The sequence below is a fragment of the Myotis myotis genome, unplaced genomic scaffold (assembly GCF_014108235.1).
Source record: "Myotis myotis isolate mMyoMyo1 unplaced genomic scaffold, mMyoMyo1.p scaffold_m19_p_5, whole genome shotgun sequence".
NCBI classification, from domain to species: Eukaryota; Metazoa; Chordata; class Mammalia; order Chiroptera; family Vespertilionidae; genus Myotis; species Myotis myotis.
The window spans coordinates 108,684,972-108,751,809 of record NW_023416357.1 but is presented as its reverse complement, the minus strand read 5'-3'; the positions used below and the strand labels follow the sequence as shown (position 1 = coordinate 108,751,809).

The 66,838-nt window shown below is 49.9% G+C and overlaps 1 protein-coding gene and 2 non-coding genes across 8 annotated transcripts; 2 read left to right on the top strand and 1 right to left on the bottom strand.

Annotated features, from left to right (window-relative positions):
- The first annotated feature begins 19,804 nt into the window (after positions 1-19,804).
- Positions 19,805-19,886, top strand: TRNAL-AAG. The gene has a single exon. It is a non-coding gene; the product is annotated as a tRNA-Leu (tRNA).
- Positions 19,887-20,042: 156 nt separating this feature from the next.
- On the top strand, positions 20,043-58,222 carry POLR3E (RNA polymerase III subunit E). 6 transcript variants are annotated; one of them, XM_036308546.1, is made up of 21 exons: positions 20,043-20,184; positions 34,036-34,109; positions 35,378-35,428; positions 37,889-37,966; positions 38,550-38,665; positions 39,054-39,136; positions 40,608-40,715; positions 41,006-41,055; positions 42,565-42,684; positions 43,619-43,704; positions 43,829-43,873; positions 43,958-44,049; positions 44,924-45,044; positions 47,817-47,898; positions 49,145-49,204; positions 49,281-49,438; positions 49,778-49,839; positions 50,306-50,829; positions 52,594-52,671; positions 54,367-54,492; positions 57,425-58,222. In XM_036308546.1, the coding sequence occupies exons 2-21, from the start codon at positions 34,074-34,076 to the stop codon at positions 57,479-57,481; spliced, it is 2,133 nt and encodes a 710-aa protein (XP_036164439.1). In that variant the 5' UTR covers positions 20,043-20,184; positions 34,036-34,073; the 3' UTR covers positions 57,482-58,222. The 6 variants fall into 6 exon arrangements, with proteins under 6 accessions (XP_036164439.1, XP_036164444.1, XP_036164440.1 ...); XM_036308547.1 differs by having other exon boundaries at positions 20,055-20,184; positions 33,953-34,109; XM_036308549.1 differs by having other exon boundaries at positions 20,066-20,184; positions 33,958-34,109.
- On the bottom strand, positions 31,939-32,071 carry LOC118657243. The gene has a single exon (XR_004967955.1). It is a non-coding gene; the product is annotated as a small nucleolar RNA U109 (small nucleolar RNA).
- Positions 58,223-66,838: the final 8,616 nt, after the last annotated feature.

The window sequence follows — 66,838 nt, the reverse complement described above, 5'->3', positions numbered from 1 at the left end:
CCGTTGTCTCTGCTGGGCGGTGCTGTGCTCAAGGTGTGTGGATCCGTCTGTTCTCTGTGGGCCGGTGCTCAGGTGTGTGGATCAGTCTGTTCTCTGTGGGCCGGTGCTCAGTGTGTTGTTCTGTCTGTTCTCTGTGGGCCGTTGCTCAGGTGTGTTGTTCTGTCTGTTCTCTGTTGGCCGGTGCTCAGGTTGTGGATCTGTCTTGTTCTCTGTGGGGCCGGTCTCAGGTGTGTTGTTCTGGTCTGTTCTCTGATGGGCCGGATGCTCAGGTGTGTGGATCTGTCTGTCTCTTGTGGGCCGGTGATCAGTGTGTTGTTCTGTCTGTTCTCTGTGGGCCGGTGCCTCAGGTTTGTGGATCTGTCTGTTCTCTGTGGGCCGGTGCTCAGGTGTGTGGATCCGTCTGTTCTCTGTGGGCTGGTGCTCAGGTGTGTTGTTCTGTCTGCTCTCTGTGGGCCGGTGCTCAGGTGTGTGGATCCGTCTGTTCTCTGTGGGCCGGTGCTCAGGTGTGTTGTTCTGTCTGTTCTCTGTGGTCCGGTGCTCAGGTGTGTGGATCCGTCTGTTCTCTGTGGGCCGGTGCTCAGGTGTATTGTTCTGTCTGCTCTCTGTGGGCCGGTGCTCAGGTGTGTGGATCCGTCTGTTCTCTGTGGGCCGGTGCTCAGGTGTGTTGTTCTGTCTGTTCTCTGTGGTCCGGTGCTCAGGTGTGTGGATCTGTCTGTTCTCTGTGGGCCGGTGCTCAGGTGTGTTGATCTGTCTGTTCTCTGTGGGCCGGTGCTCAGGTGTGTTGTTCTGTCTGCTCTCTGTGGGCCGGTGCTCAGGTGTGTTGTTCTGTCTGCTCTCTGTGGGCCGGTGCTCAGGTGTGTTGATCTGTCTGTTCTCTGTGGGCCGGTCCTCAGGTGTGTTGATCTGTCTGTCTCTGTGGGCCGGTGCTCAGGTGTGGATCTGTCTGTGGCCGGTGCTCGGTGTGGATCTGTCTGTTCTCTGTGGGCCGGTGCTCAGGTGTGTGGATCTGTCTGTTCTCTGTGGGCCGTGGCTCAGGTGTGTTGTTCTGTCTGTTCTCTGTGGGCCGTGCTCAGGTGTGTGGATCTGTCTGTTCTCTGTGGGCCGGTGCTCAGGTGTGTGGATCTGTCTGTTCTCTGTGGGCCGGTGCTCAGGTGTGTGATCTGTCTGTTCTCTGTGGGCCGGTGCTCAGGTGTGTGGATCTGTCTGTTCTCTGTGGGCCGGTGCTCAGGTGTGTGGATCTGACTGTTCTCTGTGGGCCGGTGCTCAGGTGTGTGTTCTGTCTGTTCTCTGTGGGCCGGTGCTCAGGTGTGTTGTTCTGTCTGTTCTCTGTGGGCCGGTGCTCAGGTGTGTGGATCTGTCTGTTCTCTGTGGGCCGGTGCTCAGGTGTGTGGATCTGTCTGTTCTCTGTGGGCCGGTGCTCAGGTGTGTGGATCTGTCTGTTCTCTGTGGGCCGGTGGCTCAGGTGTGTGTGATCTGTCTGTTCTCTGTGGGCCGGTGCTCAGGTGTGTTGATCTGTCTGTTCTCTGTGGGCCGGTGCTCAGGTGTGGTTGATCTGTCTGTTCTCTGTGGGCCGGTGCTCAGTGTGTGGATCTGTCTGTTCTCTGTGGGCCGGTGCTCAGGGTGTGTGGATCTGTCTGTTCTCTGTGGGCCGGTGCTCAGGTGTGTGGATCTGTCTGTTCTCTGTGGGCCGGTGCCTCAGGTGTGTGGATCTGTCTGTTCTCTGTGGGCTGGTGCTCAGGTGTGTTGATCTGTCTGTTCTCTGTGGGCCGGTGCTCAGGTGTGTTGATCTGTCTGTTCTCTGTGGGCCGGTGCTCAGGTGTGTGGATCTGTCTGTTCTCTGTGGGCCGGTGCTCAGGTGTGTGGATCTGGTCTGTTCTCTGTGGGCCGGTGCTCAGGTGTGTTGATCTGTCTGTTCTCTGTGGGCCGGTGCTCAGGTGTGTTGATCTGTCTGTTCTCTGTGGGCCGTGCTCAGGTGTGTTGTTCTGTCTGTTCTCTGTGGGCCGTGGCTCAGGTGTGTTGATCTGTCTGTTCTCTGTGGGCCGGTGCTCAGGTGTGTTGATCTGTCTGTTCTCTGTGGGCCGGTGCTCAGGTGTGTTGATCTGTCTGTTCTCTGTGGGCCGGGGCTCAGGTGTGTGGATCTGTCTGTTCTCTGTGGGCCGGTGCTCAGGTGTGTGGATCTGTCTGTTCTCTGTGGGCCGGTGCTCAGGTGTGTTGATCTGTCTGTTCTCTGTGGGCCGGTGCTCAGGTGTGTGGATCTGTCTGTTCTCTGTGGGCCGGTGCTCAGGTGTGTTGATCTGTCTGTTCTCTGTGGGCCGGTGCTCAGGTGTGTGGATCTGTCTGTTCTCTGTGGGCCGGTGCTCAGGTGTGTGGCTCTGTCTGTTCTCTGTGGGCCGGTGCTCAGGTGTGTTGATCTGTCTGTTCTCTGTGGGCCGGTGCTCAGGTGTGTGGATCTGTCTGTTCTCTGGGCCGGTGCTCAGGTGTGTTGATCTGTCTGTTCTCTGTGGGCCGGTGCTCAGGTGTGTTGTTCTGTCTGTTCTCTGTGGGCCGGTGCTCAGGTGTGTGGATCTGTCTGTTCTCTGTGGGCCGTGGCTCAGGTGTGTTGATCTGTCTGTTCTCTGTGGGCCGGTGCTCAGGTGTGTGGATCTGTCTGTTCTCTGTGGGCCGGTGCTCAGGTGTGTTGATCTGTCTGTTCTCTGTGGGCCGGTGCTCAGGAGTGTTGATCTGTCTGTTCTCTGTGGGCCGGTGCTCAGGTGTGTTGATCTGTCTGTTCTCTGTGGGCCGGTGCTCAGGTGTGTGGATCTGTCTGTTCTCTGTGGGCCGGTGCTCAGGTGTGTTGATCTGTCTGTTCTCTGTGGGCCGGTGCTCAGGTGTGTTGATCTGTCTGTTCTCTGTGGGCCGGTGCTCAGGTGTGTGGATCTGTCTGTTCTCTGTGGGCCGGTGCTCAGGTGTGTGGATCTGTCTGTTCTCTGTGGGCCGGTGCTCAGGTGTGTTGTTCTGTCTGTTCTCTGTGGGCCGGTGCTCAGGTGTGTGGATCTGTCTGTTCTCTGTGGGCCGGTGCTCAGGTGTGTGGATCTGTCTGTTCTCTGTGGGCCGGTGCTCAGGTGTGTTGATCTGTCTGCTCTCTGTGGGCCGGTGCTCAGGTGTGTGGATCTGTCTGTTCTCTGTGGGCCGGTGCTCAGGTGAGTGGATCTGTCTGTTCTCTGTGGGCCGGTGCTCAGGTGTGTGGATCTGTCTGTTCTCTGTGGGCCGGTGCTCAGGTGTGTGGATCTGTCTGTTCTCTGTGGGCCGGTGCTCAGGTGTGTTGTTCTGTCTGTTCTCTGTGGGCCGGTGCTCAGGTGTGTGGATCTGTCTGTTCTCTGTGGGCCGGTGCTCAGGTGTGTGGATCTGTCTGTTCTCTGTGGGCCGGTGCTCAGGTGTGTTGATCTGTCTGTTCTCTGTGGGCCGGTGCTCAGGTGTGTGGATCTGTCTGTTCTCTGTGGGCCGGTGCTCAGGTGTGTGGATCTGTCTGTTCTCTGTGGGCCGGTGCTCAGGTGTGTTGTTCTGTATGTTCTCTGTGGGCCGGTGCTCAGGTGTGTGGATCTGTCTGTTCTCTGTGGGCCGGTGCTCAGGTGTGTTGATCTGTCTGTTCTCTGTGGGCCGGTGCTCAGGTGTGTGGATCTGTCTGTTCTCTGTGGGCCGTGGCTCAGGTGTGTGGATCTGTCTGTTCTCTGTGGGCCGTGGCTCAGGTGTGTTGATCTGTCTGTTCTCTGTGGGCCGTGGCTCAGGTGTGTGGATCTGTCTGTTCTCTGTGGGCCGGTGCTCAGGTGTGTGGATCTGTCTGTTCTCTGTGGGCCGGTGCTCAGGTGTGTGGATCTGTCTGTTCTCTGTGGGCCGGTGCTCAGGTGTGTGGATCTGTCTGTTCTCTGTGGGCCGGTGCTCAGGTGTGTGGATCTGTCTGTTCTCTGTGGGCCGTGGCTCAGGTGTGTGGATCTGTCTGTTCTCTGTGGGCCGTGGCTCAGGTGTGTTGATCTGTCTGTTCTCTGTGGGCCGGTGCTCAGGTGTGTGGATCTGTCTGTTCTCTGTGGGCCGGTGCTCAGGTGTGTTGATCTGTCTGCTCTCTGTGGGCCGGTGCTCAGGTGTGTGGATCTGTCTTTTCTCTGTGGGCCGGTGCTCAGGTGTGTTGATCTGTCTGTTCTCTGTGGGCCGGTGCTCAGGTGTGTGGATCTGTCTGTTCTCTGTGGGCCGGTGCTCAGGTGTGTGGATCTGTCTGTTCTCTGTGGGCTGGTGCTCAGGTGTGTTGTTCTGTCTGTTCTCTGTGGGCCAGTGCTCAGGTGTGTGGATCTGTCTGTTCTCTGTGGGCCGGTGATCAGGTGTGTTGTTCTGTCTGTTCTCTGTGGGCCGGTGCTCAGGTGTGTTGTTCTGTCTGTTCTCTGTGGGCCGTGGCTCAGGTGTGTTGATCTGTCTGTTCTCTGTGGGCCGGTGCTCAGGTGTGTTGATCTGTCTGTTCTCTGTGGGCCGGTGCTCAGGTGTGTGGATCTGTCTGTTCTCTGTGGGCCGGTGCTCAGGTGTGTGGATCTGTCTGTTCTCTGTGGGCCGGTGCTCAGGTGTGTTGTTCTGTCTGTTCTCTGTGGGCCGGTGCTCAGGTGTGTTGATCTGTCTGTTCTCTGTGGGCCGGTGCTCAGGTGTGTGGATCTGTCTGTTCTCTGTGGGCCGGTGCTCAGGTGTGTTGTTCTGTCTGTTCTCTGTGGGCCGTGGCTCAGGTGTGTTGATCTGTCTGTTCTCTGTGGGCCGTGGCTCAGGTGTGTTGATCTGTCTGTTCTCTGTGGGCCGGTGCTCAGGTGTGTTGATCTGTCTGCTCTCTGTGGGCCGGTGCTCAGGTGTGTGGATCTGTCTGTTCTCTGGGCCGGTGCTCAGGTGTGTTGATCTGTCTGTTCTCTGTGGGCCGGTGCTCAGGTGTGTTGTTCTGTCTGTTCTCTGTGGGCCGGTGCTCAGGTGTGTTGTTCTGTCTGTTCTCTGTGGGCCGTGGCTCAGGTGTGTTGATCTGTCTGTTCTCTGTGGGCCGGTGCTCAGGTGTGTGGATCTGTCTGTTCTCTGTGGGCCGTTGCTCAGGTGTGTTGATCTGTCTGTTCTCTGTGGGCCGGTGCTCAGGTGTGTTGATCTGTCTGTTCTCTGTGGGCCGGTGCTCAGGTGTGTTGATCTGTCTGTTCTCTGTGGGCCGGTGCTCAGGTGTGTTGTTCTGTCTGTTCTCTGTGGGCCGGTGTTCAGGTGTGTGGATCTGTCTGTTCTCTGTGGGCCGGTGCTCAGGTGTGTGGATCTGTCTGTTCTCTGGGCCGGTGCTCAGGTGTGTTGATCTGTCTGTTCTCTGTGGGCCGGTGCTCAGGTGTGTTGTTCTGTCTGTTCTCTGTGGGCCGGTGCTCAGGTGTGTTGTTCTGTCTGTTCTCTGGGCCGGTGCTCAGGTGTGTGGATCTGTCTGTTCTCTGTGGGCCGTGGCTCAGGTGTGTTGATCTGTCTGTTCTCTGTGGGCCGGTGCTCAGGTGTGTGGATCTGTCTGTTCTCTGTGGGCCGGTGCTCAGGTGTGTTGATCTGTCTGTTCTCTGTGGGCCGGTGCTCAGGTGTGTGGATCTGTCTGTTCTCTGTGGGCCGGTGCTCAGGTGTGTTGATCTGTCTGTTCTCTGTGGGCCGGTGCTCAGGTGTGTTGTTCTGTCTGTTCTCTGTGGGCCGGTGTTCAGGTGTGTGGATCTGTCTGTTCTCTGTGGGCCGGTGTTCAGGTGTGTGGATCTGTCTGTTCTCTGTGGGCCGGTGCTCAGGTGTGTGGATCTGTCTGTTCTCTGTGGGCCGGTGTTCAGGTGTGTGGATCTGTCTGTTCTCTGTGGGCCGGTGCTCAGGTGTGTGGATCTGTCTGTTCTCTGTGGGCCGGTGCTCAGGTGTGTTGATCTGTCTGTTCTCTGTGGGCCGGTGTTCAGGTGTGTTGATCTGTCTGTTCTCTGTGGGCCGGTGCTCAGGTGTGTTGATCTGTCTGTTCTCTGTGGGCCGTGGCTCAGGTGTGTTGTTCTGTCTGTTCTCTGTGGGCCGTGGCTCAGGTGTGTGGATCTGTCTGTTCTCTGTGGGCCGTGGCTCAGGTGTGTTGTTCTGTCTGTTCTCTGTGGGCCGGTGCTCAGGTGTGTGGATCTGTCTGTTCTCTGTGGGCCGGTGCTCAGGTGTGTTGATCTGTCTGTTCTCTGTGGGCCGGTGCTCAGGTGTGTTGTTCTGTCTGTTCTCTGTGGGCCGTGGCTCAGGTGTGTTGATCTGTCTGTTCTCTGTGGGCCGGTGCTCAGGTGTGTTGATCTGTCTGTTCTCTGTGGGCCGGTGCTCAGGTGTGTTGATCTGTCTGTTCTCTGTGGGCCGGTGCTCAGGTGTGTGGATCTGTCTGTTCTCTGTGGGCCGGTGCTCAGGTGTGTGGATCTGTCTGTTCTCTGTGGGCCGGTGCTCAGGTGTGTTGATCTGTCTGTTCTCTGTGGGCCGGTGCTCAGGTGTGTGGATCTGTCTGTTCTCTGTGGGCCGGTGCTCAGGTGTGTTGATCTGTCTGTTCTCTGTGGGCCGGTGCTCAGGTGTGTGGATCTGTCTGTTCTCTGTGGGCCGGTGCTCAGGTGTGTGGATCTGTCTGTTCTCTGTGGGCCGGTGCTCAGGTGTGTTGATCTGTCTGTTCTCTGTGGGCCGGTGCTCAGGTGTGTGGATCTGTCTGTTCTCTGGGCCGGTGCTCAGGTGTGTTGATCTGTCTGTTCTCTGTGGGCCGGTGCTCAGGTGTGTTGTTCTGTCTGTTCTCTGTGGGCCGGTGCTCAGGTGTGTGGATCTGTCTGTTCTCTGTGGGCCGTGGCTCAGGTGTGTTGATCTGTCTGTTCTCTGTGGGCCGGTGCTCAGGTGTGTGGATCTGTCTGTTCTCTGTGGGCCGGTGCTCAGGTGTGTTGATCTGTCTGTTCTCTGTGGGCCGGTGCTCAGGTGTGTTGATCTGTCTGTTCTCTGTGGGCCGGTGCTCAGGTGTGTTGATCTGTCTGTTCTCTGTGGGCCGGTGCTCAGGTGTGTGGATCTGTCTGTTCTCTGTGGGCCTGTGGACTGAGGGGTCCCAGGTTCGATTCTGGCCAAGGGCATGTACCTGGGTTGCGGGCACATCCCCAGTAGGAGGTGTGCAAGAGGCAGCTGATCGATGTTTCTCTCTCATCGATGTTTCTAACTCTCTTTCCCTCTCTCTTCCTCTCTGTGAAAAATCAATAAAATATATTTTAAAAAATAAAAAAATTAAAAATTTTAAAAAAAAGACTGAGAATAACAATTAGCCTCCAGGCAGAAGCAATTGCCCCACCCTATTGAAAAAAACTCTCACCACACCTGTGGATGATTGCCTGATGGAAATTCAAGATGGAATCCTATCAGTCTGTAGGCAGAATTGGTCTTTGGAGGCTTTATGTCTTTGCCTGATCTAATTAGTCAGAAACAGCATGTGACACTGTCCTGCCCTAAAGATTGAGAGGCATAGCAGATCTACCTAATACACAGTCACAAACCTAAAGAGGCAGCCAAAATGAGGAGGAAAAAAAATGCCAAATGAAAGAACAAAAGAATTCTCCAGAAAAAGAGATAAATGAAATGGAGATAAGAAACTTATCTGATATAAAGTTCAGAATAATGATGGTAAAAACACTCAACAGCATGAGAAAAGATATAGTAACTGTGAAAACAGAAATAAAGAATGACATAGCACAAATAAAGAACAGCACATTAGGGGAAGCTGAGGACCGAATCAGTCAATTAAAAGACAGGGTTGAAAAAAAAAATCACTCAATCAGAGAACCAAAAAGAAAAAACAATTTAAAAACAGGAGAACTGCTTAAGGGAGCTGTGGGGAAACATGAAAGGTAACAATATTCGAATAGCAGGTGTGCCAGAAGAGGCAGAAAGGGAGAAAGGGATAGAGAACATGTTTGAAGAAATAATGACAGAAAACTTCCCTAACCTGGTAAAGGAAAAAGCCACACAAGTTCAGGAGGCACAGAGAACCCTCAAGCAAGAAGAACCCAAACCAGCCCATGCCCAGACACATCATAATTAAAATGCCAAAAATTAAATACAAAGAGAGAGCTTAAAGGCAGCAAGAGAAAAGCAAACTGTTACCTACAAACTAGCTCCCATAAGGCTGACACCTGATTTCTCATCATAAATTCTACAGGCCAGAAGGGAATGGCATTAAGTACTCAAGGTAATGGAAAGCAAGGATCTGAAACCAAGGTTACTATATCCAGAAAGGCTATCATTCAAAATAGATGGTCAAACAAAGAGCTTCCCAGATTTAAAAAAAAAAAAAAAAAAAAAAAAAAGGCCAAAGGAACACATCACCACCAATCCAGCATTACAAGAAATACTAAAGGGATTGCTGTAATGAGAAGAAGAAACAGAGAGAGAAACCTAAACATACATAATTAAAATGGCAATAAATAAGTACCTCTCAATAATAACCTTAAATGTAAATGGATTAAATGCTTCAAACAAAAGACACAGGGTAGCTGAATTGACACAAAAACATGACCCAACTATATGTTGCCTACAAGAGACCCATCTCAAACCAAAAGACTCACTAAGGATGAGTGTGAAGGGATGGAAAAAATTTTTCTATGCCAATGGAAAAGAAAAAAAAGTTAGAGTAGCAATACTTATATGTGACAAAATAGACTTCAAAATGAAGGCCATCACAAGAGACAACAAAGGTCACTACATAATACTAAATGGATCAATCCAACAAAAGGATATAACCCTGGTAAACATATATGCACCCAATATAGGAGCAACTAAATATATATATATATATTAAAAAAAAAAACTTATAGAGGACTTTAAGGAAGAGATCGACAACAATACAGTCGTAGTATGGGACTTTAATACTCCACTGACATCACTGGATAGATCTTCCAGACAAAAAATTAACAATGAAACAGTGACTCTAACGGACACACTGGATCAGATGGATTTAATTGACATAGAACATTTCACCCCAAAGCTGCAGAATACGCATTCTTCTCAAGTGCACATGGATCATTCACAAAAATAGACCACATGTTAGGACACAAAACAAGTCTCTAAAAGTTCAAGAAGATTGAAATTATATCAAGCATATTCTCAGATCACAGTGAAATGAAATTATAAATCAATTACAGTAAAAACACCCAAAAACATTCAAACACATGGAGGTTAAATAGCATGCTATTAAACAATGAATGGGTTACCAATGAGATCAAGAAAGAAATCAAAAACTTCCTGGAACCAAATGAATATGAACACACAACAACACAAACTCTCTGAGACACAGCAAAAGCAGTCCTGAGAGGGAAGTTCATAGCACTACAGGCCTACCTCAAAGAACAAGACAAAAAATTAGTAATAAACTATTTAACCCTACAACTTAAAGAGCTAGAAAGAGAACAACAAGAAAAGCCCAAAGTAAGAGGAAGGAAGGAAGTAATAAAAATTAGAGCAGAAATAAATAACATAGAGACTAAAAAAAACAAACAAAAAACAACAACAACAACAAAAAAATCAATGAAACCAAGAGCTGGTTCTTTGAAAGGATAAACAAAATTGATGAACCATTAGCCAGATTCATCAAGAAACAAAGAGGACCCAAATAAATAAAATCAGAAACGAAAGTGGAGAATAACCACTGACACCACAGAAACACAAAGGATTGTAAGAAAATGCCAGCAAGCTGGACAATGTAAATGAAATGGAAAAATTGATAGAGAAATACAATATCCCAAAACTGAATCAGGAAGAATCAGAAAACCTGAATAGGCCAACAACTGATGAAATAGAAGCAGTAATAAAAAAAAAAACAACTCCCAGCAAAGGCCTGGGTGCAAATGGCTTCACAGGAGAGTTTTATCAAACATTCAAAGAAGAACTAACACCTATACCCCTCAAACTATTCCAAAAAATCCAAGTGGAAGGAACACTTCCAAGCTCTCTTTATGAGGCCAGCATTATCCTAATTCCAAAACCAAATAAAGCCACTACTAAGAAAGAGAACTACAAGCCAATACCCCTGATGAACATAGATGCTAAAATCTTCAACAAAATATTAGCAAATCAGATCTAGAAACATATTAAAAAAATTATACACCATGCCAAGTGGGATTTATTCCAGGGATACAAGGCTGGTACAATACAGTGGGGCCTTGACTTACGAGTTTAATTCATTCCATGACAGAGCTCGTAACTCAAATTACTCATATGTCAAATCATTAAAGTGAACGAGTGAGACACGTGATGCAGGGCTGATGTTGTGGCGTTCACTGTGACGTTCCCTGCGCCAACTAGCGGTGGGGTATCTGAAGCTGGCTCATGATCCAAATTTTAGCTCGCAACTCAAAGCAAAAAATCGGCTGAGAGACGGCTCATATCTCGAAAAACTCATTAGTCGGGCCACTCGTAAGTCAAGGCCCCACTGTATTCATAAATCAATAAACATGATACATCACATAAACAAATTGAAAGACAAAAATCATATGATCATATAAATAGATGCAGAAAAAGTATTCGACAAAATCAAACACCCATTTCTGATAAAAACTCTCGACAAAGTGGGAATAGAGGAGCTTATCTCAACATGATAAAGGGCATATATGACAAACCTATAGCCAACATCATCCTCAATGGGCAAAAACTAAAACCATTTCCCCTAAGGACAGGAACAAGACAGGGATGTCTGCTTTCACCACTTTTATTCAACACTAGAGGCCTGGTGCATGAAATTCATGCACTGGGGGGGGGGGGGTGGTCCCCTCTGCCTGGCCTGGGCCCACTAGCAGTCCTGGAGCCCTCAGCAAGAACCCAGCAGCAAGCTAGTCTACTGGTCAGAGTCTGCCCCCTGGTGGTCAGTGCACATCATAACAACTGGTTGACCATTAGACTCTCTGCCCCCTGGTGGTCAGTGCACGTCATAGCAAGCGGTTTAGTGGCCTTAGCATATCATTAGCATATTATGTTTTGATTGGTTGAACAGATGACTGGACACTTAGCATATTAGGCTGTTATTATATAGAACTAGAGGCCCAGTGCACAAAAATTTGTGCACTCGGGGGTGAGGGGGGTGTCCCTCAGCCCTGCCTGTACCCTCTCGCAGTCTGGGACCCCTCAGGAGACAACGACCTGCTGGCTTGGGCCTGCTCCCGGTGGCAGAGGGCAGGCCTAATCCCTAGGTGCAGCCCCTGGTCGGGCTCAGAGCAGGGCTGATTGGGGAATTGGGGCGCCGCCCCCTGTCATGCACAGAGCAGGGCAGATTGGGAGGTTGCGATGCCACCCTCAGTCACGCTCAGGGTAGGGCCAATTGGGGGGTTGGGGCACCGCCCCCTGTCACACTCAAGGCAGGGTTGATGGGGAGGTTGCGGCGACACCCCCTGTCACGCACAGAGCAGGGCGGATCAGGGGGTTGGGGCGTCGCCCTCTATCACCCACAGAGCAGGGCCAATCAGGGGGTTGGGGCACCGCCACTGTCACACTCAGGGCAGGGCCGATGGGGAGGTTATGGCTCTACCCCATCACACACAGAGCAGGGCCCGTGGGGGGGGGGGGTTGGGGCGCCGCACCCTGTCACACACAGAGCCGCAGGGCGATCAGGAGGTTGGGGAGCTCCCCCCATCAGGCACAGAGCAGGGCCGATCAGGGGGTTGGGGCGCCTTCCCCTGTCAGGAACAGAGCAGGGCCGATAGGGAGGTTGTGGCCCCGCCCCCTGTCACACACAGAGCCACAGGGCGATCAGGGGGTTTGGGCGCTGCCCCCTGTCATGCTGACCCCAGTGCCGGGAGACCTCGCGGCTCCACTGATCCTGGTGCTGGGAGGCATATTACCCTTTTACTATATAGAATAGAGGCCTGGTGCATGGGTGGGGGCTGGCTGGTTTGCCCTGAAGGGTGTCCCAGATCAGGGTGGGGGTCCCCACTGGGGTGCCTGGCCAGCCTGGATGAGGGGATGATGGCTGTTTGCAGCTGGTCACACACCCTACAGGGTGGGGGTCCCCACTTGGGTGCCTGGCCAGTCTGGGTGAGGGGCTGAGGGCTGTTTTCAGGCTGGGACTGAAGCTCCCAACTGCTCCTTTTTTTCTTTTTTTTTTCTTTTCATTTTGAGCCAGCTTTAGCTCTGAGGCTCCAGCTCTTAGGCCTCCGCTCCTGAAAGCAGGTATCTGGTTTGTTTAGGTTCTACAATCGAAACTCTGTATCAACTCCAGGTCTGAGATCCCGGCTAGCTGAAAGCTGGTTTCTGGGGTTTTGTTTAGCTTCTATTTTTGTAACTATGTTTCAAACTGCCAGCTCAGAGGCCGGCAAGGCAGGCAGGGAACGTTGCAGTCCTCCGTCACTGAAGCAAGCAAGTCTCATGTTAGTTTCAAGCTGCCTGGATGCCGGCTGCCATCTTGGCTGGCAGTTAATTTGCATATCTCCCTGATTAGCCAATGGGAAGGGTAGCGGTCATATGCCAATTACCATGTTTCTCTTTTATTAGATAGGATAGTACAGGAAGTCCTGGCCACAGTAATCAGACAAGAAGAAGAAATAAAAGGCATCCAAATTGGAAAGGAGAAAGTAAAACCCTCATTATTTGCAGATGACATGATATTGTACATAGAAAATACTAAAGAATCCACCAAAAAACTACCAGATTTAATAAATGAATTTGACAATGGAGCAGGATACAAAATAAACACCCAAAAATCAATGGGTTTTTATACACCAATAATGAGTTCTCAGAAAGAGAAACTAAACAAATAATTTCATTTACCATTGCAAAAAAAATTAAGATATTTAGGAATAAACTTAACCAAAGAGGTAAATGACTTGTACTCAGAAAACTATAGGACGTTGAAAAAGAGATAGAAGAAGATATAAACAAGTGCAAGAATATTCCATGTTCATGGATTGGTAGAATCAACATACTACCCAAGGGAATCTATAGATTCAATGCAATCCCTATTAAAATACCAATGGCATATTTCACAGATCTAGAACGAACACTACAAAAATTTATATGGAAAAAAAAATGACCCTGAATAACTGCAGAAATCTTGAGAAAGAAGAATAAAGTTGCAGGGATCACAATACTAGATATCAGGTTATACTACAAAGTCATTGTAATCAAAACAGCCTGGTACTGGCACAAGAACAGGCATATAGATCAATGGAACAGATCAGAGACTCAGAAATCGACCAAGGCCATTATGCTCAATTAATATTTGACAAAGGAGACAAGGATATACAAAGGAGTCAAGACAGTCTCTTTAATAAAAGTTGGTTTGTTTAGATCAGCAATGTCATGTAGACTGGGATTTCTGGATCCTGTGGTATGAGGAGCTGGAAACTGAACCAGCTAGTGGGCAATGAGCCATGCCTGAGTAATGGAGCCCCAACAAAAATAAAAAAAATAAAAATAAAAAAAATAAAAATAAAAAAAAGTTGGTTTGGCTCAGTGGGTAGAGCATCAGCCTGTGAACTGAAGGGTCCTGGGTTTGATTCCAGTCAAGGGCACATGCCTGGGTTGTGGGCTCGATCCCCAGTGAGGGGTGTGCAGGATGATTCTCTCTCATCATTGATGTTTCTATCTCTTCCTCTCCCTTCCTCTCTGGAATCAATAAAAGATATTTTTACAAAATAGTGTTGGATAAGTTGGATAGATACATGCAAAAAAAAAAAAAATGAAACTAGACACCCAACTTATACCATACACAAGAATAAACTCAAAATGGATAAAAGACCTAAATGTAAGTCAGGAAACCATAAAAGTCCTAGAAGAAATCATAGGCAACAAAATCTCAGACATCTCTCATAGCAGTATGTTTACAGATACATCTCCCAGGGCAAAGGAAGTTAAGGAGAAAATAAATGGGACTATATCAAAATAAAAAGCTTCTGCACAGCAAAAGAAACCATCAACAACACAAAAAGGGAACCCACTGTATGGGAGAACATATTTGGCAATGATACATAGGATAAAGGGTTAATATCCAAAATATCTAGGGAAATCGTGCAACTTAATAAAAGTTTTTAATTGGAAGACCGTCAATCCAATTAAAAAATGAGCAAAGGACCTAAATTTTCTCCAAAGTGGACATACAGATGGCCAAAAGACATATGAAAAAATGCTCAAAGTCGCCCTAGCAGGTTTGGCTTTGTAGATAGAGTGCTGGCCTGCAGACAGAAGGGTCCCGGGTTTGATTCTGGTCAGGGGCACCAGCCTGGGTTGCAGGCTCAATCCCCAGTAGGGGGCATGCAGGAGGCAGCCAATCAGTGATTCTCATCATTGATGTTTCTATGTCTCCCTCTCCTTTCCTCTCTAAAATTAATAGGAAAAAAAATGCTCAAAGTCACTGATCATCAGAGAGATGAAAACTAAAATGACAATGAGGTATCACCCCACACTTGTCAGAATGGCTACCATCAACAGATCAACAAATGACAAGTGCTGGAGAGGATGTGGAGAAAAGGGAACCCTAGTACACTGCTGGTGGGAATGCAGACTGGTGCAACCATTATGGAAAACAGTATGAAGTTTCCTCAGAAAATTAAATATGGAACTGCCATTTGACCCAGTGATCCCACTTCTAGGAATATATCCTAAGAAACCTGAAACACCAATCAGAAAGAATTTATGCACCCCTGTGTTCATAGCAGCACAATTTACAATAGCTAAGATCTGGAAACAGTCCAAGTGCCCATCAGTAGATGAGTGGATAAAAAAGCTGTGGTACATTTATACCATGGACTACTCTGCAGAAATAAAAAAGAAGAATCTCTTACCCTTTGAAACAGCATGGAGGGACCTGGTGAGCATCAGTGAGCATCATGCTAAGTGACATAAGCCAGTCCAAGAAAGACAAGTATTGCATGATCTCACTCATATATGGAATCTAAGTAACAAAATAAACTAATGAACAGAGTGGATGCAGAAACATGGAAGCATGGAACAGTGTGCAGAATCTCGGAGTGAAGGCGGGGGATGGTGGGTGATTGCGAGGTAATCAAGTAAGACCATGTATGCAAATATGCATAACCCATGGGTGCAGACAGTGGTGATGGTGAGGGCCTGGGGTAGGGGGTGGGGATGGGCAAGAGGGGGCGATGGGGGAAAAAGGGGGACATATGTAATGCTTTCAACAATACAGATTTTTAAAAAAGAATGTGAAATATATAAGTAAAAATATTAAATTAAATTTGATAAATTAAAACTTCATTATAATAATTAATGTATTGAGTATTCTATTCTATTGAACTTAAAACACAGTTGATGCCCTAGCCAGTTTGGCTCAGTGGATAGAGTGTGAGCCTGTGGGCTAAAGGGTCCTGGGTTTGATTCTGATCAAGGGCACATGTCTGGGTTGTGGACTCCATCCCCAGTGGGGGATGTGTAGGAGGCAGCTTATCAATGATCCTCTCTCATCATTATTGTTTCTATCTCTCTCCCTCTCCCTCCCTCTCTGAAATCAATAAAAATATATTTAAAATAAATAAAATAAAACACAATTGTTCTAAAAACACAGATAAATAAAACAATTAGTTTATGTATTAATAAAAATGACAACAAATTATATGCCATTAATTATAAGATGCAAATCAATTTTAGAGATATGGAAACGTGAAAAATGTGTCTTAGAAACCATGATATATTGTATGTCAGACATTGTGCTGGACATACATAGTTATCTCTAACTCTCCAACAAATCTCATTATGGTCGTGACTATTTTACAAATGAGGCTTAAAGGGGTCTCATAGGGAAAGCATTTGCCAAGAACGTTTTCATTCATCAAAGAGGAAAGTTGGAGGTTCAAAGGTCACATATCATCAGAGTTCCAGCATAATGCTAACTGATGTGCTATTCCCATGACCTACTAGCACCTCAGGGGACACCAGTGTGTTTGCAAAGCTAAAACTTAAAGGAATTGTTGGACGTGTGCTACCAGTCATGGAGCTGTGCCTTGATTTGACTCAACACAGCAAACCTCATTCAGGTCTGGCAACTTAGATGGAACTTTGAATGGACAAGTTGTTAGATGCCCCTGATTACAAGGGAGAGTCCTAATTTATGCCCCTGAGCTAAGCAGTTGCTACAGGCAAAAGGTGCGCTGGTCACCCCGCTCAGGGTGTGTGCTCTGCATGCAACTACAGCGTCTCTCTCCTCTGTAAGAACAACGTTCCTTTGGGGGAGGCCTGGGTGATGGAGTGGGTTTCTGGGTTGTGGGTAACAGAAATCAAGGCTGGCTAACTTTAGCAAAGAAGCAACTTGGGGGGAAGGAAGAAGTTTACAGAATGGAAGGTAAAATGGAAAGAATCAGGCCTCAGAAATGTGTGGAGCGCTAGGAAGCAGAAGGTACACCAGCTGGAAGTTTCTTCATGACCCTGCCGTTGAGCTAAGTCACCTGGTGTTCAGATTCAGACGACCAGGACAGAGCCCTGATCGGCCCTGTTTGGATTTTGTGCCCTCCCTCTTGGTGCTGTAATCGACAGTTTCCCTAGGACTGCAGAGAGGAATGTTCCCTCCAAGTAAAAATCAGAACGGGAAACAGCACACTGGGGAAAGGCTTCTGGAAAGACAATAACAGACCCCCACACAGAGAGAGACTCCCTTTGGGGAGGAAGAGGAAAGGGCCCTGAAGAAACCTTTTCAGCACTAACCTGGAGGCTAATTCGAAGATTCATACTTGATAGGGAAATGGTTTTCAAGAATCATTTTTAATGAGTCTCACAGCAAGTAAATTGCAGTCTTAAGTGCTTGATGAGTTTTGGAACATTTGCAGCACCCAGAGCTCCCTCAGGGCCCCTCCCCGCACAAGGTGGCCACTCTTTTGGTCTTTATCTTGGTAAAGACATTATATAGGATAAAGAATGGTTAAGTAAAAAGGAAAAGAAAAGAATGTCCAGTTTAAGTTCATTATGCTCTTACCTGACAAACAACAGTCGTCTGGGTGGCTAGAGAACTAGTTTCCCAGTACAAATCTCAATGCTATTAAATTTCATAAGAAAAATGCTTAAGCATTTTGTCAGGAATGTTAATTTCTTTCCAGAAGGAGATTCCTGTAGTAAGATTTGGCCTCAGACCAGGTCTAGGGTGGTTTTCCCTTTACAGGGACAAGAGAGTGAAGCACGGAGGGGATCCGGAACTGAGCCCCATGCCCACCCTCGCTGCCCACAGCCGACGGCTTATGATAGGGAGACACTCCTCACTTGGCACTCCTAGATTGGGGTCCGGGGACCAGTGGTCAGTGTTTGATCTGTGGTGTTTGCTGTCCCCCTCCTCCACCTGTCCCAGGGGCAGAGAGGTGGACACACCAAGGGCTGGCAGGGTTTCAGCCCTTCCCCCCGCCCCCCCCCTCCCCGCCGCGCCCCTAAAGCTGTGGGGAGCCTGTGGGTCCAGGAGTTCTGACGCAACTTTCTGCTTCTCCTGCTCATTCGCTTCTCATCTGAGTGTCACCAGACAGCTGTGTGAAAGAACAAAGTTCAGTGACTTTGAGCATTTTTTCATATGTCTCTCAGCTATCTGTATGTCCACTTTGGAGAAGTGTCTATTTAGGTCCTTTGCTCATTTTTTAATTGGGATTGTTTGACGTTCAATTAAAGTTGAGCCCTATTACACAGCTGCCAGGTAATTATGGAGCTTGTAAGACTGTAAGAAACTCCTTGTTAAGTATCCCATTCAGTATGTATTAGTAGGGACAGACCTGAATTGCTCTAATGTTCTGGCAGAAATAGCTCTAGTGTCAAGGGGTCATTGGTTACAATTGACAGCTACCAGGTAGCACTAGCTTTAGCATCAAAGAGGAATTTATTACAATGATAAAGGGATGTCTGCAAGAATGTGAATCCCACTGAGCCCTGGGAAGGGTCTTGAGCTGGGAGCCAGAAAACCATTTGATTTCTCTGATTCTGATCTTTTCATTTTATATCACCTTCTTTTTCCAGTGGGCTTTCTCTCCTTCTGCAATCCCTCTCACAGACTGTGGCCACCCCAAGTTCTTTCTCCCTTGTTCCAGTCAGTCTCAGAGACTAATTCCAACAAAACAGTCAAATTAACAAATCAGGAATTTATGATGTCTCAGTTCAGATTCTCAAAAGAGCATCTGATTGGTCAAACCTGAGTTATCCGTCTTCCTCGGGCCCTGGTGTGGAGGCAGGAATGCACCCACTCCCAGCTGGTCAGGAATTCTTAGAAAATGGGATTAGGCAGAGACTCCAGCAACTGTTTTTCACTATGGGGGTATTTCCTTTTAGAAAACCCAGCATACAACTCACAAACAAACACAGTCCTTCGAGTCCTGAAACACCAGGACTGGATCAATGCCTCTGTTGACCTCAAGGACCAGTCCTCATTTAGCTTTAACCACCCCCGCCGCCCGCTCCCCCCATGCCTGGCAGGTATCCCCAATACATGGCTATTTCCGTACTTAAAAAATTCCTTTAAAAGCAACAAACTCTCCTAATACAGTGAAATCTTTGCATATCAACACTTATGTAAAGGTTAATGGAGAAATAAAATAGCTCAAAGAGGAACTGAAGAGGAGAAATATGGAATGCCCAAATGTTAGGGTGTGTGCCAACTGGTTATTAACCAGAAACTTGAATATAACACCTTCTCCTTCTTTTTTTATTATTTTATTTTTCTTGCATATAACAGCTGACTATAAACAACTTAAATGTCCATTTTCATGGCATGGAATAAATTGGATCTGTATGTGTCATAACAGACCTCAGAAACGTAATGTCGGAGTAGAAAAACAAGATGCAGGATGACATTGGTGCAATACAGTGATATTAAGGAAAACATATAAAAGACCATACTGTACATTGTTCATGGGTATATATACAAATATATATATATATGGAAGTATAGGACATGGATTGGAAGGACATACATCAAATTCATGATAATAGTTATAACCAGGGGAGGATGCTGGGGAAGGGATCTTTTTATTTGTAATGGTCTAATATTTTTAATGGAGTTTTAAAAGGACAACATAGTCATACCATTTCCTGTGTCACTTTTAATAAAGAGTACAGTATAGGAAAATAATGGGTGGTGAGACTACGGATGATTATTTTTTCTTTGTATTTTTTCTGTATTTTAAATAACTATATACATCAACATGGATAGGTATATTAAAATAATAGGAGGGTGAAAAACTAGTTAATTGCAGATAATGGTATGAAAATATTTATGTAAAAATCCATACTCAATAAAAACAAAACATCTATTTTCTACAGATACATCCGTATACCCATATGAATATACCCATGTGAATATACCCATGTGAATTCACAGCAAAAGACACAAAAGGACATATAAGCTGATAATAATGGTTACCTCTTCGGAGGGGCATAAAGTTTTAATATTTTGCAATAATTCACGCATTAATTGTGCCAGACCTTTGCGCCCCTGGGAGTGTGAGGGGGAGGAGGCCGGTTACTGCCGAATCCATCATTCCTCCTGAGATTCTTACCCGAACCTGGGTTAACCGAAGGTCGTCTGGTTAAACGCCCACTCAGAACAGATTCTTAACCTGCTTTACGCTCTAAAACCCGTTTGGAACAAGTCTGGGGTTAAATATCTGAGCAGATATTTTAACTACATGGCATATTCCCAGAACTGGAATTTCTGGATCCTATGGTAATTACGTTTTTAATAGTTGAGGAATGCCATGTTGTTCCCCACAGTTTTTCGAAATGTTTCTTTTACGCTCAGATAAAATACACATTATAGTAAAATTGCATCGCATTTTCTTATAAATGTATTTAGTAGCCCTCGGGGAGAGACCTGGCACATCTGGGTAGCGTGGCCGAGCGGTCTAAGGCGCTGGATTAAGGCTCCAGTCTCTTCGGGGGCGTGGGTTCGAATCCCACCGCTGCCAGGAGCTAGTCTTTTGCCGCTTCTCACGGGGCTGTTTTGCGCAGTTTGGCGGGAGCTAAAGCGCCCCCTGCCGCCAGGCGTGGCGGGGCGGGGAATGCGGCGGCGGCGCGGGGCGGGCCGAGCGCGCGGGGCGGGGCATTGTGGGTAAGAGGAAGTGGAAGCCCGGCCCGCTCCCCCCACGTGTCCGCCGGAGTTTCTCCAGCAACAACATGGCCGCTGCCTGAGCGGAGAGCCGGGCGCCGCCACCCTCAGACCTCGGGACCCTGGGCCGCCGCCGCCGCCTGCGCGGCCGCGTCGAGGTGAGTGAGGAGGGCCCGCGCCCGCGCGTGAGCTGCCCTCGCGGCGGGGCCCGGCCTGGGCTGCTGGGGAGCCGGGAGGCCGCGCTGCGCCCACGGGCCGGGGCCGCCGGGGGGACGCAGCCTGCTTCGGGGGACCCCGCCGGCCGCGCTCTCCGGCCTCCGCCCGAGAGTCGGAGGCCGCGGCCGCCGGTGACTCAGGGCCCAGCCGCCTGGCGCGCCCTCCCGAGCCTCCTGCCGGAGCGCCTGTCCGGAGGCGGCCGGAGTCCCGCCGGCGTGGCGTGGCTGCGTGGGGGCCTGGCCGCCGCGAGGGGGGCGAAACCCATTGGGCCGAGCGGCCCGGAGGGCAGCGGGAGGGCACCGGTCTGCCGGCGGCAGCCGACCCGCCCTGCGCGCTCGGCCCGGCCTCCGCGCTCTCTCGGGCCGTGGCCGGCGTTCACGGGGCCCGCGGTGACCGGTCGGCGAGGCCGCGTCGGTGAGCGTCGCCCAGCCCGTCAGGGTAGCCGGCCGCCTGCCCTGTGCTCCCGTCGGCGCCGGGCAGGAAGCGAGGCGTCAGCAGCGGCCCCGCTCTCACCTGTGAAATGGGCTCACGGACCTCTCTGCCCCGGGGTGGGAGGCCGACCCCCCGGCGAGGGGAGAAAAGATGGCCGAGCGGAGATAGGCGCCCAGGGCACGCTCATCCCGGTGTTCAGCCCGCGGCGCGTCCTCGGAGGCCTGTGCTTTCCTCCCCGTTTCGGGGGTGAAAAGGGTGGCGGGCGCCGGCACCTCGCGGGTCCCGCGGCCGCGGCGCTGAGCGGGAGACGCGGGGCTTGAACCTGCGCGGCGCGGCGCCGGAGTCCGGGCCCTTGCCCGCTGCGCCGTCCTGCCGGCTCCTCGGCGGGCGCGGGGCCGGAGCTAAGGATGCGAAGGCGCTGTGACATCGGCCGGAACGGCTTCGGTACGGCTGCCGTCCCCCGGCGCCCTGACCTTGCAAGTTATTCCCTCTCTGAGCCCCGGTCTCCTCGTCTCCTGTTTGGAGACGAGGAATCTTGACTTCGGAGATGAAATGAGAAAAGATGTGAAGTCCTCAGAGAAGGGGCTGATGCTCACTTAGGGCTAATTCTTCAAAAGAATTTTTTTGATTGATTGGTATTAGAAAAGGGGGCAGGAGGGAGGGAGGGAGGGAGGGAAAAAAGCGTGGATTTGTTGTTCCACTTAGGCGTGCGTTCATTGGTTGACTCTTGTACGTGACCTGGAGTGACCTGGCGCCTGGGGACCAGGCTCTCACCCGCCGAGACCAGCTCCCTGGCCAGGGCCCTGCTGCTTGTCCCCCCGGCCAACGCTGCCTTCAACGGTGGAAACCAGTGACTCGGAAAAGGGAGCCGCCTGGCTTAGGGGCATAGAGCCAGCTAGAAGCCAGGCCTTGGGACTTGCCTGGGGCTCTTTCCCCTGCACTCCATTCATTGTCTTCTGTCCCCTGAGACCTCTCTCCTCCCTCCAGCAGCTGGAGAGCGCTTGAGATGGCTTCTGCTTTTCTGATCGGCTGGCAGGTTGGATTCAGGTGCAGCATAGGTACACCCAACCCGCCTTCTGGGGCTCCTCTGCTCTGTCCCTCTCCTCCACCTGTGTCCCTGTCCCTTTCACTGCGGGGACGCTTCCTGCACCCAGGGCCATGGAGCCACTGCCACAGCACCCTTCCCTGCGAGGCCCGGGTGGCCACTGCTGATGTGGCACAGCTTGGCTTTCCTGGTGGCCGGAAGGAAGCGTGCTCCCGCCTGGGCCACAGCCTGTCTGTTCTCATGCGCACAGGAGTCCCGCCCTCTGGCTGGGGCTGAGTTAGGCTCACTGGGTTGAGGTTCTATGACCACCTGACTCCATGTGCTCATTCACTCACTCATTCTTTGTACTATATTGTGTATACTTCATGCCAGGCACTGTCCTAGGTGTTGAGAGGTCAGTGTAAATTGAGAGAGAGAAAGAATAATCCCGTTCACAACTTGATTAAATAAATGTGATTATCTTCACTTGCTGGTTGAAGCACTGAGTGGCCCTGATGGAGCTTAGACTCTAGTGCAGCGGTTCTCAACGATCTTTTCACAGGGGTCGCCTAAGACCATCCCGCATATCAGATATTTACATTACAATTCATAACAGTAGTAATATTACAGTTGTGAAATAACAATGAAAATAATTTTATGGTTGGGTCACAACATGAGGAACTGTATTTAAAGGGCCAGAAGGTTGAGATCCGCTGCAGTGCAAATGTAGACAACACATAAGCAAATAGGCGAAGTAGTTCCAGGTTGTCGGAAGAACCACAAAGGAAATAGAACAGGGAGAGGTGGTAGTGACCTGTAAGGGATTTGGGATGGGGTGGTCAGAGAACCAAGCTTCTCCTGGAAGGGGTGGTGGTGATATCTAATGAAAAGGCGCCAGGCCTGAGAAGACCCGGGAACACATGATGTGCAAAGGTCCTGAGGCAGGCTGGGCTGGCAGGTCCAGTGAGTGGATGATGAAAGGCAGGGGCCGTGGAAGGAAGTTTGGATTTTGTTCTGTGTGACAGTTAAGGGTTGTCAGCAGGAAGAGGATGTGATTTACAAGGACAGCTCTGGCTGTTTCTAGGAGAATTGGAGGCAGGAAGGAGGGGCTACAGGAAAATTTGCTGAAGCAGTACTCTTCAAATTGCAGTTCAAGACCAGATAATAGAGGGATGTAACATCAACTTGGGATATTAACCAGCATTTTTTTAAATTTTGCTTTTTTGTTTGTTTGTTCATCCTCACCAGAGGATTTTTCTTCATTGATTTTTAGAAATAAGGAGGAAGGGAAAAAGAAACATCAATGTGAGAGAGACACATTGATTGGTTGCCTCCACACTTGTCCTGACCAGGCCGGTGATCCAACCTGCCATTGACAGAGAATCTAACAGAGACGCCTGGGTACTGGGGCCAATACTCTGACCGCTGAGCCACACCGGCCAGCATTTTTCATTTTAATGAGCGAGGGTAGAGAGTATCTCTGCCTCACATAGAGTAGACAGTTATGGTTGTGAAACCTTGTTTTTATGTGATTGTATCTTCTGGGTCGTTTATATGAAATGGATTTTTTAAAAATTCTTGTTGAAAGTTTTACATATGTCTCCTTTTTCCCCCATTGACCTCTCCCCACCAGTCCCCCCCTCCCCCTCCGCCAGCACATGGCCCTACCCCCTTATTGTCTGTGTCCATTGGTCATGCTCGTATGCATGGATATAAGTCCTTTGGTCGATCTCTTACCCCCACCCCCACCACCCCAATGGATTTCTTACTGTGGGTCTTAGGCTGAAAACTGAAAGCCACTGAGTTGGATGGGATGGTGGGTAACAGGAGGTGAACATCCCTGTTTTTTTTTTTTTTAATCTTCACCTGAGGATATGTTTCCATTGATTTTTAGAGAGAGTGGAAGAGAGAGGGAACGACAGAGAAATATCACTGTGAGAGAAACGCATTTATTGATTGCCTCCTGCATGAGTCCTGACCAGGGCCCGGGCCGGGGAGGAGCCTGCAACCAAGGTATGTGCCCTTGACCAAATTCTAACCCGGAACCCTTAGGTCCGCAGGCCAACACTGTCCACTGAGCCAAACCGCCTAGGGCGAAAACCCCTGTTCTGATCCAGTCAGATGTCCTGTCTGAAGGGAGGAGCTCCTCTGACTAGGGAGAGGCCTGCAGAGCCCAACAATGGCAGAGAAATTGGGAAGGATTGCATCTTGAGAGCTGCCCAGGCCACACCTAGGAGTCCCAGTTTCTCGGGTGTCCACAGAGCCAGCTGGAGAGGAAGGAGATGCTTGCCATCTGTGGCCCTTGGCAGCCGGTGCAGATTAGTGGGGTCTTTGGTTCTCCCATCCAGACCCTCTGTCTGGTCTTAGAAGGCACCTAAAGCTGTGCGTTTGGGCTACTGGTTCTCACTCCGTCTTCCTTCTCCAGCTTGTCACAGTGGCCTGTTTCCCGCTCGTCTGGCTTTTTACTCCACCAAGATCGACTTCTACTCAGAAGCTCTTGGGAGCTCCTTATTGAATAACATCCCTGTGATTCGTTTATTTAGACAACAAATATGTGTGGAGTGCCCTTGCCTGGCATCTAACCCAAGACCTTTCCGTCTGTGGAGCTGACGCTGTATCCACTGAGCCAAACCAGCTAGGGCTGTATCTTTTAAAATATATATATGTGTATATATATATGTATATATATATATGTTTTAATTTTTTTATTGATTTCAGAGAGGAGGGGAGAGAGAGAGAGAGAAACATCAATGATGCCAGAGAATTATTGATTGGCTACCTCCTGCATGCCCCCCCACTGGGGATCGAGCCCGCAACCCGGGCATATGCCCTTGACTGGAATCGAACCTGGGACCCTTCAGTTCGCAGGTTCCACCGAGACAAACTGGTTAGCGCCTGGCCGGGCTTTAATATATTTTTTATTGAATTCAGAAAGGAAGGGACATGGAGAGAGAGAAATATCAATGGTGAAAGGGAATCATTGATTGGCTGCCTCCGGCACACCCCCTAGTGGGGGTTGAGGCTACCGCCTGAGCATGTGCCCTGACCAGGAATCAAACTGAACTCCTGATTCATAGGTTGACACTCAACCACTGAACCACACTGGCCAGGTGTATATATCTTTTTGAATTAGTGTTTCGAATTTCTTTGGATAAATACACAGAAGGTGGGATTGCTGAGTCATATGGTAATTCTATTTTCAATTTTTTTAGGGTAAAGGGCCTCCAAACTGGTCTCCATAGTGGCTGTGCCAATTTGCAGTGCCTTCGACAGTGCATGAGGGTTCCCTTTTCTCCACATCCTGGCCAACACTTAATTGTTGATTTATTGATGACAGCCATTCTCATTGGTCTGAAGTGCATTCTCATTGTGGTTTTAATTTGCATTTCTCTGATAATCAGTCACATTGAGTATCCTTTCATAAGTCTATTGGCTATTTGTATGTCCTCTTTGGAAAAATGTCTATTCAGGTACTCTGCCCATATTTATTTTTAATTCGGTTTGTTTGAAGTCTAGATGTTTGTTTTTTTTATTTTTTTAAATCTTTATTATTGAAAGTATCCCATATGTCCCTCTTTCTCTCCCCACCCCACCCCCATTGACCTCTTCTAGCCTTCCCCTGTCCCTCACCCTGTTTGTTTTTTGGTATTAAGTTTGTATGAGTTCTTTTTTTATTTTTTATTTTTTACACCAACTGTTTTTATTACTGAGTTTCGAAACCTTTCACAAGATGATAAACAAGAAAAAAAGGGGAGAAAAAAACCAACAACGTGAAAACCACAGCTGATGTAATTCCCCATTGTTCCCAGTCAGCTCCAAACCCACTGTGTGCAAAACCCACTCCCGTGCACCTAAACCAGGCTCGGACATTCCTATTTTTTTACTACATGAATTTTATCCATGGCTTTAGTCTTTTCTTCTTTTTTAAAAAATATATTTTTATTGATATCTGAGAGGAAGGGAGAGGGATAGAGAGATAGAAACATCAATAATGAGAGATAATCATTGATTGGCTGCCTCCTGCACGCCCCCTACTGGGGGGGGGATTGAGCTCACAACCGGGCATGTGCCTTTGGTCCTAATGGAACCTTTATCTATAGGCTGATGCTCTATTCACTGAGCCAAACCAGCTAGGGCAGGCTTGGAAATTCTTTATTCTAGTTGTAGTAGCTTATGATTCAGGTGCAGCCAAACAAGCTCCAGGACAGACTACACAGACTTTACCGTGTGGGCTTGGAGTTGCAAATATGGAACTAAAATCTATACCAAACTGATAGAGAGCACAGACCCAGGGCGGAGCCTGGGAACTCGCCTGTCAGTCTTGCCTCCTAAAGTGCCCTCTTATGTACCGACCAGTCAGACGAAGATGCAGAGCTCTGTGATTAGTTTAAATTATACACCCTGTAGGTTGTATGAGTTCGTTTTGGATATTAACCTCTTATTGGATATATCATTAGCAAATGTCTTTTTCCATTGGGTAGGCTGTTTTTTTGTTTTATTGATGGTTTCATTTACTGTGCAAAAGTTTTTTAATTCAATGTAATCTCATTTGTTTACTTTTTCTTTTGTTTCCTTTGCCTGAGGAGGCATAGCCAAAAAAATATTACTAAGAGTGATGTCCAACAGTTCACTGCCTATGTTTTCTTCTAGGAGTTTTATGGTTTGAGGTCTTACATTTAAGTCTTCGATCCATTTTGAATTTATTCTTGTATATGGTGTACGAAGGTAGTCCAGTTTCATTCTTTTGCATGTGTCTGTTTAATTTTCCCAACACCATTTATTGAAGAATCTGTCTTTATCTCATTGTATATTCTTCAGACGAGATCGGGCGCGTTCAGGGTGGTGTGGCCGTAGACTCATTGTATATTCTTGCCTCCTGAGTCATAGATTACTTGACCATATAGGCATGGGTTTATTTCTGGAGTCTCTGTTCTATTCCATTGATCTGTGTGTCTCTTTTTATAGCAGTCTATGCTGTTTTGATTACTGTTGCTTGGTAGTATAGTTTGATATCAGGTGGCATGATACCTCCAACTTTGTTCTTTCTCAAGATTGCTGTGGGTATCTAGGGTCTTCTGTGGTCCTATATAAATTTTTGGATTATTTGTCCTAGCTCTGTGAAAAACGCCAGTGGTATTTTTTTCTTTTTTAATTCTTACCTGGGGATATTTTTTTCATTGATTTTCCCCCCCACTTAGAGTGAAAAGGAGGGTGGAGTAGGAGAGAAAGAAGGAAGAGGAGGGGAGAGAGAAACATCAGTGTGAGAAGAGACATATTGATTGTCCTGCTCTAACCACTGGGCTAAACTGGCCAGGCATTTGATAGTAACTGCATTGAATCTATGGATTGCTTTAGGTAGTATGTACATTTGTAGTATGGACATTTTATTGTTAAATTCTTCCTATCCATGAGCACGGTATATACTTTTGTTTAATTGTTGTCTTTTATTTCCTATTTATTTATTGTATCCTTACCCAAGGATATTTTTTCTATTGATTTTTAGAGAGAGTGGACGGGAAGGAGGAGGGGAGAGAGAAACATCAGTGTGAGAGAGACATATGGATTGGTTGCCTCCTGTATATGCCCAGGATCCAGCTGCAACTGAGGTACATGACCTTGACCGGAATCAAACCTGGGACCCTTCAGTCCGCAGGCTGATGCTCTGTCCATTGAGCCAAACCGGCCAGGGCTGTAATGTCTTTATCTTGTTTTGTAATCAGGTTAATGCTGGCCTCTTAAGGTGAGCTCGGGAGCTTCCCTCCTCTTCAGTTTTCTGGAATAGTTTGAGAAGGGTAGGTGTTCGTTTTTCTTTGAATGTTTGGTAAAATTTCTAAAGCCATCTGGTCCAGGACATTTGTGGGGAGTTTCCTTTTATTACTGATTTGATTTTGTCAGTAATAGTTATCAGTCTGTTTACATTTTCTGTTCTTGTTTGTAGTATTTACTTATAATCCTTTTCATTTCTGTGATGTCAATCTTCATGTCTCCTCTGTCATTTCTGATTTTATTCATTTGGATCTCCTCTCTTTTTTTCCTGGATGAGTCTGGTAAAGGTTTATCAATTTTGTTTATCTTTTCTAAGAACTAGCTCTTGGTTTCTTTGATCTTTTGTATTTTTTTAGGCTATTCCATTTATTTCTACTCTGATCTTTATTATTTCCTTCCTTCCACTCACTTTGGGCCTTGTTTCTTTTTTTTTTTAGGTTCTTTTTTTTCTTTTTCTTTTTTTAATATATTTTTTATTGATTAAGATATTACATATGTGTCCTTGTCCCCACGTTACCCTCTACCCCCCCCACCCTTTTTTTAGGTTCTTTAGGTGCATGGTTAGATTGTTTATTTGAGATTTTTCTTTTTTCTTGAAGTAGGCTATGGATTTTCCTTTTAGAATTGCCTTGGCGGTGTCCCATAAGTGTAGGTTGTCATATTTTCATTTGTCTCAAGGTATCTTTTGATGTCCTCCTTGATGTTGTTAACCTATTCATTGTTTAGCATTTTGTTATTTAGCCTCTATGTGTTTGTGTGTTTTTCAGTTTTCTTGTAATTGATTTCTAGTTTCATACAATTGTGATTGGAGAAGGTGCTTGATATAATTTTAGTAGTCTTATATTTATTGAGACATGTTTTGTGGCCTAATATATGGTCTATTGTGGAAAATGTTTCAGGTGCACTTAAATGTATATTCTGCTACTTTTGGGTGAAATGTCCTAAAAATATCAATTAAGTCCATTTTGCCTAATGTGTAATTTAAGGCCACTGTTTCCCTGTTGATTTTCTGTCTGAATGATCTATCCATGATGTCATTGGGTCTTAAAGTCCCCTCATGTGACTGTGTTACTGTTGGTCTCTCCCTTTGTATCTGTCAGTATTTTATATATTTGGGTGCTTCCCGTTGGGTGCATATATGTTTATGAGAGTTATGTCCTCTTGTTGTTTTGATCCCTTTATCATTGTGAAATACCTTTTGTCTCTTGTTACAGTCCTTGTTTTAAAGTCAGTTTTGTCTGATATATGTATTGCTGCCATAGCTTTTTTTATTTTTCATTTGTATGAAACATCTTTTTCCTTCTGCTGTGTCTTTTGATCTGAAGTGGTTCTCTTACAGGTAGCGTGTTTGGGTCTTGGTTTTTATTTTTATCTGTTCAGCCACCCTATGTCTTTTGATTGTAGCATTTAGTCCATTACATTTAAAATAAATATTGATAGGTACATTTAAAATAATTATTGATTGTTTTCCAATTGTGTCATTCTTCTCTGTTCTTTTCATATTCTCTTACTCTCTCTTATATGTTGACTGGTAGCCCAGTGCACGAAATTTGTGCGGGGTAGGGGGGAGTGGGCCCCTCAGTCTGGCCTGCACACTCTCCGATCTGGGACCCCTCGGGAAATGTTCGACTGCCTGCTTGTGCCCACACTTTTTTTTTTTTTTAAGAACCAGTTTTGCCTCTGACTTTTTATTGATTTTTTTTTTTAACAGAAAGGAAGGGAGAGGGATAGAGAGTTAGAACGATGAGAGAGAAACATCGATTCAGCTGCCTCCTGCACACCCCCTACTGGGGATGTACCCACAGCCAAGGTACATGCCCGGGGCCGGAATTGAACCTGGGACCCTTTAGTCCGCAGGCCAACGCTCTCTCTACTGAGCCAAACCGGTTAGGGTGCGCCCACACTTTTAACAGATGACAGCTCCATTGTTGTTTCTTTCCTTTCATGCTTAAACCCATTGGAATTAGTAGGTATTCAAAGTGTGTATACACCCTGTATATCTCTAGTCAGTAGTGAAAGGAACCAACAGTGGGTTTGTAACCCCCAGACAGGGAACCTCGCTCACTCCCCGCATGTCTCCCCACTCCACTTTCCACTTTCGCAGGCAGTCCTGTCACCCGTTGCCCAGCAGGAGTGCGCTAGGCCCCACGTGAGCGAGGGTCAATCAGGGCGGCCTTCGCTCATGGGCGCCGGCACCCCAAGTGCACATTCCTCCTCTGCAGTCGCCCCGACTATCCCACTGTTTCACTGAGAGGACGGAACTCCTCGCCGCCTCTGGGTTCCTGATCTTGAACGCTGACCAAAGGCACCTCAGTGAGGGCTGCTCACACCCACTAGGTGTGTCTGTCTACACCTGCTCCCGCCTCAGCACCTGCATTAGCACTGGCCTCTGCAGGAACAGGGCATCACCACTGCGCCCTCTCACTGTCATCTCACAGGCACCCACCTTCAGCACCCAGAACACCCAGACACTCTCCAAAGGATGTGAACGTGTTGGAGAGGACCTGCACACGTCCTGTGGGGCACGTGGTCATGCTGGGGTTGATGGAAGTGCGGCGGAGGGGTGGGGGGAACTTGCACGTACCTTGGTCCAGGACTGTTGCAGGCATGCAAGGGTGACAGTGTGTTGGGGGACGTTCGCACGCCAGGGCAGGAGGAGAGGATGTGTGCACCGGAAGCCTATGACTTCGCAGATCTGCAAACCCCCGTGGTGCGGCCAGGAGGATGTCAGTCTGGCCCACCACGGTGGCTGTCCCTGTGATTGCGCACTTTCTGGGCCAGGAGGCAGGACTTGCGCAGCCACTCCTCAGCACTGATGGCCTGCAGGTGCTACTTCAGGTTGTCCTGCAGGCCCCGCTTGGTGCACTCACGGCTGCCACCACCACCATATGGGGAGTACAGGCCGCCCTCCGCCAGCCCGCCTCCCCTGCACAGAGGCTCTCTGGGAGTGCTGCCCAGAGGCCCAGAGAGGCCTGGGTGGGGCGGGACGCCGGCACGCGCTGCTCACCAGCCCGGAGTGGCCGGTGCAGGGTGGGGTGAGACGCCTGCCCACAGCTGCTTGGTGCCTGTGCACGTGCGCACTGCCCACAGGCCCACCATCTTCGTCGGGTTAATTTGCATACTCGCTCCTGATTGGCTGGTGAGCATAGTGGAGGGGCGGCCAATTTACATGTTTCTCTTCTATTATATAGGATGACTTTCTGTAGATTTGTGTTTGGATTCCTTTCTCTTTATTTCTTGTATATCTCTTACAGATTTTTGGCTTGAGGTTATGTCATGCTTCATATATGCCAAGCTATGTTTATAGCAGCCTATTTTAAGTTGACAGTCCCTTAGGTTCACACACATTCTAAAATCACTACAATTTTTACACTCCCTTTCTTTGTTTATGCTTTGGTCATTATTTTTTAGCTTCTATTGTGTGTTTCTCTTAATTTATTGTAATTACACATGACTGTACTACTTTTGTCTTTTAATCTTTGTACTAGGTTTATAGTTGGTTGGACCACTGATTTTACTGTGTTTGCCTTTGTCAGTGGGCATTTTTCTATATTTTCTTACTTGTATTTTTTATCTTTTCTACTTAACGAAGTTCCTTTAACATTTCTTGTGATACTGGTTTAATGGTGATGAACTTCAGTTTTTTCTTATCAGGGAAGCTCTTTATCTGTCTTTTGATTCTAGCCTTGCTGGGTAGAGTAATCTTGGTAGTAGGTCTTTGCTTTTCATCACTTTGAATATTTCATGCCAATCCCTTCTGGCCTGAGATGTTTCTGTTTAGAAATCAGCTGACAGTCTTATGGGAGTTCCTTTAACTGCTTTTCTCTTTCCTCTTTTAAGATTCTCTCCTTGTTTTTAACCTTTGGCATTTTAATTATGATGTATCCTGGTGTGGACTCATCCTGTTTGAGTCTCTGTGCTTCCTGGGCTTGTATGTTTGTATGTTTACTTTGCCAGGTTAGGGGAGTTTTCTGTCATTATTTGTTCAAATAGAAGTTTTCAATCCCTTTCTCTTTTTCTAAGAGCTGTATGATGTGAATTTTGTTTCTCTTGTTGTGGTTCCCTTAAACTATCCTCATTTTTTTTAAAAAAAATTCTTTTTTCTTTTTGCTGTTTTAATTGGTATTTTCTACTACTTTGTCTTCCAAAGGTATTTGATTTGATTCTCTGCTTCATCTAATCTGTTGGTTCCTGCTAGTGCAGTGATTCTCAACCTTCTGGCCCTTTAAATACAGTTCCTCGTGTTGTGACCCAACCATAAAATTATTTTCGTTGCTACTTCATAACTGTAATGTTGCTACTGTTATGAATCGTAATGTAAATATGATATGCAGGATGGTCTTAGGCGACCCCTGTGAAAGGGTCGTTCGACCGCCAAAGGGGTCGCGACCCACAGGTTGAGAACCGCTGTGCTAGTGTATTCTTTATTTCTAATACTGTACTCTTCAATTTTGACTGTTTTTTGTTTTTGTTTTTATGTAGGAGACATATACTACTACTTAACCTTTACGGTAAGGTTGGCATTCCTGAGAACTTTATTAATGTAGCATGTTATGGATGTTTTCCTGCTCCCAAGGAACGAGGAGCAGACATATTTCCACATGAAATGTGACTTTTAAAAAATATTTCCTAGCTCTTTGTGTAAGTTCTCACTGAGTTCACCTACTCTTTCCCGAAGTTCATTGAGCTTCCGTTCACCCAGGGTTTTGAACTCTGCCTCCAGTATATTGCTTGTCTCCATTTTCTTAATTTTTTCCTGGACTTCTTTCATTTTGGACATGTTTCTTTGTCGCCTTATTTTGCCTGCCTCTCTGTGTTTGTGTTTCTTTCTGTGACCTCCCCCAGGCTTGGTAGAGTGGCTTATGCAGTAGGTGTCCTGTGGGGCCGGTGGTGCAGCCTTCCTGCTCGCCGACATGGCGTTTCAGGAGTCCCTTGTGTAGGGTGTGTGTGTGCCCTCCTCGATTGCTGCTGGCCTGTCCGGGGGTAGGATTGGCCCTCAGGCTGACTGGCTCTGAGGGCTGGCTGTGACTTGAGGGAGTGAGCTGTTTTTCAGGGGTGGACCCCACAGAACGGGGTTTGCTTTAGCGGGGCTCTGGTGTGTGCTGCGTTCACCCTTCGGGCGTGCTGTTTGTGGGGCTAGTTATGTAGTGCTCTGCAGGTGGCCACTGGGTTTGTTGGTTCTGGGGCTCTTAGGAGGGCGGTGGTATCGGCCAAGGTAGGCACCATTTGTGACGGCTCGTTCCCTTAGGAGAAGCTTCAAAGTGATCTGCATTTGGTCACCACTGGTGCTGGGTTTGGCGCACTTGGGAGAGGCAATGCCGAGAGCCCAGACTGGCTGCCATGTGTGCTGCTCCTGTGGCCCTTTAGTTGAAGCTACCTTCCAAGTCAGTTACTGGTTACTGGCTGTAGCGTATGCCAGGTTTGGGCCACCTGATGGGAGTTACAATGCAAGTTGGGACCACTGACTGCTTGTGCCGGGCATGAGGTACTTGGTAAGAGGTACAGGGCACTCCAAGGCCAGCCGCTGCTTGTTTGAGGTTTGTGGGCCTTTGAGAAAACAGGAAAGTCCTCAGCGTGAGCGAAGGCAGGCTGCTTATGTGGAGGAGCCGCTGACCGAGGCTCTGGCTGGGTGAGTGTGTTGGGTGGGACACCTCCATGGGGTGAAAGGTGTTAGCCAGGTTAATGGAGAGCTCAGATTTAGCACCCCCTGCGTCACAGTGGCACCTACCAGCACTTCCGCCCCAGCTCTGCCCCTCAGGCCGTGTCCTGACGCTAGTCAGCTCAGGTCCCTCTGTGTTCCTGGCACGTTCCGAGCTGCTACCCAGTGCTGAAGCCCACAGCGCGTGTTTCTGGGTGAGTCTGTGCTCGGCACTTCAAAGCAGCCCCCAGTCTCACCTGCACGGGTCCCTGCTGAGTTTCATAACCAGCTGTTTTGGTGGCTCCTCGCCCTGGCGCTGGCGCTGTGGCTGGGGGCCTGGTGTGAGGTGGGGGACTTGCACACAGGAGCTGTCGCCACATGTGGGCGCGGGGCGAGTCTGTTTTGGTCCCCGCCCCTCCTGCCAGTCTCTGCATCATTTCTTTTGTATATCCTTACCCTTAGTTATGGGGGTTCTGCTCAGCTAGCTCTCAGGTGGCTCTCAAACGTGGTTGTCCTGTAGTTTAGTTGTAATTGTAATGTGGCCATGGCGAGCATTGCTGCTTCTTGCTTCGCCATCTTGACCAGAATTCTCTGAATCGTCCCAGTTAGTTCCCTCCCGAGTGCTGTGATCATGGCTGTGGCTCAGCCAGCCTCCGTTCTGGCAAGTTCTTACTGTGAGTGGTCATCCTTTCCCCCAGGTGCAACTCCCACCCGTCGGCACCCATGGTTTGGTGGTTTCTCTCTTTTGGGTGCCGATGGATGGATTATATATTGGCTGTAATTATTGACTCCAGGAAACACGTAGAAAGAAGATCAACACCTGTTTGTCTCTTGGGCTCCTCCCCCCCAGAGCAGCACCTGTTACGGAATGGGCACAGTGGAGTGTCGGCTGGACGCTGACTGACAGGCCAGGCCTTCTGCTCTCCCTTGCAGATTGAGTCTGCGGTCCTCACGGCTGGCTCCCCCCTAGTATGGCCAATGAAGAGGATGACCCAGTCGTACAGGAGGTAAGTGCTGTGCCCAGGCTGCAGGCAGGGGGCTGGGTTTCTTCTGCCCATCCTCCAGCCAGACTGGGACCTCTTTCCCCAGGTGCCGGGCTGGCTGGCTCCCTCCCTCCCTCCAGGTCTCTGCTGGCATCTCCGCGCCAGAGTGGCTTTCCTGGCCACCCTGTGGTTGTGTGGCCTTCTGCACACTGCCCCTCGACCCTAGCCCTCTAGCCCCTTACCTCGGCCTTGCCTTGCGCTTGGCCACAGCACTTAGCCCTAGACTTAAGTCTCCTTCTGCTAGAATGGAAGCTTGGAGAAAGTAGAGTTTTATGAGTTTTTAAAAAAACATTTTTATTGAGAGAAATATTTTTATTAAATATAGAGAGGAAGGGAGAGGGAGAGAGATAGAAACATAAATGATGAGAGTCACTGACTGGAGATCGAGCCCGTGTCCCAGGCATGTGCCCTGACTGGAAATCGAACCATGAACTCCTGGTTCATAGGTCAGTGCTCAACCACTGAGCCACGCCGGCCGGGCGAAAGCGAAAACAGAGTTTATTCTGTTCACCGTGTCCCCAAAGCCAGGTTCAGGTCCTTGGACGTAATAGTCAGTGGCATTATTTGTTGAACGAAGGAATGGGTCTGCCATCTCCCCTTCACTTCACTGGGGCTGTGAGGACAGTGAGCCTCAGGCAGGAGGGAGTGTCGGTGCCGATGAGGACACACCCTAGAACTCTGGGCTTTTGCACATGCTGTTCCTCCACCAAGAAGGCCCTGCACCACGCCTCCCCTGCGCCTGGGCCCTTCACCAGTCCTCGAGGCCTGGAGCCGGGAGAGTAGGTGCATGGTTCCTGTGAGGAGCTGGGAGCAGGCAGGGCATGGTGGGGCAGGGAGGTTAGTGTTAAGAAGAAAGTTGGGCCAGGCAGTCTCCCAAGGGGCTTGCAGGCCCCTCGGTGTGGCCAGGGCACTAGGCGGATCCAGGCTGGGTGGTGGAAGGCACCCTCCCTGCTGCATCTGCATCAGAAAAGCATTGGCCCTCCTGTAGGACGCCCTCCTCTGGGCAGCCCCAGGGAAGACAGTTTATTCCATTACAGTGAACCTGGGTAGGGCCCTGGGAGCCTGAGGGAGGGGCCCTGGCTGTGTCCAGATTGGAGACCTGGTTCGCTTTGGTGTTAGCAATGGCTGAGCTCTCCCTCCAGACCCAGGCTGCCTTGGGGCCACTGCCCCTCACACCAGCGGGCAGGGCAGCCCTGGGCCTGTCTCCTGGCTAAATCTTCCCTTGTCCCCAGGTCGACGTGTACTTGGCCAGAAGCCTGGCGGAGAAGCTCTATCTGTTTCAGGTAATTGTGGGGCCTGGCGGTAAAGAAGGAAAGCAGGTCCTGGTCGGGGGTGGACGTGCGGTGGGGGGTGGGGCCAAGAACCCCGTCGGCCTCCGAGTGTGACAGGACAGCTCTCAGCGTTCTCGTGGGTGGGTTACATAGTCTCTCATTTCCAAGGTGAGAGAGCAAGACAGCCAAGAGGCAGAGCCGTGGTCTGGCTAAAGCTCCGTTTCCACGTAGCTGCCAGCCCTTGGGCAAGTTCCTTAATCGCCGTGACTCAGTTTCCCTATTTGCAAAATGGTGATAGTGTTAATTCCCGACTTGGAGGGTCCCCATGGGGATTGGAATGCCACCTGGTGCAGAGCTGGCACTAGGTTGACGCCACCGATATTGCTGGGCCTCAGGGGCCCTTCAGCAGCTCAGGCCTGCCTGCCGGAGCCCCTCCCCGGACATCGTGGCTCACAGTATTGAGCACGGACTATGCGCTGACCTCACTTCAAGACTTGATCTCATTTTATCCCACAATAACCCTGTGTGCTTATTGTTACTGTAATTTTGTAACAGCTTTATTAAGATCTAATCTACACAGCATATGATCCCCCCATTTAAGTGGATAAAGCAATGGATTTTAGTCTGTTCATAGGACTGTGAACCAGCACCACAGTTTATTTTAGGACGTTTGCCCCCCTCCCCATTCCCACCTGCAGGCCTAGGGAACCATCACCCTATTTTATATATATATGTATATGTATGTGTATATACATATATATTTCATTGATTTCAGAGAGGAAGGGAGAGAGAGAGAAAGAAACATTAATAATGAGAATCATTGATTTGCTTTCTCCTGCACACCCCCTACTGGGGATCAAACCCACAACCCAGGCATGTGCCCTGACTGGGAATTGTGTGACCTCCTGGTTCATAGGTTGATGCTCAACCACTGAGCCAGACCAGCTGGGCTAACCTATTTTCTTTCTCTATGAGTTTGCCTGTCCTGGAATCACACAATATGTGGCCTTTTTCGTGTCTGGCTGTCATGATTTGGCATGATGTTTTTGAGATTCACCGGCATATCAGCGCCTCATTCCTTTTTATGGAGGAATAGCCCCACAGTGTGGGTGTGTACGCAGCACGTTTTGTTTATCCGGGCATCAGTTGGTGCTGTATTGGCTCACGTGTAATGAACGCTGCAGTGCCCTTCCTGTGCAGGTGCCTGAGTGGATGTGTGTTTTCATTGCTCTGGGCTGTATCCCTAGGAGTGGGTTTGCTGGGTCACAAGGAAGCTCATCGTTTTGAGGAACTGCCAGACTGTTTTGTACCATTTTCATTCCTGACCATCTGGTTCTTACTTAAAGTATTTTTTCCCCATGTTGCATACAATAAAACGAGGCACAGGGAGGCTATAACTTGTGCACGGGGCCGGCCTGGAGTGGGGCCTGGGACAGGGCAGCAGCAGCGGCACTGCAAGCATGTGCCAGGGTAAGGGCTGGCATCTGCACCCCCAGGCTCTGCTTTTGGCAGCTTTGGGGCTGGGCCCTCCCTTCAGAACCTCGTCCTTCCGGGCCGTTGCTGGGCGCCTTACTGCTGCCAGAGCGGCTTCTAGGAAGCATCATTTCCTCGGCTAGATGCCATCCTGACGCGGCCCCGCAGGAGCGCTCACCTCACACTGCACGGCTCCCAGGCTCGCTGGCGAGGCCGCCGGGGGCTTTCGGAGGGGGCGTCCGAACATGACTCGGCCGTTCACTCAGTAGCGTGTTTGTGGGGGACAGAGAAGTGCGACAGTGAGGATCAACGTGGAAATATGGCCCGAGTGCAGTGGTTGGCAAACTGCGGCTCATGAGCCACATGCGGCTCTTTGGCCCCTTGAGTGTGGCTCTTCCACAAAATACCACGTGCAGGCGTGCATGTACAGTGCGATTGAAACTTCGTGGCCCATGCTCAGAAGTCGGTATTTTGTGGAAGAGCCACACTCAAGGGCCTAAAGAGCCGCATGTGGCTTGCGAGCCCCACTTTGCCGACCATGGCCCTAGTGTGTTCAGAGCAGTACCTTAAGGTGTGACATAAAAATAACGTCACACGTGGCGACGCTGCGGCCCAGGGGGCTCGCTGAGGTCAGTGGCAGACAGCTCCCTCCTCTGTCTTCATCTTTCCGTTCCGGGAGAGTCCCTCCAGAGCAGGACAGACTGCGGCGGTGCGTTCCGCGTGGCCTCGCCCAGCTTCGGCCGTGAGCGGCACGTGGCCAGTCTTGTTTTCCCTCTTGGCTCCCTTGGACGACCTCCCTTTTGACTCCATGGCGGTGCTCTGCGGGTGCCAGAGCCCACAGGGTGATGTGCGGGTCTGGGTTCCCGAGGCTGGGGCTTGCCCGTGGGAGTTGGAGGCCTCTGAGCAGTTCTTTGGAAGGAGGCCAGGTGGAGCCAGTGAGAAGGGCAGGCTGTGGAGAGCGGGGCTGGGCAGGGAGCACTGATGCCTTCTTCCCTCCAGTACCCTGTGCGCCCAGCCTCGATGACCTACGATGACATCCCGCACCTCTCGGCCAGGATCAAGCCCAAGCAGCAGAAGGTGAGCTGCCCTCTGCGCTGGAAGGAGGGCTGGTGGGAGCTGGTGGGAGCTGGTGGAGGCGAGGATGGTCCTGCTGGGGGCTGGGAGCTCAGCAGTGAATGGAGAGTGAGGAGAACAGCCGCTTGCGGGGCCGTGAAAGCTGAGGAAGGTGGGCCGCTCCAGAGAGGCCTGGAGGAGGGAGCCTCCAGGAAGGAAAGGCCTGGGGACTCCTGCCCACAGTGCCTGAGGGCAGGACAGCTGGGAACCGCCTGTCCAGCCCTGTGCTGCCTTTCTGAGAGAAAGTAAAAGTAAGGTTTCTATGAGAAGTCTCTTGATTTTTAATTCAGCTGTTGGCCTCTGGGTGTGTGGAGCTGTGGGGAAGGGGTGACAAAATGACACGACCCTCTCCCACCTCCCCCAAACCACTCTGGCCTTTTCTGTTGGAATTTGGGTTTGTGGCCTGTGGTGTAGATGGAAGCTGAGCCCCTGGGATGGGACATGTGCCCTGCTCCCCGCAGGGCCAACAAGAGTGGGGCAGTCGGGGGCCCCCTGAGGGCTGTGCCTTGGAGACCTCATGGCTGGTGGGGGTGCTTGGTGCTTCCAGGTAGAGCTTGAGATGGCCATCGACACCCTGAACCCCAACTACTGCCGCAGCAAAGGGGAGCAGATCGCGCTGAATGTGGATGGCACCTGCGCAGACGAGACCAGCACCTACTCCTCGTGAGTCCCTGGCCTTTGGGCCTCGAGCTTCACTCTGCCCAAGTGTGCCTGCTCAGGCCTCAGATGTCGGGCCTGTGCCCCAGAGCTGGCTTCCGGCCCCCTGCCTCCCACCTTCGAGTAGCGGGCCTGGTGCAGACCCTTCCCCTGGGAAAGGGCTTCCCCGAGGTGGTTCCTCCCACTCAAGTCCTTCCCAGGGCCCTGAGGGGTGTAGGGGCTCCCACCCCCTGCTTGTCACCTCAGCTTCCCTCTGGCTGCACATGTAGCCTATCCTGTGGGCTTGCTCCCTGGCTGTTGGGTTCCAGAAGGCGTCTGAAGTCGAGGGGGCTGTGCCTGCCCGGCCTGGGGCTGGTGCTTCTCCCCTGGACACCCGTTCTCCCTGTGCTCCCAGGAAGCTGATGGACAAGCAGACGTTCTGCTCCTCCCAGACCACCAGTAACACATCCCGCTATGCTGCTGCGCTCTACAGGCAAGGTACCTCGGGGTGCGCCCTGGGCCACTGGCTGCAGAGGCTGAGGGGGTGGGAAGCAGGCTGGGACTGGAGCTGGGAGGGGCCTGCTCTAGCCTGGTGTCCAGCCCCTCTTCCCCAAATGTTAGACAGCCACAGGGGCCAGGCAGCTTGTGCAAATGACAGATTGTGACGGCTCCAGAGTTGGCTGTCGAGGACTTCCGGTTAGCCGCAGCCTATCCTGACAGGGATCGGGCTCCAGGGCACACACAGCATGACTTTCGAGACAGGTGGTGGACTTGTTTTAAATACAAGGTACCTGTGATCCAGCAGTTCCATTACTAGGCAAGGAAACGAAAGCTGTGTTTACATAAAAACTTGTACCTGCGTGTGTCTAGCAGCATTATTTGTGCTGGTGAAACGGAGCGTGCACCTGTCTGTCCATGAGCTGGTGTGGATGGCAGCGTGGTGTAGCCACTCGGGAGCATTCTCAGTCACCCCCGAGTGAGGGGCAGACACCGAGGAGCCTGGAGAGCAGGCCCCAGGTTTGTGTCCCATTCGTACGAAAGGTCCAGAACGGACAGGTGCCCAGGGACAGAAAGCAGGGGCGTGGGGGCCAGGGTGGGTGGGGAGGGACGGCTGCGCACAGGTTCTGGCGCGTGATGAAGCGCTCTTAAATTGGTTGCGGTGCTGGCTGTGCGATTCTGCACATGTTAGAGCACATTGAATTCTAGCGCGTGAATTACATTTCACACCTGCTAAAAAGTACAAGGTCTCGTAAGTGTTTAGAGTTTATAAAGCAATAAGTGAAACTAATGTGAATGCTTAGGAAACAAAATAGAATAGAATCAAAAGTAGCATCAAGTAGCTCTTCTACACGTTTAACACCACCTTCCTGGCAGCCAGACGGCCACTCAGCTGCTCCTTATGTGGAGCGTCCTGCTCCCTCGGGGCCTGGCCTCTGGCTTCTGCTCTTTGATAGATGGTCTCTGCACTGCCTCCCAGGAGAAGCCATGGCCTTCATCAGTGTGGGCTCCTCCCATTTCAGTAGCTAACTTCTTAATGGGACAGTGGGATTCTGGCAGGAAGAGGCGGAGGATGAGGGGCTCTCGGGTGTGGGGTTAGGGAGGCCGTAAGGTTGTCTGACCGAGGCCTGGCGGGGAAGGGGTGTGTCTGTGGATTGGTTGCCTGGCGTGGTGGGAGCAGCAGTTGACGGCAGGGGCTGGGTGTTGGTGGAGAAGGTTTGCAGGCAGGCATTTTGGACGTGGCTGAGTCAGCGTTCCCACCCTGATCCCGGTTGTGTGCTTGCTGTGTCCGGCAGGGCCCGGGGGGCGGGTCGGCCTGGTGGTCCCAAGGCCCTAGGATCAGAGGCTGGAGGTGGTTTGCCATTGGGCCAAGGCCTTCAGTGGAGTCCGGGGCCCTTGGTGCCTGACTGCCTTGAACCAGGCTGGGGGGGTTGGCGCAGTTCCTGGAGTCAGGAAGTCCTTCCTCCAACAGGTGAGCTCCACCTGACGCCTTTGCACGGCATCCTGCAGCTTCGGCCCAGCTTCTCCTACCTGGATAAGGCCGACGCCAAGCACCGCGAGAGGGAGGCAGCCAGCGAGGGTGAGCTGCCCAGCCCTGCCATCTATCTCTGTGACTAGGTGGGAGGGGCTGGCCAAGGGAAGAGTATGGAAGGGATGGGTTACAGATGCGTAGCAGCATCCATGGCCTCTGCCCACTGGGTGCCAGTAACACCCACCTCCCAAAATGCCTCCATGCATTTCCAAACGTCCCCTCGGGGGAAACTTGTACCCCATTTCGAGCCACTGACATGCATCTACCTGGGGTTGGGGGTGGGGGTGAGGGCGGGAGCGGAGGTCTCCAAGGCTGTGAGCAGCCTGTTTCTCTCGCAGCGGGGGACTCTTCGCAGGACGAGGCGGAAGAAGATGTGAAGCAGATCACGGTGAGCTCCAGCCCCAGAGGGAGGGTGTGGGCGGAGGGGCAGCAGGGCCACTTTGCAGCACAGTGGTCTGGAGAGCAAGGAGCAGGGGGTCTGTGCAGAGGGTGCGCTCTGGTGAAACGGATGCAGGAACAACCGGCTCCTAGGGCCCTCTTGCTGGGCTGCCTGGAGGGACCGCCGACCCTCTGCCCTGCTGAGCTATCGCAGTGGTGGGCAGGACGGCGGCCCTGCGCGTGTGGGAGATGGCATCCTGGCTTCCTGGACTTGCTCGGAGGGGAAGCCAGGGCATAGGGGTTCCGCGCACATGCGAACATTGTCTGCCATGGGCCACAGCCCTGTGTGACTGTGTGATTCTGTCTCCAGTGGTGTAGGTTTGAAGCGCTTCTATCTCAGTAGTTATTCCTGCATTTCAGAGATTGTAGGAAGAATATTGACCTTTCAAATATTGACCTTATAAAGTCTCCCCCATTTAAGTATATTTAGGTTAAATGAGTCAGTATTTAAAATACTGCACAAATGACATGGATGGTCCATAGGTGGCTAAAGCTGTGGGTGTTTGCATAACCTTGGAGGCTGATGGGTTCTGGCATAACCAACATGGGGGATACATGTGTCCTCCCAGTAGCTTGCCGGATGACCTGGATACCTCTTTCCCCTCCTGGGTGCTCTCTGGCCCTTTAGCCGGGCGTTCTGAGGCATGTGTGCCTTCAAGGCCTCCTGTAGGACCTCAGAGTCCGGCAGCCCAGGAAGTGTCCAGCGCCCCTTTCACAGAGAGGTGACTCGCGCTTGGCTCCACCTGGACCCCAAGCAGCAGGTGCCAGATGTAAATGGCGTGGGTAAGAAGGGAGCCAATTGGTTCTTGTTACTGAAAGTTGAGGGGTAACTTCGGGTATGGCTGCATTCAGGTGCTCAGACTCTGTTATGAGACCTGGTTTCTCCATCTCTAGGTGTAGTCTTCCCCTTTGGCCTCTTTCTCAGGCCAGGTGTCTGTCCCCAGTGGTAGAGAGAGTTGTCCCAGCTCCAGGCTTACATCCTCCCAGGTTCCAGGACCCCCGGGGCAAAGGAACGCCTTTCTCATTACTTCTGAGTAAAGTTTCAGAATGGACTCCGAGGTTTAGCTGACCCTGCACCAGTCCCTGTGCTCCAGGGGATTTGCTCAAATTGCCCAGGCCTGAGCCGCCTGCCCACCGCTGTAGCTGGGAATGTGTGTGTGGGGGGAGGGATACTAGGTAGGAACTAAAGGGGAACTGGTGTTTCTCATAGGAGAATGGGGGGTTGCCACCAGGCAGAGTGGAAATGGACTGGGTGTGGGCAGGTGGTGACCCTGAGAAAGCTGCTCCCTGGCCTGTGTTGGCAGGTCACAGAGGGACATGGTCAGAACTGAATTTAAAAGACCTGTGAGGACATGAGGCGAGGGTGGCAGTGGGAAGTGCCCCCGATGTGGCCTCCTGGGGGGCTGGGACCGCAGCCCAGGAAGTGCCCAGGCCATCAGGCCTCCCCTCCTGTCCCCAGGTGCGGTTCTCCCGGCCCGAGTCGGAGCAGGCTCGGCAGCGCCGCGTGCAGTCCTACGAGTTCCTGCAGAAGAAGCATGCTGAGGAGCCCTGGGTCCACCTGCACTACCACGGCCTGAGGGTGAGCGGGTCCGGGGGGGCCGGTGCCAGGAAGGACTGCAGTGTGGCCTCATTGTGTCACCTCTCCCTTACTTGAGGTTCAGTCGTGCCCACTTGCTAACACCCAGGGTGAGGGGATCACATCCTGCAGGCAGTGTGTCCTGACTCCAGTGCCCACTCTACCCCAGAGGGAGGCATGGGCTGCCACTCCGGTCCTGGTGCAGCCCCAGTGCCCCAGCGTGAGCGAGCCTCTTGCTGGGCTTGGAGTGGGGCTTCTGTTTGCTTACCTGTCTGCCACACACTGTGGGCCCTGAACCTCAGGCACACTGCATCTGTGCTCCGTGCAGTCGGCCATGTCACACGGCCCAGGTCGCCGTGGAACTGCCGAGGTGACTTACTGTGCTCGCTTTCACCTCGTGCATTGACTCTGGGGCCTAGTTCTTGAAATTGTGTGGAGGAGGGAAGCAACTGAATATTAGCTCCCTGCACCCCACAGGCTAGGGCTCCCAGCGTTTTTCTGGAACCTTCCTGGGAGAGATTTGTCTTGACAGAGCCTTTGCCTCAGGGTCAAACAGCTCTGCTGTTTCCTAGTGTGTGACCTTGGGCAAGTTACCTAACCTCTCTAAATCTGTTTATCTACAAAATGGGGATAATAATAATAATAGGACCTGACTTGGTGGCATTACTTTGAGGATAGGTGAGTTGGTGTTAATTACGGCCTTTGGTACAGAGCCTGGCACACAGTAGGTACTCACTGAGTGCTAGCTGTCATTGCTTTTATGTTCCCGTGTCACAGGCAGGCACTGAGGCACCGTGCTGGGGCTGTGCAGCCATGAAATCTGTCAGGTAGCTGCTGAGGGGCAGCACAGTGGGTGGCTAGAGCGGCAAGTGGTGAGAACTGGATGGTGGAGGGCTGCGGAGCTTCAGCTCAGGCCCCCCCCCCCCGTCCCCCACAGGACAGCCGTTCTGAGCATGAGCGCCAGTACCTGCTGTGCCAGGGCTGCAGCAGCGCCGAAAACACGGAGCTCGTCAAGTCGCCCAGGTGGGACTGGCACTGTGGCCCTTGGGGAGCCTGGGGGAGCGATGCGGGAGGGCTGGGCCTCTGGCTGCTGGCAAGGAGGCTTCAGCCCGGGGACTGCCGCTGACCTGCCCTCTCCCCTCCGCAGTGAGTACCTCCTGATGTTGGTGCCGCCCAGCCAGGAGGAGGAGAAGTGAGTAGAGCGGGCTGGGCAACACCCAGGGCTCTGCCTGTGTCCTCTGACTAGCCTCTGACCCGCTGCCTGTGTTCCTAACAGAGACAAACCTGTGGCCCCCAGCAACGTCCTGTCCATGGCCCAGCTGCGCACCCTGCCCCTGGCCGATCAGATCAAGATCCTGATGAAGAACGGTGGGTGCTTGTGGGTGCTCATTGGCCCCTCCACCTCCCGAGTCGGGGACAGACTGAGGACCAGGGGGTGAGGCCAGAGGCTCCTTCTGCCCTCTGCTTGGAGCTGCCCAGTTTTACAGTTTCGATGGCACCTGGCGGCCCCTTAAGGGCTGGGCTCCCCGCACCTCCCCTGCTGTGTGAGCACCTTCCTGAGCCTTAGTTTGTGAATCTATGAAAAGGGACTGGTAGCTCCGCGGGCTGCCAGGGGCTGCTCCCAAGCTCTGCCCATGACCATTAGCTGCCGTCCTCAGCATGCTCACCTGCGCAGTCATGGTGCCCACGCAGGGCGGGTCTTTTTCTTGGAGGATTCTGCCAGCCAGAACTTGTGGGCGCCTGGAGCCGATGAGCGGCAGACATGAGCCTTGAACCTCAGAGCCGAGTCCCAGGTCCTGGGCTCTTCTTCTGAGACGCCCACTCCAAGGTCTCTGGGGCCCGAGCAGAGCAGAGCTCCTGCTGTGCCTGGGGCTGCAGAACTGAGGGCCTTCCCCGGCCCGGCCCTGCTTGCTTGGGTGGGGGGCTCAGGCAGTCGGGGTGAGCAGAGCACAAAGGTTAAGTGCGTGGACTCTGGACCCCGGTGACCTGGCGTCTCATTCCGACTCTGCCGCTGACTAGCCAGGTGATCCTGGGGCAGCTTTGAACCTCTGGACCTGAGTAGAATGGGGAGCGTCTCCTGACACTTGGTCTTCCTCATGGGCTTAGCCTTCAGGATCCACGGAACCGTGTCCTGGGTGTCACTCACGGGCTGGGCTGCTCTTTGAGCTGGACAGGCAGACCCGTGGGGGACAGGGAAGGGCCCAGGCTCCTCTTCCCCCGTCTGATGTCTCTGCCTCCTCAGTGAAGGTCATGCCTTTTGCCAACTTGATGAGCCTCCTGGGCCCCTCTGTCGACTCCGTGGCTGTTCTGCGTGGCATCCAGAAGGTGGCGATGTTAGTCCAAGGGAATTGGGTGGTGAAGAGGTAAGTTGTCCGTAGCCCTTCATTTCAGCATGCACTCGTGACTCGTCTCAGTTTATATTAATTGCTGCTTTTTGCCCTCATCCAGGATAATTCAAAGAACTCAGAATGTTTTACATTTATCTTCCAACTCACATGCTGTTGTATAGTGTCCTTCTCTCTACTTTAAACCCCACAGGACGTAGTATCTGGTTGGCGTTCTTTCCATCTGCTCACGTACTTGCCTTTGGATTGTGTTCGTTACTTCTTTCTGTGTCTCTCCGAGTTCCTTCTGCTAAGGAGTCTGTGGCGGTTCTCCCCGGGAGCCTGAGGGTGGCCGTCTCTCAGCCTCGTTCTTGAAGGAGACTCCCACGGGCATAAGGCCCAGCAGCTCCTGTGCTTTCCGTGCTGTGTTCCGGCCGCCACGCCCCCTCCTGTCGGGTGTGCGCCTCGAAAGGTCCTCTGCTCGGTTCCCTCTGGCTGCTTTTAAGATTCTCTCTTGCTTTGGCTTTCCGCAGCTCACGGAGGTGTGTCTGAGGGTGGACTTTTGATGTGTCCTGTTGGGTTTCATAGGTCTTAAATTTATGACTTGATGTCTTTCAGCAGTTTCTCTTTTCCTGAGATTCCTCTCCAGTCTGTCTGCCTCTTGCATCAGACTGTCAGTTTCAAGGGGGTGGGACTGCCTGTTGACTGACTCCCTTACGTCCGCCGTACTCAGTATGCCTGGCTCAGAGTAGACCCTTGGTGAATACAGTGTGGCTATCTACATTTTGTACACATTCGAATTAAATGAATTCTAAATGGTATAATGTACACACTTTTTAGAAAGTGTGATATAAATTGAAAAAGCTGTTAAAGAGTGAATTGTTACAAATTTTTATAAAAGTAATGCACTGTGGCCCTGGCCAGTGTGGCTCCGTTGGTTGGAACGTCATCCCATGCACCAAGAGGTTGTGGGTTCGATACCTAGTCAGGGCACATACCCCGCTCTGGTTGGGGCACATGCGGGAGGCAACCAGTTGATATTTCTCACATCGATGTTCTCTCTCTCTCTTCTCCCTCTCTCTCTCTCTCTCAGACCAATTTTTTAAAAAAAGCAATTCACTGCAAAAAAGTCCATGAATACCCATTTGATTAATTATAAAGTATGTTCATGTCATGGCCACAGGGTGGCGCCCTCGCCCTGGGAAGCACAGGCCCTGCATAGCATTGGGTATCTTCCTTCTCAGTGCACACCACTCATTAGATGGGCCCGGTGTTGTCACCCATGCACAGAGCCAGGGGCCATCCTGTTATACACTGGAGGACATTGGCCCAGAGAGAGACACTGCCAACCCCTGGCAGTGAGGCTGTCATGGCTGGGGTTGCAACTTTGCCCAGCACCACGTGTGCCCCTGGTGCGGCCGCCCCTTTCAGCTGGTGGTCTGTCCCTGTGACTGGGCCTTCGTGGTCTTTGGGTCCTGCTGTGGACTCCGCCCTGACGCTGCCCTGGCCACCCCAGCAAGGCCTGTGGCTCCTTCTGCCCTGTCCCTGTTATCCTGTGAGGGGATGATGCAACAGTCACACATTTGTCCGGTGTGTCTGACTGCTTGTCCTGGGCCCTACAGGTCACTGTCATTCACACGCTGCCCCTGACCTCTGATCTGTGGGGCCCGAGCGGGCACAGACGTAGAGGTGCGGGGCCTGGGCCACTTTCATTCAGCACCTGCTTAGCGGCGACCTGCTCTCTGTGGTAGCAGTGAGCGCCTGGGGCCAGGTCCCCTGTCCCTGTCCCGAGAGTGTTTATGGGAAAGTGGGGGTACGGAGCTCGACCTCAAGGGTGGGTAGTAGCTGGTGGTCAGGTAGGATTGAGGGGGTGGGGCAGCAGGAGCAGAGGTGGTGTCGGGTGGTGAGTGTGTCCTGGGCAGCAGGCCTGTGGGCTGGGGAGGGTTGTGCTGTGGATATGTGTGTAGAAAGCCTCACGCCTGCGCATTTGCCTCGGCCCCGAAGTTCTCTGAGCCTAATGCTGGCCCCTTCTCTCAGGCTTCCCCCACTGGTGCTCAGGGCCTGTCCAGGTCCCAGCCGTGCCCTTCACCCCCTCGATCACCAGTCTCTCTTGGGCTTGCATGTGGTTTCCATGTGGGACCCACTGTTTTCCCAGAGTCTTGGGCTGGCCATGTCTGCCTCTGAGCCCCTGGCCCCTTCACGCCTGCGCAGTGGCCTTGGGGCTGGGCCAGTTGTGGTGGGCGGGGGGGGGGGGGGGGAGGCGGGGGGGGGGTTGGGTCAGGATGGGGTAGGAGGGCCCGGCCGGTTTGGCTCAGTGGTTAAAGCGTCGGCCTGTGGGCTGAAGGGTCTCAGGTTTGATTCCAGCCAAAGACACGTACCACGGGTGCAGGCTCGATCCCTGGCCCAGGTCGGGATGTGTGCGAAGGCAACCAGTGGATCTCTCTATCTCTCTCTCTCTCTCTCTCTCTCCCCCCCCTCCCCTCTCCCTTCCACTCTTTCTAAAAATTAATGGGGAGAAAATATCCTCAGGTGCTCAGGATTAAACACAACAACAAAGACAAAAATGGACCTAAAAGCTTTATTTCTCTCAATGGATTGGAATTCCTGTTTGTTAAGAAAAAAGAAGGGGTAGGAAGAAGAACTTGGGGTGGGGAGGGAAGTGTGTCTCTTTCCGACACGTGTTCACAGAGTCAGGCTGGGGATAAGCGGGGCTCTAAGGGGTGGGGATGGGGGGCTGCGAGGCCTGGGCCGGGGACTGGAGGCAGATGGGACTGAGGACAGGTACTGACCCGCCACCACTCTCATTGGCAGTGACATCCTGTACCCCAAGGACTCCTCCAGCCCTCACAGTGGTGTGCCCGCCGAGGTGCTCTGCCGTGGCCGAGACTTTGTTGTAAGTGCCCAGGCTCTGGCGTCCGGGTGGGGGTGAAGGTGCTGTGGGAGGAGCGTGGCGACAGCACAGGGCTTCCAAGACGTTGGCCAGGGCAGCCGCAAAGGCCAGGCCTGTGGGGCCGGGGCAGGGCTGGGCAGGGGCTCTAGAGTCCTGGCGTTATACAGACCTTTGAGTTCCTCTCGCCGAGGCTTGCAAACCTGAGGATTCTGGCCAACAAGCTTCATTTGGCTTGAGTGGTGTTCTTAAAATGTTGCCTTGGGGGTTGATTTTTGCAAATCACAATTATGATACAGACCAGATTTCTAGCTCATCGTGAATAATTGGAGAGTCTGGTGGGACTGGCCCACAGCCAAACAGCACTCACTTGGGACAGGGCTGACATTCCCAGTGCACACGGCGCTGGGCGTGTCTGCTTCTCTCGTGTGTGTTCCTGGCCTGGCTGCCTGGCTTTTGCAACTCCCGAGCTTGGTCATCTCCATCCCCCTCCCCACCCCTGCCCTTATCCAGAACCTCAGTGCCTGCCTCGGCAGTGTTCTTGGGGTGCCGGCAGAGTTCTCGGGGTGCTGGCAGTGTTCTCGGGGTGCCGGCAGAGTTCTCGGGGTGCCGGCAGTGTTCTCGGGGTGCCGGCAGAGTTCTCGGGGTGCCGGCAGAGTTCTCAGGGTGCCATAGGCGGTCTTTTCGGAGCACAACAACAAAGACAAAAATGGACCTAAAAGCTTTGGTTTGCTTCGTGCAGGGCGGCCTTAAGCTGAGGAGGGTCTGCATTTCCTCTTCCTGACTGGCTGGCCCAGCTCTGTGGGCGGTCAGCGCCCAGGTGCTGTGGCTTTATCTTTGGCTCCGGGGTCAGAGTGCATGCAGCGTGTATCCACTCCCAGGTTCGCTCACCCTGCACGGTACCTTTGGCCTCTGCTGCCTGCCAGCCCTTCTCTGTTCCTGCAGACGCCATGCAGTCTGGGGCCTGGTCAACGCAGAGGTCTCATAGGTGATGGGCGGGCAAGACCTCTCTGACCCGGGTGTCTTCGTGGTCTGGGGGCCCGGGTGGGGAGGTCCAGCTGCCTCTTTGAGAAGACAACCCTGGGAGTCCTATACAAAGGAGAAAACAGGGTGCAGAATTGAAGTGACTGCCCACGGCCAGATCCACACCCACGTCGGCCCGGCCCTGGCTCCCAGGACAGCGGCACAGGTTCGGGGCCCATCTCAGGAGCACCACCTCTGCCTCCTGGGAACATGCTTCTCTCCCCCGCAGATGTGGAAGTTCACTCAGAGCCGGTGGGTGGTGAGGAAAGAGGTGGCCACAGTGACAAAAGTAAGTGATGCTCTCCATCTGGCGGGAGGGGCTGGGGGCATGGGGGCTGCCGGCCTCACCCTTGCCCCGCCCTCAGCTCTGTGCTGAGGATGTGAAGGACTTTCTGGAGCACATGGCCGTGGTGAGGATCAACAGAGGCTGGGAGTTCGTCCTGCCGCACGACGGGGAGTTCATCAGGAAGCACCCCGACGTGGTCCAGCGGCAGCACATGCTGTGGACGGGCATCCAGGCCAAGTAAGGGCTCCCTGGGTGCGACGAGGGGCTGTGTGCCCCCTTCCCACTCAGGTGGACATTGCTGGCTGACCCCAGAATCCCACAGAGGCCTGACACCACCACTCGTGGTGGCCAGAACCTGCCTGTCATGTGAAGGGGAAGGGGAGCGCTCAGGAGCCAGCGCCAGGGCTTGTGTGCCCACAGGCAGGCCGAGCAGCGGCTCGGGGAGTGGGCCTGGCCCGCAGGCAGGGCCACAGTGCTCCCAGCACACAGTGTCTTCAGTCACCAGGCTGTCCCAGGGTTTGGGGTGGTGAAACGATGGGGATGTGGTTTAGAGTAAGTGTTGACTCTTATTTTCAGATTAGAAAAAGTCTATAACCTGGTGAAGGAAACCACGCCAAAACAGCCGGATGGACAATCAGGTGTGCAGCGATTGGCTGGGCAGGCCTCACCTCACAGCGGGCTCGGGGCTGGGCCTGGGGACAGTATGTGGGGCTCTTTCCCTTCCCACCGACCTCTTCCGTGGGCAGAGCTGCAGCCTCACAGACCAGGCACTTCTGCACTTGCCCCTGACACCTGCTCGCTTAGCTCTCTTGGGGAGGCAGGAGGAGGAGGAGGTCCTGGCAGGAGCTCAGCACTAACCCATCCTGGAGCTCTGAGTGTGGGAAGCTGGTTTTGCCAGTTCTTTCTTCCCTCATTGCTGGGGTAGCTCAACCCGCTTGGGTAAGGTGGGAGGGAAAGGCAAGGTGGGCCACCTGCCGCAGCCCAGCTGGCCTGCACTGTTCCTGTCCCCTGTCGGGATGGAAGGGATGGTCCTTGGGGTGGAGAGGTGTGGGCCCCCTCTGCCCGATCTCTGTGCCCTCCTGAGCAGCCTTCCTCTCCGCACAGGGCCTGCGGGGCTGGTGTCTGGGGACCAGCGGGTCCAAGTAGCCAAGAGCAGGGCCCAGCAGAACCACACGCTGCTGGAACGGGAGCTGCAGCGGAGAAAGGAGCAGGTCAGGGCGTCTGCAGTCCTGCCTGGTGTGCAGATCAAGGAGGAGCCCCTGAGTGAGGAGGGAGAGGAAGAGGAGGAACAAGCCGTGGAGGAGGGCGAGCCCATGGACACCTCGCCCAGTGGTGGCTTCCACAGCAGGCTGACCAACGGGCTGCCTGCGGGGTGGGCCGTAGGCGGGGACGGCTTCAATGGGCACCCGCCCCCCAGCTGTGCCAGCACCCCAGTGGCCCAGGAGCTGCGGGCCTTTGTGGAGGCCACCTTCCAGAGACAGTTTGTGCTCACGCTGAGCGAGCTCAAGCGCCTCTTCAACCTGCACTTGGCTAGCCTGCCCCCTGGCCACACGCTCTTCAGTGGCGTCTCGGACCGAATGCTGCAGGACACGGTGCTGGCCGCTGGCTGCAAGCAGATACTGGTGCCTGTAAGTGGGGCCCACACCCTTGGGGAGCGGGCGGGTAGAAAGGGGCCCGAGAGAGAAGTCTGGTCACTCTAGAGTGGCCTGAGCCCAGCCAACTTTGGGGGAGCCAGCACGGGGCGTGGGGACTAGGGAAGACCACTGACCTGGGTCCGCATGTTGGCTCTCCTGTGAGGTTGTGCGTGACCTGGGGCCAGCCAGCCTTGGGCCCTGCACCCTCTTCTAAAGTGGGAGAGTTCGCTTTTGTGTCACAGGACTCGGCAAGGGCTGAATGAGACGTTGAGCGTACACCTCACTGCTCGTCCTGGTTTCTAGCACCCTCACCGGCACCTCAGCTCACTCCTGTCAGCCTTGGCCTTTTTAGGGTGATTCCTAGTGTCGCTGGTCTCTGCACCCCGCAGATGAGGAGACTGAGTTTCAGAGAAGTGGGATGAGCCTGTTTAAAGGTCAGGTGCCCAGGAGGTGACAGCTGGATTCTGAAGGTCAGCATGGTGACTCCAGCTCCTAAGTCCTTTCTGCTTCAGCTAAGATGAGCTGAGCTGTTCACAGGCCCCGGCTGGCGGGGGAGCCCCTTCGTGAGCGTGGAGAGTGCCAGGCTGTGGCCTCGGGGAAGCAGGGAAGCTGGCTGGCTCTTCTCTCCTCCCAGCTCCCAGGCTCTGCCCGGACCTAGCAGCCAGCAGGGTGAGGTGGGCTGCACTGCCTCTTAGTGAGGGGGCGTTGATGTTTGCAGTCCGAGGTCAGAGCGCCTGCAGCCTTGCGTGAGCTGAGCCCGAGGCCCAGGCCCATCTCTCTATTTGAGGAACAGAAACTAGGCCAAGAGGCCCTGGATGCCAGGGTGGCTAGGCTGTCCCAGGGGAGTTGGCCCTCATGGCAAGGAGCTTCCTTGGGTATGTCTCACACAGAAGGGGCTGGGGTCTGGGACCCTGCCCCCTCTTGACCACCCAGCAAATGGGTGTCGTTATCTGCAGGGTCACCCTTCTCTGAGCTGGGCCAGGCTATCCTGGGCGGCTGGAGGGGACACAAGGCTAGGGACACGAAGAGGGGTGTCTCCTCTCCCCTCGCCCCAGGACCTGCTCTTGCCGTGCTTCCTCTCAGGAGGGCTGGTGTCTAGACACTGCGGCCTTCCCTGCCGCTCGCCCGTTGCCCTCCTTCCCCGTGACCCTGACGAGGTGCCCAGGTCACAGTCACGTCTGAGGGGGAAGAGACCACAGGTCTGTCCAGCCTCGTGGTTTTACGGGAGTGACTTGACAAGTTGAGTTTAGCCATGTGACCCCAGGCAGGAGTAAACCTCTGAGCTGCTTTTCCTCGTGGAGAGGGGGGCGCACACCTCACTGCCTCTGGTTTCTAATGAGATCAATGAGACTGTATTTAAAGCCCTGCCTGGGGCTTTACGGGGTAGTACCAACTGTGCCAGGTGCCACCTTCCTTGCCCTCCCTTCTCCAGGTACCCAGAGCCTGGGTCACCTCTAGACCCCCTCCCTGCGACAGCCTTGAGGAAGGGACTGAGGCGGGCATGTACCCAGGGAGTTGTGGGGGGAGGCTTCTCAGGACACATCCGAGGGTGGTATTTAGGGAAGGAGAAGGCTGATGGGAGAGCAGAGTGAGCTAATGCCAGGCTAGTGGGAAAAAGAGCCGCTTCCCCACTGCCACTGCAGCCCCCAAGGCCCTGATGGGGGTGGCTGGCCTCCTCCCCAAGAACCGGACTGGTGCCGGCGGGGAGGGTCCCCATGGTGGAGACAAGCCACCAGCTCACACCTGGGCCTCGGTTAGTTTCCCCCACAGACGGCCGCTTCCCCGGATGAGCAGAAGGTGTTCGCCCTCTGGGAGTCTGGAGACATGAGTGATCAGGTGAGGCGACCTTTGCTGCTGCGCGTGCATCACAGTTCAGGTTTTCCAGCTCCTCCCAATCCAAACAGCCTGCTGCTGTCAGACAGGCTGGGGTGCCAGTCTGAGGGCCGGCTGCATGGGCGTGGCCTGGAAACATCGAGTCAGCTCCTTGGGGACGGGCCGTGTCCTGGTGCATACACTGCTACACAGCTTTCTGGAGGGTCTGACGTCCGCTGGCTGGCAGGCCAGGGATGGACCCGTCGCGTGGGCCTCTGGCAGCAGGCATCACAAGGATGCTTTCCTTGTCTTGGGTGCTGGGGTTCTAAGAGAAATTGGTCGTTTTCCTCTCATCACACCTCCAGTCATGGGGGTCCAGTGACCAGACATGAATGAAACCAGTAAACTGTCTGTACAGCCATGGACCCCTGACGTTCCCAGGAACCTGCCTGCACTTTAAGGTTTCATTGCTCACACCACAGGTGTCGGGGGAAGGGAGTGAGCAAGAGCACCCAAAGAGTTCTTGGCTCCCTTCTGCCTCTTAGAAGGGGGCTGGCTGGCAGGCAGGCAGGATATAAAACGGGGGGCTCTGATGGGCTCTGGTTGGGGAGCAGTCTGTAATGATCTCCCTGAGCAACCTTCTGTGCTTTGGACAGAATAGGCAGGTGGTCTCTGAGTTTGTTACTCCGGAAATACTCTGATAAAGTAGTAAGTGCATATGTTAAAATCCAGTAAGACTGAGCTTTATGTGGGTCTATGCCCGACCCGATTTGGAGCCACTCCTCCTTGACTACCAGCAAATGGGGTAGTTATCTGCAGGGGCTATCACTTGTTTATCAGCTCGACATGGTCAGGGGCTGGGAAAATGTGGCTAAGTCAGGTGTCAGTGCTTCCAGCATCGTGTCTGCAAATGTGTTCATTGTAGAGCCAAATGTCAGCATTATGCTATGACTATTTTTTATGCTACTTCCTGTTTCCATTTGCATGGTTTCCTAACACAGATAACAACGGTAATACCAATGCTGCGTGATTCCCGGAGGGCCTCTCCAGCGGGACTGGCTTGTGGAATCTTGTGTCTTCCTCCTCGATTCATTTTGGCTTCCCAGGGGCAGGGAGTTGTCTGTGTTCTGTCATGCCTTAACGTGGCTCTGTGGTCCTCAAGTAGTATTGTCTGTCTGGGGCTGGAATGTTAGAGGGCAAATCATTTTCCCCCGCAATGTAAGACATTTTCCATTGCATTCCAGCTTTCAGAGTTGTTGTCCAGTGACATTCCACTTCTCTTCTACTTGGTATTTATTTTGGGATGTAATGCTTTCAGGTCATCCTGTTTCTAGATGCCATGTCATGTCTGTGTGCCAGCACTTTCAGCCACTTATTCCTCACCCTTCCTCTGCCTTCATGTACTTCAGATGGCTCTTTCCCCACCTGCCAAATCAGCTCTCACTCCTGCTTATTATGCATCAGTATGTCTCAACGGCTTATGCTCTGCCAACTTTTCACCAGCTCTCTTGGGCATATACCTTTATTTTGAGTCTTCATTTTATTGGGGTCTGAGAGAGCACCAATTGCCAACATGTTCATCTTTCACCAGAGTCTGTGAGCAAAGATTTGATCATAGACTAGAGGGTGGAGCGAGGGTCATAGCTTTGGATTTCTGGTTTGGGGATGTTTCTCTTTTAATCTATTGCTTTCCATAATAACATGTTTTTGCTATTAAAGCATCGACAGGTTTTGCTTGAAATTTTCTCCAAAAATTACCGAGTACGCCGGAACATGATCCAGTCTCGGCTGACTCAAGAGTGTGGAGAAGATCTCAGTAAACAGGAGGTGGATAAAGTGCTAAAGGTATGTCTGTGTTGTGTATAACAACATCCAGAGGCTTCTGCTCTGACCATGAGCTTAAGAATGAGGGTGCCCTACGTAGATGGAGGCGGCTTCCAGTCGGCTGTTTTCCTGCCACTTGATGAATGTTAAATCAGGTCCTTGGCAACAGATAAATGATTGACATTGGTGTGGTCTGTGCTGAAGGACTAAACTGAGTAAGGTATAGGCTCCACCTTCAAAAAGTGGGTCATCTTCAGAGTCCTGACTCTGTTCCCCCTTTCAACCCTGTACCTCTTGCATGATATTTGCCATAGCCACATACTTTTTTTTTTTAATCTTTATTGTTCAGATTATTACAGTTGTTCCTCTTTTTCCCCCCTATAGCTCTCCTCCACCCAGTTCCCACCCCACCCTCTGCCCTTACCGCCCCCCACTGTCCTCATCCATAGGTGTACGATTTTTGTCCAGTCTCTTCCTGCACCCCCACACCCTTTTCCCCTGACAATTGTCAGTCCACTCCCTTTCTATGCCCCTGATTCTATTCTATTCACCAGTTTATTCTGTTTATCAGATTTTTTATTCGCTTGATTTTTACATTCACTTGTTGATAGATATGTATTTGTTGTTCATAATTTTTATCTTTACTTTTCTTCTTCCTCCTCTTCTTAAAGAATACCTTTCAGCATTTCATATAATACTGGTTTGGTGGTGATGAACTCCTTTAGCTTTTTCTTATCTGTGAAGCTCTTTATCTGACCTTCAATTCTAAATGATAGCTTTGCTGGGTAAAGTAATCTTGGTTGTAGGTTCTTGGTATTCATCACTTTGAATATTTCTTGCCACTCCCTTCTGGCCTGCAACGTTTCTGTTGAGAAATCAGCTGACAATCGTATGGGTACTTCCGTGTAGGTAATTGACTTTTTCTCTTGCTGCTTTTAGGATTTTCTCTTTGTCTTTTGCTCTTGGCATTTTAATGATGATGTGTCTTGGTGTGGTCCTCTTTGGATTCCTTTTGTTTGGGGTTCTCTGCGCTTCCTGGACTTGTAAGTCTATTTCTTTCACCAGGCAGGGGAAGTTTTCTGTCATTATTTCTTCAAATAGGTTTTCAATATATTGCTCTCTCTCTTCTGGTACCCCCATAATTCGGATGTTGGTACGCTTGAAGCTGTCCCAGAGGCTCCTTACACTATCTTCGTATTTTTGGATTCTTTTTTCTTTTTGCTTTTCCAGTTGGGTTTTTTTTACTTCTTCCTTGCAGTCCTCTAGTCTGCTGTCGGATCTCTGTATAATATTCTTTATTTCAGTCAGTGTATGCTTAATTTCTAGTTGGTCCTTTTTCATATCCTCAAGGGTCTCTAGGTGTCCTCTAGGGCCCAGTGGCTCAGCCTCCCTAATTACCTGAGGTGGACACTCTTGGTGCACCCCTTTGTGGGTTGTGTGCATGGTCTTGTTGTAGTTAAGTCTTGATTGTAGTTGGTATCACTGGGAGGAATTGACCTCCAGGCCAGTTGGCTGTGAGAATCAGCTGTGTCTACGGTGGGAGAACTTCTGTGCTGGAGACACCCTTCTGGGGCAAGACTTGCTTCAGTGGGGCTTTGGTGCTCACTGAGTCTGCCCTCTGAGTGTGTCCCTTATGGATCCAAGGAGCTGTAATCTGAATGGTCCCACTCTGACCACTGGGTACACTGGCTCTTGGATCTCTAAGGAGGTGCTAATTTAGCCTCTGCCTGAGGCTACCCAGCAGGAGCTACAGAGAGATCTGCAGATTCCCCTTCCTTGTTTGGGATTTGGAGGTGCCCAGATGAGGCCCAGCTGTGAAGCAGTGCAAGCTGCTGTGGGGCCTTGGGCCTTCTTTTGGATGTTCTGGGTCTCTCTGACCCAGCTGCAGTTTGTTAGGTAATTTTCAGATTGCAAAGGGCCAGCCCATTCATATGCAAAAGCCTCTGCTAGCAGCTTGGGTGGGGCAGGGTCTCAGGAAATCAACAGGGCAGAGCAAACAGCTATGGCTGATCCTCAGCCCTGCCCTAAGAGGCCCCCAGGTCTCAGTGTCCCATCTCAGTGTCCCTCAGTAATCACTGCAAGCACCTCTGAGAGAAAGCCGCCCTCGAGTTCTGCCCGCTGCCAGACAGTCCAGTTTCTCCCCGTTTGAGTCTGGGTCCCCAGAGACTCGCCCACAACTGGAGTTGGGGCCATCAGGAGCTTGAGACTCCCTCCCGATTCAAAAAGACAACCGCATCCTCAGTTGCCAGCCCTTTCCACGTGCGCGTCTGTACCTCTGCACTTTACTTCTGCACCTCCTCTGAGTCTCAGTGTGCTTTTCTCTCTCCTTCTAGTTGTAGAATTTCGACTCAGCCAGCCTTCCTGTGGTTCTGGATGATGTCCGTTTTGTCTTTTAGTTGTAGTTTTGAAGTGGTTGTGCGAGGCAGCAATTTCAGGTGTTTACCTATGACACCATCTTGGTTTCTCTCTCCCACATACTAACTCTTGTACTAAACTTTCAGTGGAATCCGTTTCAACTTGTCTAGTATATGGGAGTACATCAGAGCACTACTACCTATATGCTTTTATGAATAGATGCTCCAAGTACCGTATTGCAGAAACATTGAAACACAGAAAGTTGATGACAGTTACCTTATGTTCTTTATTATTGTAAACATAAGGCTGTATATATAGTGACACTATTTATGAAGCACCTTCGTCCTGGGCACCTATTCAGTTTTTCTATTTTGTGTTCATAAAGCAGATTTATTTGTAGTTCCTCACTCTTAAGACCCCTGTGAGCAGAAAAGGGGGTCAGGGGCTGAGGCCCAAACACTGAAGGGACAGACCAGGCAGGTCTTGAGTGTCCATTTGTTCCATTAATTCCTGAGTCAAGTTGTGAAATTCTGCACAGAATCATCGAGCAGCTACCTTTCCTGCTGATCCTGCCCTTAACACGTTTCCCTCTTCATAGGACTGCTGTGTAAGCTATGGTGGCATGTGGTACCTTAAAGGGACAGTACAGTCTTGACAGTTGTCACAAACCACTACCCCGGTGAATCTCAGCCCCGGGAAGGACAGCAGAGCCAGCAGAGGTGGAAGTAGAGTCTCGGTTGCTTCAGAAGACACAGAGCAAGAGGGACTGACCATCTCGAGGCCTATGGTATCGCACTGTCCAGGGGACTGAGGGGATGGCATTCAGCCAGTGCTAGGATCAACTTCAGTTGCATCGCTCCCAGAAGAGACCATCAGAACCTTCTTTGCAGTACAATTTGAAAAGCCTGGTTTATTTTGGTTATTTGGTTTCATTCTCATAATAGAGTGTATTCTGACATGGGCAGGATGATGAAAATCATGGTTTAATATTCTACTTTTCAAACTTAATGCCAACAAGGTCTAAGTTATGTTTACAAGATAAAAAAAACCTCAAGGTTTTTAATATTTAAAATGCCTAGAAGCCAATATTTAGTCTTTGATGATCTATCTGCTAAGACTTCTGCCAATTTCATTAATCAAACCAAATTGAATTGTTTTACTGTTAGGTTTCTATGGCCACTTTACCTTGTAAAACAACCTTCTTTATGTAGCAGTCTCAACTGTTTACATGAACCATAGCAAAAAACCAGAATCAAATCCATCTATTCTTAATGTTTGCATAAGGATGCAAACAAAATCAGGTAAGTATGGAACAATGTATAAGTGAGGTTATCACACTTTGATGTAAAAAATTTCTATTTTGTGTATTTTTAAATAAATGTTAACACTAACCTGGCATCATGGTGCTGCTGTCTTCAGCTGGCTATAGGAAGACAGTGTGTCTGTGTGGAGCCTTGTGCGTCAGTAAGTGGGCGGGACTCCTGAGAGCAGCACTGCCCAGCACATAGGCAAAACTGATAGGGAGGTAGTAAAAAGAAAGCAATTAAACTTAATATTTTATTTAGCCCACTACAACTAAGACATTAACATGTAATAAAAAATTTCACGTTTTTTTAAGTTTTCAAAATCTGGTGTGTTATACAACATTCTCAATTTGAAATAGCCACAATTAAAGTGCCCAGTAGCCCCATGTGGTGACCTTATTGGGCAGTGCAACCCCAGAGGGTTATGAAAAAGTAAGCTGAGTTGGGCAAGATGTAGAATTTGCCAAATTGTATTTTGGGGCAGTAGCCACCACAATTTGAGGGTTTAGATCAGCGGTTCTCAACCTGTGGGTTGGAACCCCTTTGGCGGTTGAACGACCCTTTCACAGGGGTCGCCTAAGACCATCCTGCATATCAGATATTTACATTACGATTCATAACAGTAGCAACATGACAGTTATGAAGTAGCAACGAAAATAATTTTATGGTTGGGACACAACATGAGGAACTGTATTTAAAGGGCCAGAAGGTTGAGAACCACTGGTTTAGATGGTCTACTTCCCCACACCAACTGCCAATAAAGACAAACATCCAGTATGGTAGCACAGTTTAACAGGCTGGTTGTAGACTATGCTCTTGGTGCTAACTGTTAGCATACACGAGCCTGAAAGGAGTAAAGCACTAAAGTTACTCTGGAGCACGTCCAGCTATTATTGTTAGCACACTCACTGCAAAGGGGAAACCCTTGTGGTGCAGCAGAAACAGCACAGCCTTAGAGCAAAACACAGGGCTCTTAGGCCTAACCTCAGAGAGGGATGAATTGAACATTGAGTTCAAACAGCTAGAAAAATAAACATAAATATAGGAGGAAGTAATTAACAAAAATTGAGATAAACATAAATGTAAAATAAAACATGCCAATGAAGGAAAATGGCACAAATCACAAATAGATGTGAAAAATGGGAAACACTACAGGGGAATTAGACAATTTATAAGCAAAATATGAATTATTAAAACTGGCTAGAAAAAAGTTGCAACAGACCAATTCTTAGAAAAGGCTCAGGTAACACAGTTGAATTATATCAAACCTTTTAAGACATGAACAAGAATAACTTCAATGTGTAACAAGCCTCCAAATTGTTATGACAAAGGCAGCGTGGTACGAATAAAAATCTTAATAGCGGATTCCAGCGGCATGTTTGATACTACCATAATACTAAACCACTACTACAACGGAAATGCCCGAGTGATATCACAGTGTCCATTAATAGCTCACACTATGGGGGAAATACCCGCCAAACATCTTGGGGATAAAAATCTACAGTTCATTCCAGGTACAAGTTCTCAAAATAGGATTACATGGAGTCTTTATTGAAGGAAAACTAACATTCTAGATCAAATATTGGACATATTCCTTAGGATTGAGACAGATGTTTACTCATCACAATTATTTAATACTAGAGGCCCGGTGCATGAAATTCATGCACAGGTAGGGTCCGAAGGCCTGGCTGGTGATCAGGGACTTCTGGTTGCTGGCCGGGGCCTCCCTTTCCCAGTTGCCGGCCAGGGCCTTCCTTTGTTCTGTGCCGCCCCCTGGTGGTCAGCACATGTCATAGTGAGCATTGAACTCCCAGTCAAACTCCCACAGGGACACTGCATATTAGCCTTTTATATAGATTAGATAGATAAATTGATTGATTGATTGATTTTGGGGATACTGGGTAAAGCAGATAAGAATAAGGGAGCCCTATCTAGTTTAACTCAATGAATGGAGCATCAGCCTGTGAACGGGAGGGTCCTGGGTGTCCTGTGTTCAATTCCAGTCAAGGGCATGCACCTTGGTTGTAGGCACAATCCCCAGCCCTGGTCAGGGAATGTGCAGGAGGCAACCAAACTATTTGTCATCAATGTTTCTATCTGTCTCCCCCGTCCTCCCACTCTCTCTAAACATCAATGGAAAAATATCTTTGGGTGAGGACTAACAACAAAACGAATAAGGAGAAAGATATAAAAATAGAGGAGTCAAGCCAGAACCGGTTTGGCTCAGTGGATAGAGCATTGGCCTGCGTACTGAAAGGTCCCAGGTTCGATTCCGGTCAAGGGCATGTACCTGGGTTGTGGGCACATCCCCAGTAGGAGATGCGCAGGAGGCAGCTGATCAATGTTTCTCTCTCATCAATGTTTCTAACTATCTCTCTCCCTTAAATAAAATATATTTAAATATTTAAATAAAATATATTTAAAAAAACAAAAAAAACAATGTATGAACAAAATGGATATATCAATATTTAGAGATCTAAGAGAAACCAAAACGTTCTGAAGCTGAAAAGAAATGAAAAAATTCACTAAAAAGATTCAAAGGCAAACTTGAGCAGGCAGAAGAATCAGTGCACCTGGAGTGGGAAATGAGCTTGAGGAACAGAATAAAAAGGTGAAAATAGCCTACAGGACCATGGGACATCAAACAAACCTATCATGGAAGTCCCAGAGGAAGGGAGAAAGGGGTAGATAGATTATTTGAAGAAGTAATGGCTGAAAACTTTTCGAATACCATGAAAAATACAGATATAAAATATCCAAGAAATTCAATAAACTCCAAGTAAAAAAATTCAGAGACCCAGAGAGACACATAACCAAACTTCCAAAGCCAAGGATAATCCTAAAAAGCAGAAAGAAAAGTGAATTGTCACATACAAGGGATCCACAATAAGGTAACAGATTTCTCACTGGAAACTTTGGAGGCCAGAGACAATGGGCCAATATAGTCAAAGAGAAAAAAAACACTGAACCAAGAATCATATGTCCAGCAAAACTGCCCTTCAAAAGTTAGGGAGAAATTAAAACATCACCAGAAAACAAAAGCTGAGGGAATTTGTGGCCATTAGACCTGCTCTGAACGAAATGCTCAAGGGAATCCCGCAAGGTGCAACGAAAGGACACTAGACAGTAGCATGAAGCTATATAAAGAAGTGAAGACTTCAATAAAGGTAAACACATTGGCAATTATAAGAGGTGGTATTATTAATAGTGGTTTGTAAGTACTTTCTGGGTACATGATTTAGGAGCTATATGTTTGAGAAAAATACATTATTAGTGTAAATAGTAGTATTACTGCAACTTTGATTTGCAACTCTAAATCTTGTTTTCTAGATAATTTAAAAGATTAATGCACTTTAAAATGACCAGATTATGTTTTGGGGTACACATATAAGTATATTAAGAGTTGATTTTGTGACATCAGTGAAAGGGTGGGGGATAGAGTTGTAAAGGATCAATTTTGATATTACTTAAAATGGTATGAATTCAGATTAGTGTTTTAACTTTAGGATATGCAATCCCCATGGTAACCACAAAGAAAACAGCTGTGGAAAATACATAAATTGAGAAATTAAACATATCACCGTAAAAGCATGAAAAGAAGGATAAAAAGCTATAAGGCATATAGCACAATGACAAGCCCTCCTCATCAGTAATCACTTTCAATGTAAATGAATTAAACTTTCCAATCAAAAGAGGAGGCAGAATGGATAAAAACACATGATCTAACTAGAGGTTCTGTACAAGAGACTCAATATCCAAAGACACAAAGGTTGAAAGTAAAAGGATGGAAAAAGATAGCCCATGGAAATAGTAACTGAAAGGAAAAAGGAATGGTAATGCTAACAGCCAAAACAGACTTTAAGTCAACAAAGGTTATAAGAGACAAAAGACTAAAAAAGGGTCAACACAGCAAGAACGTAAAACAATGGTAAACATTTATGTACATAATGACAGACATCAAAATATATGAAGCAAAAGCTGACATAGATGAGAACTAATTCTATAAGAGTAGTTGGAGGCCCCACTCACAATAATGAATAGAACCATAAGACAAAAAACAAGGAACCAGAGGACTTCCTACAATAAGCCAGCTAGACCTAACACGTGTAGTCATGCAGCACATTACGACATTTCAGTCGACGTTAGACCACATACACAACAGTGGTTCCTTATAAAGGATTATAAGCAAAAGGTTTGCTTGCCATGTTGAAAGAAAAGGCTGACTAGTGTTGAATTTATTGCTAAGCTCTGGGTGGTGTAATTCGATGAGGCTATCATAGCTGGGGCCCCAGAGTTGGTGAGGGAGCAAGGAACCCATGGTCCCACACCAGTCCCTGCATGGACACACACTCATGCCCACAAAGTCACATCCCTCTGTTTATCTTTCCTCCCAGCCCTTTCTCTCCCTCTTCTCTGTTTTATTATTTCTCATCTCAAGTTTTCTATCTGGGTGTCCTGATCTCTATGTACCCTTTCTCTTTTTCCTTCTCCCCTGATGTCTACTCTTCCTCCAATGGCACTTCCTTCCACAGCCCTTCCCTTGCCCATTCAAGGCATACATGCACACACGCTTTATCTTTTACCCCTTATTTCTACTGTAGTTTTTGTTAAAATTGCCTGTGGTATTCAGTACAGTAACATGTTATGCTGCACATGCTTGTAGACCATGAGCTATAGGCTGTACCATACAGCCTAGGTGTGAGGTAGGCTGCACCATCTCGGTTTGGTATAAATGGACTCTATGATGTTTGCACAACTATGAAATCCCTAACAATGCAGTTCTCAGAATTTATCCCTGTAAAGGAACACGTGACCATGACCCATCACCTAACAACAGCACACACACACTTACTGCACAAGGGGACACTTCCCAGGATAGAGCATGTGTGAGTCCACAAATTAAGCTCAGCAGATTTTAAAAGACAGTTATACAAAATACCTTCTCTGGCCAGAACAGGGTAAAGTTAAAAATCACAACAAAAAACTAGAAAATTTGTAAAATTGTGGAAATTAACACACTTTTAAACAAGCAATGGATCAAAGAAATCATGAGGGAAATTATAAAATACTTGAGAAATGAATGAGAAAGAAAACACAACCAAAACATGACATAGCAAATGCAGTACTAAAGAGGAAATTTATAGTTTTAAATGCTTATATTTATTTAAAAAAAGAGGAGACATTAAAAATGGCAGTGGAGTAAATGGATGCTACACAGATACGCTCCCAGGACCAATCTGGAATTACAAAAAACAAACAAAAACATCCTGAATAATCAACTGAAGACTAGCTGGAGAGAAACCTGATAACCAAGAAGGGAAAGAGGAGACCACATAGAGGCTAGTAGGAGGGTGGAGGAACAAAAGCCAGGCTCTTAAGATGGCAGCTGGAGTTCCGGAGAGATATCTCAGCTGTGGGGGGGTCGCCACTGAGAGCTCTGGGGTCTAATCCCCAAGCTGGACCCCCCAGCAGAGAGGACCGGAACTGAGAAAGGTGCTCACATCACATCTGCCTGTGAAAAGCAGCAGGTTTGCTGTCTGCCAGGGAGAGACAGCTGGAAATGCAGGCACCCTCTTAAAGGATCAACACACAAAATTCCAAGTGCAGCCACTCACCTTGGGCTCTGGCAGAGGAAGGGCAGAGTGGACTGGAGCTGTGTGAACAGAAGCCAGGGTGGGGCTCTAGGGATAGAACTTGGAAGGCAGACACCCCGGTTTCTGTGCTGAGTTGTTCCCTCACACCACGGATGACACCTTTTCAGGCAGACCTTTGCTATCCATGCGGTTTTTGCCTGGGGGGAAGATAGTTACTCCACTCTATTGAAGAATAATCCCTTGCCCCACTCTGGAGTTCAGAATAATGATGGTAAAGATGCTCAACAGCATGAGAAAAGATATAGTAACTATGAAGAAATGATATAGCACTAAGAACACAGTGGAAGGAATACACAGCAGATTAGGGGAAGCCGAGGATCAGTCAATGAATTAGAAGGTAGGGTAGAAAAAATAATGCAATAAGAGAACCAAAAAAAAAAAAAAAAGGACAGCTTAAGGGAGCTGTGGGACAACATGAAACATGACAATATTTGCATAACAGAATTACCAGGAGAAGAAAGTGACCAAAGGATAAAGAATGTCCTTGAAGAAATAATGGCAGAAAACTTCCCTAAACAGGTGAAGGAAAAAGTCATACAAGTTCAGGAGGCATAGGGAATCCCAAGCAAGAAGAATCCAAACAGGCCAACTCCCAGACACATCATAATTAAAATGCCAAAAATTAAAGACAGAATCTTAAAGGCAGCAAGAGAAAAGCAATTTGTTAGTTACAAAGGAGCACCCTTTTGGCTGTCAGCTGATTTCTCATCAGAAATTCTACAGGCCAGAAGGTAATGGCATGAAGTACTCAAGGAAATGAAAAGCAAGGATCTGAAATCAAGATTACTATATCCAACAAGGCTATCATTCAAAATAGATGGTGAAATAAAGAGCTTCCCAGTTAAAAAAAAATAATAAATGGCTAAAGGAAACCAGCACTACAAGAAATGCTAAAGGGACTAAGAAGAAATATATGTAGAGAGAAACAGGCATACAGAATTAAAATGGTAATAAATAAGTACCTATCAATAATAACCTTAAATGTAAATTTCAAGGTTTGTTGCTGGTCTGGGTGGATTAAATTTCAAGTCAAAATACATAGGATAGCTGAATGGATACAACCTCTACAAGAAACCCACCTCAGAACAAAAGACTCACAAAAGATGAGAGTGAAGGGATGGAAAAAAATAAAGCAGGAGTAGCAATACTCATATCTGACAAAATAGACTTCAAAATGAAGGCCATCACAAGAGACAATAAGGGTCAATAATACTAAAGGGATCAAAACAACAGGAGAATATAACCCTGGTAAACATATATGCATCCAATGTAGGAGCACCTGAAAATAAAAAAATAAACTTCTAGAAAACTTTAAGGGAGACATCGACCACAATGTAGGGTACTTGATCACCCCAATAACTTCACTGGAGAGATCTTCCAGAAAAAAAAAATTAACTCTAAATGACAAACTGGGTCATATGGATAGAAAATTTCACCCCAAAGCTTCAATATATATATATATATATATATATATATATATATATATATATATATATTATATTATATATATTTTTTTTTTTCAAGAGGCCATGGGTCAGTTACAAAAATAGACCACATGTTAAGACACAAAATGAGTCTCTAAAAGTTCAAGAAAATTGAAATCCCAAAACAACAAGAAAGCCCACTGCATGGGAGGACATATTTGCCAATGTTATCACCGATAAGGGATTAATCTCCAACATTTATAGGGAACTCATACAACTTAACAAAAGGAAGACAAACAATCCAATAAAAAAATGGGCAAAGGACATAAATAGACACTTTTCAAAAGAGGACATTCAGAAAGCCAAGAGACATATGAAAACATGCTCAAAGTCACTAATCATCCAAGAGATGCAAATCAAAACAACAATGAGGTACCATCTCACACCTGTCAGAATGGCTATCATCAACAAATCAACAAACAAGTGCTGGCGAGGATGTGGAGAAAAGGGAACACTCGTGCACTGCTGGTGGGAATGCAGACTGGTGCAGCCACTATGGAAGACAGTATGGAGTTTCCTCAAAAAGTTAAAAATGGAACTACCTTATGAACCAGTGATCTCACTTCTAGGAATATATCCCAAGAAACCAGAAACACCAATCACAAAGTATATATGCATCCCTATGTTCATAGCAGCACAATTTACCATAGCTAAGATCTGGAAACAGCCTAAGTGCCCATCAGCAAATGAATAGATTAGAAAACTGTGGTACATCTACATGATGGAATACTATGCTGCTGTAAAAAAGACGGAATTCGTACCATTTGCCACAGCATGGATGGAACTGGAGAGCATTATGCTAAGTGAAATAAGCCAGTCAATGAAAGAAAAATACCACATGATCTCACTCATTTATGGATAATAAAGACCATTATAAACTTACTAGAGGCCCGGTTAACAAAAATTTGTGCACTTGGGGAGGGGGGGAGGACTGGTCCCTCAGCCCGGCCTGTGCCCTCTCATAGTCTGGGACCCCTTGGGAGATAACGACCTGCTGGATTAGGCCTGCTCCTGGGTGGCAGAGGGCAGGCCCAATCCCTAGGTGCAGCCTCTGGTCGGGCTCAGAGCAGGGCCGATTGGGGAGTTGGGGCGCCGCCCCGTCATGCACAGAGCAGGGCGGATTGGGAGGTTGCGATGCCACCCTCAGTCACGCTCAGGGTAGGGCCAATTGGGGGGTTGGGGCACCGTCCCCTGTCACACTCAAGGCAGGGTCGATGGGGAGGTTGTGCCGCCACCCCGTCATGCACAGAGCAGGGTCAATCAGGGGGTTGGGGTGCTGACCCCTGTCCCTCACAGAGCAGGGCCCATCAGGGGGGTTGGGGCTCCGTACCCTGTCACACACAGAGCAGGGTCGATCAGGGAGTTGGGGAGCTCCCCCCTGTCACGCACAGAGCAGGGCCCATCAGAGGGTTGGGGAGCTCCCCCCTGTCATGAACAGGGCAGGGCCGATCAGGGGGTTGAGGAGCTCCCCTGTCACAGAGTAGGGCCGATAGGGGAGTTGGGGCACCACACCCTGTCACACTCAGGGCAGGGCGGATGGGGAGGTTATGGCTCTACCCCGTCACACACA

Coding starts and splice junctions, on each gene's coding strand:
- POLR3E (XM_036308546.1), top strand. CDS start 34,074: ATGGCCAATGAAGAGGATGACCCAGTCGTACAGGAG. Junction 35,429..37,888: donor AGAAGCTCTATCTGTTTCAG/GTAATTGTGGGG, acceptor TCTTCCCTCCAG/TACCCTGTGCGCCCAGCCTC. Junction 43,874..43,957: donor CCCAGCCAGGAGGAGGAGAA/GTGAGTAGAGCG, acceptor TGTTCCTAACAG/AGACAAACCTGTGGCCCCCA.